A 72089-nucleotide genomic window follows, 5' to 3' on the forward strand; every position below is an offset into this window, starting at 1 on the left:
GTAGAGCCCGTTCCCGTTAACATAACAGCTGTACTGCCTCAGGAAAGATGCCATGATAAAGCCTTTATCCTTGTTGCGACCACAGGGACAGAGAGTGAATTGAATGAATTGAGTCAGAGGGGTCAGTGCACAACTTCAGAGCTTTATGTTGTATATGAAAACAGAATTAAGTGGCAACAGAGGGAAGGTTAAAGCTATTGTTTATGCCTCACTTCCTTTCTTTTCTGTGTCCTGTTCTGACTAGAAGGGTAATCACAGCATTAGAGCTAAATGTTATTAACAATCCATCATTCAGAATCTCTCATCCGCTGTCCTCTATCCTTTTTTTTAATATTTGATTTTATAAAACAAATAACTCATGACTGATGTATCCAGTTGCTTTGGGCTGATTTTTGGTTGACACAGTCATAGTGTATCGCTAACTGTGAATGTTGTCGGGGAATATAGTGTGGATAATGCAAAGATAATTTGTTGGTTAGTAGGAATGGGTACCAAAACACGGTTTTAAGACTGAAATATTCATAAACACTGATGTTTCTTTAATCAAACGTTTTAATGTTTTGGTGTAATTTATTATCACGCTGCAATGTGCATCTTCCCTGCTCTCTGTGATGGGGAGACACACACACACACACACACACACACACACACACACACACACACACACACACACACACACACACACACACACACACACACACACACACAGAAGAGTCAGCTAACAGCAGAGCAGTGAGGCAGCAGAGGAGAAAATGAGGTGAACCAGGTGAAGTTAAAAAAAACAGCATCCTTGAACATGCAACCTTAATATTTGAACCTGCTTAGTCAGCACTCTCTCCTCCAGCGCCACTATGTTTTACTCAAGCATAGCACACAAACCAGGCATAATAGCAAAATGTAACAAACAAGCTAAAACTAAAGCTGTCTGTATGTACTCCAACTGTTCTTAGTTATTCTTAGTTTGCCACGTATCTTGAATTATTGTAAACTTAGCCCCTGGCTGAGATAAAGCAGCGTTGGGTTGGGCGACTGGACAAATACATTGGCTGTCGGCGATTGCCTAAGTACATCGCCCTATGTTTTTTTTGGGATGCTTTTTGGGGCAAAGTTCATGTCATTTTATTATGCACCATGAACATGTGCACACAAACACAAACGCCTGTGTGAATATATCGTTATTCACCCTTTGTTGGGTGTTGGAGATAACACATCACCAGTGGTACCTGCAAGCAGTGAATCACATGAGCAGAGGGAGGAGGACATAGGACAGGAGGAAGGCCTAATACTGACTTTATAAACTTTACTCAGGAATATTATTTATTTTATTACAATTTTCGATCTTTTTCCAGTTGATTTTTTTTATTATTATATAAAAAGCAATTATTTAGTAATGAAAACCACAGACAGATAAGAGCATAGATAAAGAACCGAGCCGATAAGGAGTATCAATAACAGTAGTATTATCAATAAAAAGATAGGGAACTACCTAACTAAAGCGTACGATGGGGTGAATGCAGAGGTCTAATTTTATGTATGTAGCCTTTGTATGCAACGTTTAAGTTCAGTAGAGTTTTAAGGTCAAGGAGAATATCATTAGCACACTACATTAGTTTGTGGATTATGTTATAAAAACTAGCACATCCACTGTGAAGTATTTCTACACTGTGTTAAACCCGGTCCAGGATGCTGTTAGCTGAGTGGAGGGTAAAATAAGTAGCTCTGTCCTGCTCACCAGCAACAGTTTCATTTTAACTAGGAGGCTTAATTGTATTATACTGTCATGTTTTTGGCCACTTGAGGGCAGTGAAAAAAACTGTGAACACAAGATTGACATATCAACTTCTAGCTTTAGCTCTTAATGTGGTCTTCAGCTGCTGAGGGAAATATCTGGCCCTTTAGCAGCTAACAATCCACTTTGTTCACCAGCTAGGTGCTAACTTTGTCTGTCTGACCATGTAGGGAACGGTGGTAAAGTTGCGAGCTGCAGGGAGCTGCAGATTCGGGTGATAAGTCTCTGTAGGCACATCACTACCAGCGATCAAATATTGTCACATTTTCATTTGATACATTGATATTCTAAAAATGTAAATTATGGCCGATTTAACTTGTGGAAAGCAAATCATTCGTCAGACCAAAAATGACTCCTATAATAAATGTTTTGATACCTTGAAACAGGTTACCATAAAATACTGTATACATGAAGTGGACCCAGTCATGAGACTGTGACACAAGAGGGTGAAGTACAACCAAACGCTCAATTATAAAAAGGTTATAATTAACTCTTATGAAGTGAAAACACTCTGTGAAAGGGGCAATGCTGTAAGACAAAAACTGCCCGACCAGACAACGCCGTGGTAACAACCAGTCAATAACAAACGCTTTATAGTCTATATTACTATGAATGGGACCATCATTTACCATGTTGTATTGAAGGGGACTTGAAAACAGCGATTTAGACCATAAACTCATATTCACAATGTTTAATGAGGTAAAGAAAGTGATGGTCATTTTCTCATAGATTTCCATACAATTTGACTTAATTTTGCAACCAGAGGAGTCGCCCCCTGTTGGCCAATAGAAAGAATGCAAGTTTAGGGGACTTCTGCATTGGCTTCACTTTCAGAACTGGAGTTTACCGCCTGGTGACCATGCACTAAAATGTCTTAAACAATTCTTCCAACGAGTCTGACACCACCCTAACTATGTTGTGACATTATGACATTCTCATCCAAAGCAATATGTTGTCATCTACATTCATGTGCTAATTAAGATTTGCTTCAGAGGTGTCTTTTTAACCATTTCCCTTTAACCAGTATACTAATTTTTGGTGGTTTGCAGTGGAAAAATCCACCACTGGTGCATGTCAAAATAATGCTAAAGATACATTTTAACTAAATCCTAACAAAAGGGGGATGTCCACGTGAAGAATAAGGAATGATATCCGAGGAGAGCAAATAATGAACCAGTGCAATCTACGAGAGATGATGGAGAGAACATTTAGAAGCCTGATTGCAGATAGAAATGGGACTGGAATGATGATTTGTTCCCTATATTTAACACCCATTTAATCTCTCTCCCTCCTCGCCTTCCCTTTCTCTCCTTCTCACTCAGTCCCCCTCCCTCCTGTACATAACACTTTACAGTCTCCCTATCCATAGCTATGTCTTTAATAGGATGAGGGAAATCATGTTAACGGATTTAAAAACCTCTGCAGTGAAACGCTGTAGCTTTGCCAAGCTCACTCCCCGGCGTTCAGCTTCTCGTTCTGTCTTCTCTGGAACGCTCTCCTCTCTGAATTACTTAGCACTGTCTCTCACTGTTCACTCTCACAGACCTCAGACTAATAACAGAGGACCACAAAAAAAATGAAAAAGAGCAAAAGTAAATGTTTGACCATTTGTGTCAGTAAGTTTTCGTACTTGATGCACAGCAAAGGGCCCCATGAAAAGTTCAACAGTCAAGAGAGCTCTGGTGGCTGGATCATTTGTAGGATCTCAGAGAGCATTAAATATTGGAGAGAAGACTCTGCCGTCTCAATCTTCAGATGAAAAAACACCGTCTGACTGTCTAGTTTCGAGGAGCTCGACTTGAGGCTGCTGTTTGAATCAGAACAGTGAAACACAGAGGGAACTGCGTAAACTGCCGTGTCCCAGTTTTCTTCATTGTATCCAAATTTGCCAAAGACCTTTTAAATCAGTCTAAATCCATTCTGACTGGATTAAATACGGACACTGAAATTACGTTACAATATGATGATCTGGGAAGAGCAATGTGTTTTATTTAATAGCTGCATTAGTATAACACAGATGGGACACTGGGCATTTGGGTCATCCATTGATTTAGTAAAGTAGATGACCACATTTGGTTTTAATATTTTGCTTTCCCTCCCCTCATTTAATTCTGTATTTCCACATTGAAGTGAATAAATGATTTTAACGTTTGCTCACCAATTGTCCTTTATTTGTCTTTTACAACAACAAAAATGGCAGCAAGTAACCATTATTTTCATTATCAATAGGTTAATGACAGAGAACTGTTAAAAAAAAGCCCATCACAAGTTCATGGCGCTTAAAATACTAATAATATGAAACAGAGAAAAGAAGCAAATCCTCAGATGTAATTTTTTTTCTTTAAAAGTGACCCAAAAAGGAAATTAATAAAAAAGGATAATGGCCAATTATTTATCTGTCAATCAACTAATTGTTTAATCGACTAATCGTTTCTGCTCTGCATCTCATTACTCGCTTTGGTCAACAGCTTTGGGATGTTTGACCTTGCATCGAAAATGACTACAGCACAAATAATCTCATATGATAGTAGATAACTTGTGTCACCTTCAGAGCGCCACTCACCAATCAGATGTGAAAATTTTCTGATGCAGAATAACATTGTGAGGTTTATCACAATAACGATAAGAATACAGTTTGTTATGCATAGTGAATAACATCGTTCTTTCTTATTGTCTTTTTTCACATCACCTCTGCCTGAAGTTGAAATGTGCTGAATTTATTTGTGAATGAAAGAATAAAAGGCAGCAGGCATCTGACTCGAGAAATGCCCTTGCTGTGTTTTTCAAGGATGCAGCAGACCTGCGAGTCAGTTGCGTTTCGTGTACAGCAGGAGGTGCTGGCTGACTGCGCAGCGCTTTCTCCATGTCCCTCTAATCCTGTAGCGGCTCTGTCAGTGGGAGATAGTCACGGTCTGTGAGTAAGACTATCAGGGAGGAGAGGGAAACCAGGATCGAATAGGACGATGGGAGGATACACAGTGACTGCCACCGCAAATGGTACTCTAGTCAGGTGTTAAGATGAAAAGTGGGGGTATAGGTGGGTAAAAGTGTTGTGTGCACGTGCACAGATGTGAGTATGTGTGTGTGAGCTAGTGTGAGTGTGCATGTGTGCTAAAGCTGGATGGATGATCCTTAAAGACATGGTTTAATTTAGCAGAACCACTTCTCTTCTCAGTGGCCGCCTCTCTTCTTTCCGTCCTCTTTCTCCGTCTTCCCTGACTGGCTTCAGACCAAACGGCATTCTAGTGTTACATCCTCTCCCATGCCCTATGCCCATCTCCTCTCCCTCTTTCATCCCTCTCTCTCTCCCCCCTCTGTTTCCTTCTTATAACTCTGTGAAATACCTCCTTATCCTATTCTCTCCCTGAGGCCTTTTGTCTCTTGGAGTCGCAGGTGAAATTAGAGGATATAATTTCCTACAATCAGCAGAATCTGGTCCACAGCACCCCCACTCCTCCCCTCTCGACCTTCCGCCCACCACCATCCCCCACCCCCCTGCTTCTCACACGAATCCCCGCCATGGCCAGGGGCAGAGGAACACCAGCAGTCTCAGTGAGAAAACCTCCCCTTCGTTCTGCCTTCCACATTGGGTCACTTTCATCTTCTGATCGCGGGGAAAGAACAAACCGACGCAGAGGAAAAGAGGCACTAATGAGGACGAAAAAGCAGATGAGCGGAATCTTGATCCGGTGTGTGTGTGTGTGTGTGTGTGTGTGTGTGTGTGTGTGTGTGTGTGTGTGTGAAATGGAGAGAGTGCATGGGGAAGGGCGGAGGAGGTTGGGGGTCAAACACACGGAAGACAAGGAAGCGAGTGAAGGACGAAGAGAAGAGGAGGTGATGTGAAGGAGGACAGGCAAACCTCTCATGCACAAACATATAACCACCACACACACACAAACACACACACACACACACACACACACACACACACACACACACACACACACACACACACACACACACACACACACACACACACACACACACACACGTGCACACGCTGCACATCACACATTGAACCAATCTGCCACGGATAAGAAGATTATGCCTCTGAGTTTCCTGGAATGTTCTCTGCTGTACCCCCTCAACTACCACCACCCATCCCCCACCCGCACAAAAACACTCTCTGTCTGTCTCTCCTCTCCAGGCTGTGGTGTGGATGCCCCCATCTTCCACAGCTCAAGTTATATAAGCACAGCCCTGTCCTCTCCTGTGTCCCCAAAGATGCCCACTGAGCACACACACTCACGGGCCACGTCACTCAAACGCTGCTTGCGCTGGTCTGACGTCGCCCCGGCTGCAGGAGAGCCTGTTTGCGGTCAATTAGCCTCATATAGCGTCTTATCAATTTGACACTCTCTTAGATGCTTCAACAGCCTCAAACCACAAGCTTTTGTTAAAGGGCAACTTTGGGATAATTTAACCTTGATCTTATTTTCCTATGGTTTGTGTTTAAGTGACTTATGGGGACGATCGTTTTTTTAAAATTGGTCTGGTATTGAAGGAGAATGCTGCAGACCACAGCAGCTAAATGGGCTGCAATGTAATCACTCGCGGCAACTGCTCACATTCAATTTATGTCTAATTAAAGCACTTGTTTTGGCCACTGACAGATTATAAGTGTCTGACAACATTACGGAAAGGACCCTACAGAGAAATAAGAAGTTTTGGTTTCTGTTTGTTATTGGGATTTTTTGCAAGATAGCAGTGGGAACTTCAGTGAGATTTGGAGAGATGAGTGAGATGGGACATCAGCGTTGTCAGAGTTTGATGTGTTGGAGTACAGAAAGCATAGCTTAGTGTTATCTAAAATACTTTCAATGTCATGGCTGAATATTGATGGTTTTGAATGTGGAAGCGAGGCCAGATTTCTCAAAGCGAGGCACTCAATGACAAACAAACTGGATCAAGCCCATATATAGGTACAAAAAATATAAAATTTCTCTATAGGGTCCTTTCCTTAATGTTGTCAGACACTTACAACATGAGCCTGTCAGTGGCCAAAACAAGCAGGGTTAGTTGAAGTAAATTGTCAGTGAGGTGAAGTGATTACATTACAGCATGTTTAGCGGCTGTCGTCTGCAGCGCTCTCCTTCATTACAGTGATTCAAAAATTGTTGTCCCCATTAGTTGCTTGGACACAAAAACATGCTAAAATAGGGTCAAGGTGGAAACATATGAAGGTCACCCTTTAACTAAGATCTTTGCAATACCAGGACATGTTTTACCTTCTGTTCTTTTTCTTTCATTTGAATGTAAAACAAAGAGACTTTTTCTTATCCTCTTGTACACATGTGTTACACTCATGAAAATAAACGGTCATTATTTGGACAACACCTTGCTCTGAGGGAGGAAGGTGTTTTTTTTACCTCAGAACCTCAGAGTGTTTCCTTTTCCCCCGCCTAATGAAATCTATCCATCTTTCACTACGTCCTTGTTTCTACTCATCCCTCTGCAATCACTCATGACGGTATTTCTTTTGCTCTACCACGTCTGTTTGTTGCCCAGAGCCATTAATCTCAATTAACACAGTGAGAGTATTAATAGTTTCTGGGGAGAAAATGAAAAGAGGGAGCTGCGGGGTTGTTAGGGGCAGATTACAGTGGTCAATGAATAGCAGATTTACATTTTTTCTCCTTACTTTGTATGTGTGTGTGTGTGTGTGTATAGACGTGCGATTGTCCTTTTCATTTCTGCATTGTTCTTAATATTATTGTGTATATTGGTAGAAATGTTTGGTTACTGGTGCTACACAAGAACCAGTAACAGCATTAAGCATTAAGACAAATGTTATGTTTGTCTTAACACAACATTTGTATTCATTAATTTAATTTGTGTCTGTTAAAGCAGTGTGTATTTTGTACACTGAACTAAAAATATTCGTTGTCGACCTTCTTTTCACAACAAGTTACATTTGTTTATGAGAAGAATGACAAAATGTAATATATTTTTATTAACCAAGTACACTATAAAATAGTGTAAAAATGGACAAATTAAGCAACTTCTTATTTAAGGCCTGCATGCATGTGGAATCACACACTGTTGCTCCAGCATCCTCTGCCGCCCAAAGATAGCGCTTGCTTAGAAGTTGATTTAGCCAATGGATTAAAAGTCAAGAGTGCAATAAGTAATCAGTTTTTTCTTCTCTATCAATTTTCACTCTCTTGCTCTTCTCAGACTTCCACTCTCGTCTCTGCTTGCGTCATCTCACTCTGCTCCTTCACCATTCCTTCCACTTTATGCTCCCTTTTCAGTATTATTTCCATTTGATCAGCTCGAGCAGGAGACATTTTCTCCCCACTGCATTGTTAAATAAAGTACGCAAACAGAAATAGACTAATTTAGATCCCTATTGTGAAAATATCTGATCATACAAAGGGTTAAACCACGTTGGAAAATATTCTGTGGTCCGGTAATAGTTTCAAATGTTTGGAATCAAATAAAGGTAAACTAATCGGTGAACTAAATTGATGTCATTTTTGACTTAAATGTGAGCACAGAGAGAGAAGAAAATGAGACACACAGTCACAGTGGATGACGCAGACAGAGAGAAAAGGAAAAAGACAGAAAGCTTGGGGGAGAAGAAAACAGACTCCTAGTGGGGTGTGACAAATTATTTGTTAAGCCATGACGCACTAGATGGGCTGCAGTCCGCAAACAAGGGCAGTAATTAGATGAGGAAGCCCAATCCAACCCGAGAGTTCCCACATGATCCAATAAAAGCATTGTAGTATTAATGTGAATAATAAAAACAGAAAAAACTGAGACCATATCTGAGAGCAACTAATGGCGCTATTTGTTTATACTCATTTGTAAGACACAAACAAGGTTTTGATTCACACTCAATTGAAATGGAGCCTGGACTTTCCACTCTTGTCTTGAGGTCCATAAAATCTTCTGTACAGCCTTGAGCGTAATGCATTTTATGGCTCCTCTTTCCAGCAATTTGCAACTGGATATTCATCTCAATATATACTGCTTATTGCCAAAAGCTTATGAGATCTACTTTAGAGGCCGATTCAGTGGCCTATTAAACCCCCATATTACCAAGATGTAAATTTTTAGTGCTCAATCTTAAAACAAGAGCTACAATATGTGCTTATCCTCAAATAAAAGCTTCTATTCCACAGATAGCACAGTTAAACAAAGACCGTCTACCACAGAACAAAACAATGGCATCAGTTGTTTAAACCAATGCACTTAAACAACACATGTTTACGCTCAAGTGCTATTTCGCCTTTTAAGAGTGATGTTGGGGGGGATGGACTGGACGACCAAAAATCTGTTATTTTCCTGATTCAAACTGATTTTTAAAGCCTGAAGACAATCTTTCCCTACCCTTAACCACATGTTATTAATAATTATATGACAACAAAGGACTTGTGACATTAAAGGCTCGCGATACAATATTCAGAGCCAAAGGATTGCCTCCACACGGCTCTCAACATGGCAACAGCTGAACTTGCGGCTAGCAGCTAACGGTGCTAACAGCACAAACTGTGCAAACAACGGCAACAGTGCTCCACCATATATTTACATTGCTAACAGTTAATTGCTGCTATAGTTATGCTCTGAATATACTGTATATTTTATTAAGAACCTTTAACTAAGTAGTCATTTTAACCATTGACGCAATCCTAACAATACCTAAATACTTATCTTAACCAAAACCCAGATGTTTCTCTAAAGTTAGATAATATAGTCACAAGTCCTCAAAATTCAATTTAACAATATACTGTTTGCGGATGACTTCTTACACACAGAGGATTCACAAGTAAATAGGAGACAATCAGGAAACCCATGCTTCGGTCTCATCTGATAAACTGACATAAACATTCACCTAATCTGCATATATGTGATTGTGTATGTGTGTGTGTGTGTGTGTGTGTGTGTGTGTGTACAAGAGCACATCTGCACTGTGTATGCACTCACCACACATCCACTTGTGTCAGGGTGAGTGAGAAGCATCTGTGGGGATATTTCTGTGTATCTAATGGTGAGAGTAAAAGGTATCACGTTAATATTTTAATTGCAGGCGGTGGTGGGGCTTCTGTTGAGAGACGGGCTTAATATGTGGTGACAGATGAGGGTTCTGGGTAAACAAGGATTTGGCTGTCCTCCACGGGAATTGAGAGGACAGAGTTGGTGGATTAAACTGCGGTTTTGCCTGAAAAGCACCTAGCCTGTGGCGGCAGGGATGCAAATCCAAGGGCTGATTACCGGGGGCATAAGTGTTAGACACCGTCCTCTAGGTCACTGCATGATGTCAAATATCCAATGTTACATTTCAGCCTTACAAATACCTTCATAACATGTGGTTATATTGGGATGATTGGAGGAAAAATCCTGAGCCACAGAAGCACACTTCTTGGTTTTCCACCAGTAGCCTACACAGCACAGGTGTTAATTAAGCTGCGTTTAAAACCACTTGGAATATCGCAACGGGTCAGTGACTTGCACTGCGGCCTCACTGCATGAAGGTGCTGTTCCATCAGAAGTGAGAATATGACTTTGACCGTGTTAATCTGTTGTAGCCTTGTAACAGAGTGCCAACCCGCTCAATGCATGCTGGGATAAGCGTTTGCCCTCTGTGAGTTAGAGCATGTTTTTAACATTACATGAAAAACAGCACGAGCAAGAAAACCAATAATGAATGACTTGTTTATTGTAGATTATCTTCACTGGCCTGAGTGGCTTTACCTTGGCTACTCTGCAGACCCAGGACTGATTCATGCATAATGTATTCCCTTAGTCCAATTTAAATTACATGACAGGGATTGGCACAAGTTCAATTTGTGCTCTGGCATGTACATCAATGCACCCAAAGCCGGATTTGAACTTGGCTCACGTGAGATAAACAGCCTGCTCTGACCTCTAAATTACCCCTCACTACTCCCGTACAGTGCAATTCTCCGGTGCATGAAGAGTGGGTGCTGACAGTAATTTAAAAACTAAATAAAACCTGGCTCTTATTTTGTGTTCAAATTTATTTGTAACTAATCTCAAACATTGCAGGCCTAAGACCGACGAAAAAAAGCCCTCGCAGCACAACCAAACATAAATATAATGTACGCTCTGAGATTTGCCACTTTCCTGATTTGTGGAAACAATTATTAGATTCTATCGTGCATTTCATCAAATTGGTCTTCACAGGTGGGACGGTGCTTGTTCAGTGGATCCGACATAGCAAACATGAAAACTATGTTACCCACTGTCTGGATCTATATGTGGTGAGCCAGTGCGCGAGTGTGCGTCTGCATATAGCACCAGGTAATGGATTATCATATGCCGGCCAACTTGTATTTGATCATTCATGCAAATTTTGTGTCTGTGTGCTATTCATGCAACGTTCATGTTGGATTTCCCAACGCTCAATAGCAAAATCAATGGACCCAATATGGAGGACAGTAAAGAAGAGACAGATTGTGTCTAGAATGGATGTGATCTGATCTTGCAAAGTGAAGGACATCATCTAGTAACAAACTGCTGTTTACTTACAATATACTGCTGTTACGGGCCTTGTTACAACTCAAGTGCCCACATGGACTCTGGCAATACACGCTGTCCTGGAGTCTGAAACATGGATACCAATGTCTTCCTCTGTACAGTTGCCCCGAGCACGCCCTCGTCATAACAACCCTTCTTTTACATCCAAAAAACAAACAGAAGAGCCCATGGCTTTGCCTCTCACTGGGCCCTATGCAGGGCATGACTTGTGGTAAATTGATAATAACAAAGATCTGCATGGTCTGCTCATAATAGCGCAAGCAAGCCCCCAGCAAGAGACTTGACTGCAATATCCATTAATCCACTGCAGTTTCCCACTGGTTCAAAGGCTGTCTTGCAGCGGAGCTCTGCAACATCAAAGAGTACTCTCTTATGAAGGGGAGCAGTGAAATGTGGAACTCTCAGCTCAGCTATCTACCATGCTGCAGAGGAGTCTTTAGGATTCACCAAGAGATGCAATTAAGACCGGTTTGATTGGAAAGACCTCCGCATTGATGACCTGCTAAAAGTCAAGAGAAACTGATAGTAAGCTGCTTCTGCTTCTAGCGTGCTCTCACGATATCACTAGTTCTTTCAAGCCCAAACTGTTTGGCATTAAATATGAAGGATAGTTGGCAGTTAAGTCATCTATGTTGCAACCAAGACAAAGGAGTGAAGCTAGTATGTGAATTTGAAGTGCATAGTGTATGTCTAAGGAACATATTGGTTTTTCATATGCAACTTTTTTTACATAGCATGCTAATATTATATGAACACCGCCATATTTGGAAAAAATACACTCGGAAAATTGGAGAAGGGCTTTGCCATTCTGTATACCCATTTCAAAACTTTGCCTTTAATGAAATCCGCGATATTACTTAAAGGCGCAAGATGCAAGATTGGGAGCATTTCATTGCCTCTCAATGGTTTACAACATGGCGATAACAAAAAAAACTATAGCAAACATGCAGAAAAAGCAAACAGTGTTTTCCTGAGGAGAACCGCAGGATGACTGCTACTCTTCTGCTTCCCTCCTCCGATTCTTGGGAGGGGTGAATCAGGGATAAATCGGGCCAAATAAACTTTTCAACTGGAATCTTTTTCCACATCAATTTGGACTTCAGATATTTCATAATATACCATGTAGAGCCTACATGCTGCTGTCTGGGTGTAACGCTTGGACGCATAATTAAAACAAGTGTCTGGACATTCCTCTCCGACTGTCTATGACAAATTGTTGGTATTATGCAGAAGTCCACAATTATTAACCCACATAAAACACTGCTACAACAATAATGAGACACCTGAGAACTGTGGTGCTATCAACCTAATTTAATAAACTGTTGCCATCCATTCTCCAGATGTTAATCTTGTCTTTTAAAAGGTCAACCACACCCATTTCCCTTTTAGTTTATTTCGTCTTTTAATTTCCTCACCCTTATTGCTCTTCAAAGCTGTAAAGGTCACGCTTGTTTCACGGAAGTTCTTGAGCTTTCAATCTGTTTATAGCTCTCTGCAGTACTATAATCAAGCACGTGCTGTATGACTGTGAACACATTATGTCTCCAACTGTAATCTGACTAAAAATGCCCAATGTGCTAAGCCTCACAACCGCTAATGCTTTTATATAAAGCCCTGAATATATATTTAATTAAAAGAAAAAATTAAAGCATATTTCTGGGCTGTAGTTACTGTGTTGCCGAAATACAAGCAATCATCTGACTGGTGCTGCTTTTAAAGAAATATTACTAAATTATTTGGATCAATAATGTAGATTAATTAGTTTGAGAGAAAGAGGTGAGAGAAATTAGAGAACAGTTCTTGCCTGTAAAGCATTACAACGACTGAGGTGCCCTTAACCCCCAGCTGCTCTAATAAGGCTGCTCACTGGCCAGCAGATCAGACTGGTTACACTGGGCAGCCTCCAGGTGTAAATGTGTTTAACTGTCTGTGTAAGAAGGGTGATCCTGAAAGCGTGAAACTACCATGGGTACATAAAAGTTCAAAACTATATGTTTTCACCTTTCCTCTGACTCATCCCTGGGGACATCGGAAGTAGCACTAGGAATAATTACACCAGTATTGAAGGCTTTAAGTGGATTTATTCAATGTCTGCTGTGACCACCTGTGTGACAGATGAGAAAAACAGCTGGAAATAGACTATTGTGACCACAAACTGAGGCCCATGCCAGCAGTATCAGTGACACAGATGAGCTGTGCACCTTGCACAGAGATCAAGGGTGGAAAAAGAACCCCACTGAAAGATAGCACTGCAAAGACTGTGGAAAAAAAATATGTTTATATGAGTTAGATGAACTGTCACCAAGTAATTGCAAATATAGCTAAACTGAAGTAATTCTTGACAGAGATATCACACAGAGATGCTTCTCCTGCGACAGTATGGCCAAACACACACACTTTTCTTGCATTGCATCTATTTTCCTGGCAGTATTTTGGCTGAAATACTTTGCTAATCGGATGGCGTTTCATCACATCCATCATTTTGCATTTTTGGACGATTGTTTCTGTAACAGAGGCTAAGCAACACTCAGAAACCAGATAAGGCTTAACAGAAGGTATGACGAATTCATGTACGGTAAGCAGTAAAGCACAAGAAGATTTAAGAGTCTGCAGCCATGCATGGGATTTGAGGCTATACTTAGGCACAGCAGTGCTTTGAGCAGAATAAAAACATCAGCAGGCTAACCTAACAATACTACCATATTATAAAGTATGCCAAAAAAAGATTTAATTAGTCTCAATACATAGTTTGTCAAATGCAGTATGCCAAAATACCAGGCTGTCATAATGCATCCGGTCGCAATTTGCAGTATGCAAGCCAGCATGCTTTTCTGGCTATTCTGACCAACAATCCATGCATACTTTGACAGGGCAGCTGCAGTACATACTAAAAACGTAAAAAGAAAAATGATCCGTTTTGGAACGCAGCCATAATGTTTACAATGTTATGCATTTCAGTTTAGGCTGTTACCATGTACGCATTTGCTATTTAGTATTAAAGCAGAAGCTAGGCCAAAAGCACAGCTGATATTGATGGGAATGTCATTTTGCTGGCATTTTATCATAAACTTCTGGACAAATTGAAATTACCCAATGATGGCATAAGATGCAATCACCAAAGGGGATCACCAAGGCATAACAATTTATCCAATAGGGAATGTATGTCTGTACCAAACTTTGTGGAAATCTATGTTATAGTTGTTTAGAACACAAATGTCGACTCATGGTTGGTGGTGTTGGATGAAAGGTCAGGGGATCACCAAATGCATTGGGATTCATCGTTTGGGCAACATTGATATCTTGACCAAATATTTTGGTCAATGCATCAGATAATTTTTTAGATATTTCACTAAAAGTAAAATGTGTCTACCACCTGGTGTCTGAAGAAAAGTCAGACCGAAAGACTGACATTACCCACCATGGAGTCACACAGCTATAAAAGCGTTATAGTACAAACATTTGTTTATTCCATATTTGTTTAATATTATTCATATTCCAAAGGGTTTAGCTATAAAGAGAAAAAACATATTTTAAATAGCTTTTCCTGACTGATCTTAGATGTGAGGAGGTGGAGTTTGTTTATGCTTCTAAGTCCGCCTGCATTCTGTTTCAATGAATCACTAAGCCACAGAATCTTGTCATGGATTTGTCATGTACTTATAAAAGCCTTTGTTTAAAAGCTGTTAATGCTAGACTAATGAGTGCAAAGCACTAGAGGTGTCGCCTCCCACTTTTGAGAAGAACTGAGCAAGAATTAAGCTAAGCTACTCTTCCCTTGTAACATAACCTACTATACATTGCAAGAGAAATGAGAAGAATACCAGTAAAAACCCTCAGAAAGTGCTCAGTGTAGAGAGAACAGGGGTGGTTTCGGTGCCAGAAGTTAGTTTGGAGCCTTCTAGAGGTGTTATGATCCTAATTCAGCAGAACATCTGTGATGGGAGGTGCCCACCTGATAACCCCAGGGACATACCAGTTTTTGCCCACCACTTCTCTCCTCCACCATCCAAGCTGCATTTCTACATCAGTTCCTCATCCCAAAATGGAGTAATGTTCTATCAGCCTTTGTGTAAATAAGTACCAGAAGCACGCACAAACAGAAGTAGCTTTTTCTTTTTAAATTTTCATTCATTTTGGCATGGTTAGCTGTCATCAGTAGAATGAGAAAGTCACATTTCTGAAACAGTCAAGACATTATGCAATCATGTGTGCTGAATCCCGAATGAGTTATTCTTATAATCTCCAGGACACTTCAAGTAGTGAAATGCCAAAAAGACTGATGGAACATCAGAGAGACCTCCAGCAACACAAAATCAATATTTATATTGAATACACAGCCAATCTCAAAACCCACTTAGGTGACCTCGTTTTGCTGGCATAAAACTGTCTTATTTCTGCATGCCTGTTTAGCTGTGGTTCTCTGTGGAACCTCTTCATATATTTATGAATACATCATAATAAAAAAAACTGCAGTATTTACATACATTTGTGCAGACTGAATGCATATGCATAAACGCACTTTCATTTCCACATTCCTTCACTGTTTGTGTTTACTGTGAACAGTTTTAGAGGGATGATGAGATTCGGTTCCCGCATAAATCAGGAGTCAATATTTAAACCCAAACATTTCAATCCCATTTTTAATCCATGAAATATAAGGTCATCCTAATCTGACATAGGCCCATTTCTGCTTTTATTCATTTATAGAAATGAGGAATGAAGATCGCGGAGCAGGAAGAAAGAGATGGATGACAGCAATGCAGAGATCATCCCTGCATGGCTTGGATTAATCACACTTAGCATCACTGTTGCATCTGACTGTGCAGTTAAACCTGTCTTCTAAATGCATCCAGTGACTTTAAGCAAAACAGACCAAACGTTTGGAAGTTCAGAGGCAGTTTTTCATGTCACACAGTTAAGTGCTTTGAAAGTATCATTAGACTGAACTAAACAACTCCTGATGCTGAGTGACAGACAATTATTTTAGAGGATAAAGAATGCAAAAGTTCACTCAAAGCTGAGAGGACCGTCATCAAGCTTGGTTTTCTTTAATAAGACATATATTTTATCATACATTTTAATTTAATTTATATTCATCAAATGTTTTATTTTTTTAACCAGAAGCTGTTTAAAGTGTGCTGGGCATAAAAATAATATGTAAATATAAATTGTGTTTCTCCAGATCATGACATAAGGCTGCACAATTATTGCAATATTAACCAACATCAATATTTGAGCTTCCCACATAAATGAACATGATCAACTTCAAAGTTGACGATTAAAGAACCTGCATATAAAACCAAGCGCTGCCTAAACAAACAGCCAGCCACCAGGGAAGCAGTAGAGATATTTTGGCTTCACTTTTGGGGAGCTGTCATGCTGCTGCACACGCACGATACAGTTGCAGTCTGTATAAAACTTTCCTGAATGTTGCGGCTGCAGTCAGAGTAGAAGAGTAGTATATTCTATATGTATATATATGTATTTATTTAATATATGTAGGTTACCGTTTCAAAAAATGAATGAATTGAAAATATTTGAATAGTGGGAATGTACGTGAAAGTATAACTTTTGCACGCAAAGGTCAAAAAAAGTGTAAGGATTTTCAGAATGCATTTGAGGACACAGGTCAAATAAAACAATTAAAAGTACCCCTTGTCTTCCTCCACATCAGCAGCTCTATCAGTCATCACAGCAGCAGCTGCCAGCGGTGAAAGGGATCCCTCAGGAGAGAGAGAAGGGGGTTAGGGTGGTGATGGTTGAACCAGCTGGGGTGACAGTGGGCTTTAAACTGCACCAACACAGAAGCCTTCCAAAATCTGCTTTCATCAGGCAATCTTTACTCACTCTGGGAGAGGCAAGTTTAATCCTGCAGATTTACCTGCTGAGATTTTACCTCAGGCAACAATGGAGATGAAGGCAATGAGGAAAGATAACGCCCCACTTGCAAATAGAATGTGGAAGAGTTGAGTTCATCTTCCTGTTTGTTAATTCTAACGGTTTACTGATACAGAATAACTTTATAAAAGTTAAACCTTTGAATTTGTTTTCAGGTCAAATGGTTGTAATACGAGACTACAATGCCAGACTGAAGTCTGTGATCGCTGTAAGTAAACAATAGATGAGTAGAGGTTGCTCTGAGTATTAGTGGAACATTTTGTGAATGCTGGATCTACATGAGTTCTTAAAGCGGCTATAATCGTTATATTTCAGAATATCAATGTATAAAATGATAACGACATAGATTACTGTTTCTAATTTGCTTCTCCAACACAACTTGGCAACACAAAATGTAAACTAATTATGAATATATTGAGTAATGCATTCATTTAGAAAATCCGGTATGATTGGCATTACTTAAAATGCCAAACACGCAATGTGGTTAAAAAAAAAAAGCATGATTTGCAGCAAGTCAAAATAAAGATCAGTTGAAGGGTTAAAAAAAGGAAAATGGACAGAAAAAAAACGAATCTGCATCCGTCTCACACACAAAGTAATTCTCACGATTAAAACCTAATTATGCGGAGACGGATCTGAACAGGGCTAAATAAAGGATGAAACTGAGAATGGTATGTGCTGCTCTAAGTTAATGAGCAACTCACCCATGGGTCATGGACACTGGAAATATATTTTTTGTATGCAAGAAGCACGGCCTCAGTCAGATTCCACATGGTCGCATAATGGAGGGGGATTAACGAAGAATACCTCCTGTCATCTGTGGACAGCGTGATGAGCTGAGAGGGGACTGAAGGAGAGAGAGAGAGTGATAAAGAGAGGAGGAAGACAGTGACAGAACTAGGCCAATTGTTTTGATGTGCTTAACTCTTTCTGGCTTTGTGTGTGTTTACGTAAACATGACTGCATGTCTGAACTCAGGCTTTTGGGGATAGGAACATTATACCATAGTTTACAAACTGGTTTAAAGGACACCTTGCAGCAATATCACTGCCTTAATTTCAGTATAAATTAATATTAATAAAAATGTAACAATTTGGGGATTTTTGCTTATTTATTTTTGATTATTTTCATTATTGATTTCTGTCCATTTTTTGGATCAATCAAGTTATTGTGTCCTTGATTAATCATGGTCATCCATTGTTTACTTGATCGTTTATATTACAGAAAACAGACAATAGCGAGATACGCCTATCCCAATTTTGCTGAGCCCAAGGGAACTAAAGCTTGTTTGGTCCAAACAACGGTCTTACTAAAAACCCACTTAAAGTGAATTAAATAGCATATAAAACAGACATCACATTTGAGAGGCTGTAGATTGGAATAAGTTTATCCAGCAATTAAGTCAGAGGGTAGCCAAGCTGTTTTTGTGATGAAAGGAGGATCAGTGGTGAAAGAAGTTAGTAGCAGTAAAGATAGTAAAGTAAAGATATTGGTTTTCAATTCCGACAAGTAAAAATACAGGAAAATGCCTCAAAAAAGAAAAATATATATACATATATAAATGTCAGAACATAAACAAAAACTAACTTTCATCATATTTTGACATGATGCTTGATTATGATTGGTGTGCAGTAGTTAGTGACATCACCTTCTTCTCACCCAATGAGAAAGCTCAGAGAAAAAACAGAAAAACAGAAATCTATTTTGCAAAATAATGGAAACTTTGGTGTATTACTTAAAAGGTAGTGGAGTAGAAGTATGACGTAGCATAAAGTGGAAATACTCATGTAAAGTAGAGTTCTGCAGAGTACCTTAAAACTGTACTAAGTACGTTACTTGAGTGTAAATGTACTTGGTTACTTTCCACCACTGTGATCAATAGAGAAAGAAACCATTCCTAAAGCAATCTTTAAACCCCAGCACATGGAATGAATTCATCCATCTAGTGAAGATTATAGAAGTCTTCGTTAGGTCACACAGAATGCGGAAACACGTGGAAACCGCTATACAGGGAAAAACATTTCAACATAAAGCACTTTCAAAGAGGATATACTTTTAATACCCTCGGCTTCCATGTGAATTGATACGCATGCAGGGATTGTGACATGGATTGTTTTTAGAAAAAAACATCTGCATTTAATCCCCCCCTCTGTGCTTCACCCAGATGATGACAATTCATACATGGACACGTGACGGAATGATTATTTGCTATTATTAATTTTCTTACTTTCATTTTGATTTATGCAGATTGTTTCTCCTCCACTCAAGCAGAGAGGGTTCGATAATGACAAGAGGGCTGAGGTGGCTGGCACAGTAAATCCTGAATATGGTTAGATGTGAGTTTAAGAACCTCGTTGAAACGGGTGCTAGCTGTGGACAAAATATATATAAGCAAGACAAAAGACTAACATTTATATGGTAATAAATTGGATATAACTAATTGCAGTAACATAAAGTCCTGACATAATGGCTGTTTGGTTGATAGTTGGGCTGTGTTCATACAGGTGATAGCTCTTAGGAAGACATGAAAAGTGGTTTTACTCTTAATGAGCCCACTTAGATTTTGGCAGGAAATTTCATTATAATGATGGAAACACTTGTTCACCTTGAGATCGTCTACTGTCCCAAGAACTCCCACTTAGCTTTCTTTTGGTGTAACTTGGCATGTACTTGTGATTGGAGGAAGCGAAAAGGAGAACAACCTTTTGGCAATGTTTGTAAGTCCATTAGGAGATTGATTCTCGAACCGGAGAAAGAAGGCAAGTGCGCTACGGCTGAGAATGGTCGGAGAACGCAGGAAGGAAAAGAATCATTAGAAAAGCAGAAAAAACATCTTTTCTGTTTTCCTTGTCGATACAAACTGCATTATCTCATCGGTGGTTCCCCTCTCTTCCGCCCCCGCCGCTGCCCTTCGTCCCTCCGCGGAGACCAAACATCCGCTGTCACCTGTCAATCAGGCCCTGACAGACAGTGACCTTGCTCGGCATTGTTAGAAACGATTTGAATCGACCTTGCATTTTCAAGTTGCTTCCGCTGCTGGTTTCACTGGCAATTGGCTTTTTTTAAAAGAGGTGCCATGACAAATAAAATTGGATTGATTAGCTCTCAGATAAGTTGATTTATTGGGTTGGGAGTCTGAGGGGGCGGGACCGGAGACGTTCATGGTGTTTTTATAACCATTTGTACTACAGATTCATGGCGGGCAATCACGATACATTTGACAGTGATGGAGCTTTTCACATAATGGGCCTGATTTACCAAGCTAATGTATGCATCAGTGTACTCTGGCAATGAAGCTGAACATGCTTCCTGCTGAACAATTTATACGTTATCATACCACCAACATCCACTTTACATTTAGCCAAAAAGAATACAGTGCCTGATATAAAAACATCCTTTGATAATTTCTTTTTATAGACATCTATGTAAATATTTGAAAAGACTTGCTAAGAACTGCATTACTCCAAATATATCATTTGTCTAAAATCATGTTGTTTTGCAGAATGAAAATGGTAAGCATAAAGCTTGTTTTTGTTGCAACTCCACAAGATGAGAAAATGCTTGACTGCAGGGCATTGTCATCTACCAGAACCCGCTATTTCGTGCAAAAGTATGTCAGCATGATTTGTGCTCTCTACTGGTACTTGTGGAAGTTTGTTTTGTCCTAAATTATTAAAGAAATCTATTAAGTCGACCCATGAATTTGTATTTAAATGCAAGTAGAACAAATGAGGGAGCTGTGTGAACACACTCTGCAAAATATCCTTGTTTGCTGTTTTTTATGGGTATTTTGCAGATGGGGGGAGCTGAGGGAGAGCAAGGGTGTATATGAGTTTGTTTGTGTGTGTGTGTGTGTGTGTGTGTGTGTGTGTGTGTGTGTGTGTGTGTGTGTGTGTGTGTGTGTGTGTGTGTGTGTGTGTGTGTGTGTGTTGGTGTGTGTGTTTGCTGGGTTAACTGTCTAACTCAATCTGTCCAAGCTCATGTTTCTGTCAGGGTTAGCGTAAGCCAGCAGTCAGATATGTCAGACACTAAATGCCAGTTTCAGTGAACAATGTCACTTTATTTTTTGCCTCCATTTCATGTGTAGAGCTCAAGGAAACAAGTCACGGACAGACCGTGGAGGTTACTGCCAAATGAGCGCGCGTCAGCCACGGAATGAAGAAGAATACTGACTAGGGACAGACAATTATAGAGCAGGGAAGATGCCACTACAAAATATACTGATGTGCCCAGTGTGTGTGTGCGTGTGTGCGTGCGTGCATGTGTGTGTGTGTGTGTGTGTGTGGATGCATGCGACGGGAAGGCAACACATGGTGATGCCGTTCCTCATGTGGAGACAGAGAACTGTCACAATCTGCACCTTAAGCACTCTCTCTTTCTCCCTCTCTCTCCCTCTGGCACTGTCTCTCTGTTTCAGAAGAGCAGTCAAAATGATTGAGTTTTTCTTTTTTCTTTTTTTTTTTTTTTTTTAAAGGGGGTCGTTGCTGTAAAAAAAATAACAAAATTGTAGCCTCTGCAAGCAGTGATTTCTGTGAAGTGGCTGTTGCCCGTCTCTCACCCATTCCCTCTTCCAGTCAAGCTCATTCTCACACATCACAGCCTCTACCTCCCTCCCTCCCTCCCTCCCCCTTGTCTCCTTCGCTCTTTTCGCTCTCCCTCTCGCTCATGAATGTCACCTCTACTGATGGTGGCTGCTGGAATTCACGCACACATACTCTCACAACCACTCGCTGACTTTGGATGGGAGGAGGAGGGGTGGGAGGAGGAGAAGGAGGAGGAGGAGGAGGAGGAGGAGGAGGAGGAGGAAGGGGGGGGTTTGGTGAGGACTGTGGGAAAGGAGCGTGCCATCAGAGGCAGAAGAGGAATCTCCGTCTGTCTGTGTCCATGTCTCTGCTCTGTTCCTGGCTTCATCCCTACAAAGACGGCCGATGTCCCGCCTGCTGTTCTACCTCTGGATTTAAGTCGGCTGGATTACCGCTCGGACTCTCAGCTCATTATTCCATGCCGCCACATTTAAATGGGAGGCAAAGTTGGACCTCCGTGGACTACACGTATGGTGACAAACAGTTTGATTCTTCTCGCGCTTTTAACAGCTTCCTAGCATTCAAAATGACTTCACTTTTCTTCAGTAAAAGCGTTTTTATATGTAAAATAATTTGAGCTCCTTCCCTTCGGTGTTGTCTAGTCAAAGTAGGTTAGTTATTTTACAATATTCATTTTTTGAACTTGGCATTTGGGGTGTATTTTAATGTGCAAGATGAGTGGGGAAGAGGGGTAGAAATATGTCTCCGTTGTGACCTTCTTTTGAAAGTTCGTCATTCTAACCTTGGTCTCTCTGTTATTTTTAAAACTGAAAATGTGACTGTGGCACTTTTTTTGTGTGCTCTGTTAGGGTCATATTTTTATTTTTGGTCAGAGTGGAGGCTTTGCAATGGACTGCAGGTGAACTTGCAACTCATCCAGTTCTTCACTCTCCAAGGGAACCCTCAAACTAAACTCTTCCCTGTTAACCCACTTAAACGGCCCGATCTCCCCTGTGGGGGATTCTCTAAACCGTCTGTCCTACTCTAGTTTTTTGGAGGAAAGCAAACGACAAACCAGCAAGGGGGATACTGGGAACCAAGAGACCCCCCTCCCAAAAGGTGAGAGGGGGGGAAGATGGCAGCTCTAGCCAGCTCTCTCATTAGACAGAAACGGGCGGTCAAGGAAGACCCAGCCAACCGACCGGTAGCAAACAAGCGCAAGCCCTGTCCTAAGAGCAACAAGTCCTTGTGCCAGAAACAGATCCTGGTCCTGATCTCCAAAGTACGACTATGCGGTGGTCGAAAAAGTCGAAACGAGAAAAGACCAGGTGAGTCACTGCTATTGTTTTCATCTTTCTCTGCCTGTTCTTTTTCTCGATCATATGTTGGCATATTTGGCTTTTGCCATATCATTCAGTTTTTATTTCCTATTCATTTGAAACCGCCGATCTACATTGTATAAAAATACAATTAGGAACAACAAATCACCAAGCATTACAGCCAGTTTTTATGCACAAACAATCTGTTTACTATAGATTCACAGTTATAAGTGATATCAATTTAATATCTGTTAAAGATAAAGCCTAAAAGTTTCACAGTATCAGTTGTTTTCATGGCAGCCACCTCTTGCAGCTTTACCTGTTTGATACACTGACCAATGGGAGCTGCTGCACTCTGAAGAGTAAAAATAAAACAAGTCGTTGAATAAATGTAAAACCCAGCTGAAAAGGCTTTCCATGACATATAAATGTGCAGGGACATGCAGGAACAATAAATTGTGAAATTTGCTAAAAACATTCCGTGCATGAAGTATAATTTATCTGCCGTCGTTCAGGTTGTACAATGAGCAACGTCAGATTAGAGGTATTGCCTAATTTTGTTGGTATACTAGTGCCAATGCCAATGTATTCTGCTCTTGTGAATTTGTTCTTCAATAGCCAATGCTGCTTAAACGTGGTGAACGCTTTGCCTATGTTATTGTCTCATTGAATGAACACTTATATTGCAATTACGCGCACCAATACCTCAGCCTGTTACATTATTTTCTAACTTTGATAATGCAAATTGAGTAAAGGAAGTCGAGAGCCAGAAACGGAGACAGCTCGCCTTCAGAGTGAAAGTTGCGTTTTTTCAAATGTGTTTGCTCGAGCAATCAATTTAAGGAGAGCATAATTAAATAAATAACCAAATAGGGTTGATGAACATAATATATAACTGGAAGTCATTTCTGCCACTTTCCCACAACTGGTCCTGAATAAATACGCAATTGGGCGAACAATGGAACTATCTGAAATTAATTATCAATTTATTCATTTAATAAAACTTCTTAAACTATTTGGGTGAATGTTCCATGCTAAAGTGTAGAGACGTGTGATGAGTCTGACTGTTGAATGACTTGATTTCCCTTGAACTTTGATTTCATGCTGGCTCTGTTAACGCCACTAAGTTTATTAACTGTTCACACTTTTAACTATTCTACATAAAATAAAATAAAATAAAATAAAAATTATAGTTATTTATAGAGTACAACCTTAACAACACTTGTCCCCATATAAAAGGAATGGAAACAAACATATTTGAGGATTGTTTCGTAGACTTTATTTAAGTCTCCTACAGGGTGCACATGTGTGCAATAAATATTATCATTGCCGCTTCCTTGTTAAATATGTAATTTAACAAGGGAGTGGTAATAATAATGATTAGTAGTGCTTAATTATAGATGACAAATGAGCCTGAAATTAAGTTAAGAAGGAGCTGATTGGCTGGCCTGAAATCCATGTTAAAATAATGCCAACTGGCAGCAGGCATAGGTAAAAAAAAGTCTGTATTTTCTTAAAATTAAAGCAAATTCAAAACATGTTTTATATATTATTACTAATCTTAATACATTTTGTTATACAGGCCCGTGTTGTGAGCAGAATATACATGTGCACCATGTAGGAGACTGTCATATTGAAAGGCTATCTATATAAAGTCTACTAAATGTTCAACTAATGATTGTTTCAATTCCTTTCACATAAGGACAAGTGTTGCTACGATATCAGTCTATAAATAACAATAGACAAATTTTGTTTGATACAGGCCAGAGGATTTTCCTGCAAAATTATTTGTACATATTTATTTATTTTATTTTATGTAGAATAGCTAAAAGTGTGAACAGTAAATAAGCTTGAAAGATCTTGCAAAGAATAGCTTAGTAACGTTATTTTAATGAAAAAAGAGCCAGCATTAAATCAAAGTTCAAAGTAAATCAACTTTTTCTACAGTCAGACTCATCACACGTCTTAACACTCACCTAAATAGTTTGAGAAGCCTTTATAGAATATATAAATTGATAATTGAATGAATCATTAATAACAGATAATTCCATAGTTCGCCTATTGGTGAATAATTTAGCTCTCCTTAAATTGATTGCGAAAACGCACAACTTTTACTTTGAAGGCGAAATGTCTCTGTTTCCAGTTCTCGACTTCCTTTACTCAATTAATGTAACAAGCTGATGTAGTTGTTTGCAGAATTGCATTGCAAGTTTTCATTCAATGCAGTAATAATACAGGGAAAGCATTATCCACGTTTAAGCAGCATCGGCTAACATAGAACGAACTCCCACGTATCAGACTTCATTTGCATTGGTACAAGTAGACCAATGAAATTAGGAAATACCCCTAATCTGACATTGTTCATCATTCAACCTGAACAATGGCGAATAAATTATACCTCATGCACGAACCAAAAACTATCACTGCAGTATTATGCAGTCTAAATTCTCTCTCCAGATGTATGTGCATCTGCAGATTGTGGAATTCAAGGCAAATCTTGCAGACATTTCAGAAACCAATTCCCATGTTCACATGATTGCATATATTTCACAACAAACAGATGTTAAAAAAAAATGTTAACAGATGAGCACAACTACTGCCATGCTTACTAGTTTGAGAAGATATTAAGATTACTGTTATGAATGTATTAATTAAACTTGTGCAGCATCCAGTAAGTGACACACACAAACACCACAAATGTGGGCGGAAGAAGAAAATCCATTAGTCGATTATTTAGATTTAGATTTGGAAATTGATTATGAAAGTTAGGATATATCATAAATCAATGCATGTTGTTTGGATGAATCAACTCCTTGTTTAGGTATGGTTTGGTTATTAGCTCTGGCGTCTAAAATAATACATGTAAAGGCAGTTCTGTTGGACTGGGCTACCTTGCAGTGGCAAATCACTTCCATGTATTTAAACCTTTCAAAGTTAAATCAACAGTAGTGGGTAACTGTGTCAGGTTCTCTGATGTACTTTCTCTTTGAAAATACAACTTAGACAGAGATTTATGTGATGTGTTGCCAACTCTTCTCTCTTGTCAATGAAAAAGACAAATGTGCCACAAATCAAATTAGCACAATTAAAAGTATAAAATCCCCTTGATATTGTGCTTGTGGCTGCAGTGTGTTGTTATTTCTCGTTACATATTACTATTCATAAATGACTGAATGTCTTGCTATGTTTCACATTTAATGTAAAGTAAACATTTTTGTTTATTTCTTAATTTGCAAGCCCCTGTGCATTAATTTCCTTCTTTTCCCCAAAATGTACTATTGCATTATTTCAGGAGAGAGAGTAACGTGATTTCTTCATTCAGTGTTCTTTAGACCTTTGGTGTGACTGGCAACCTGTTAAATTATTTAATTCACGACTGAGAAATGTTTTGCCTTTTTTCATGCACAATTAGTAAATATAGTATAGCATATGCTTAAGTTAAATTATGCATATTAAAGAAATGTCGCTGAACAAACATCCTTCATAAAGACGCCACATACTTTCATGGCTGATTGAGGAAGAAACTGATCATTTAAAGAGTCCGTCCCCCCCCCCACACCCCTTGCCCCGGAGCTAAAGACTGCATCTAAGCATACTGAACGTGAGAATGATGAGCGATGAGCAGAGCTTTGTACTTGATGAAATAAGAGTCCTCATTTCATTCTTCATTCTGTTCACATATGGTTACTATGCTTCAAACAGCATTGTAATTCAAACACTTTGATGTCCACCGTATGGGCAAAAGACTAAGGTACTATAGATAAGATACTGTGCAATATTTATTGTGAGAATTATAGAAAGCTTCACCTGAAATGTGTGTGGAGATTAATTAAGTCCTGCTTATTTAGTGACATTTGTGGTATAGTTAGATAAAAGACGTGTGAAAAAATCTTGTTGGTAGCTCTAAACCCCTTATTGTCAGACTTTGCAAATGTGACATAACAATGATAACATCCTGTAATAATACAGCTTTGTCTCTTAAACAAAGTGTATTAGAACCATTATTTTGCATCTGTCCTGTGGAGCCTGGACAATCCCTATTTTATGAAACTGGCTTTAAGTTGTTTATATAATAATACCAGATGTTCGTCTGCTGTTGTGGTGGCGTAGGAGCTGATTGTGGAGTTGAATGTAAAGGCTTTACACTCCCATAACGTCACAGTTACTATACTACAGTTTCATGAGATCATCATTAATTCCTGCCTGGCCTTAAGCCTTTATTTCAGGATTTTTTTTTAACTAAAATGTGTTTGTATTTTTTGATATCAGGTCTTTAAAGCTGTATGAAATGCTCAAAATAGCATGGCAAGGTGCTCACAATGACAATGTTGATCTGCTGATGTTTAACAGGCATAATGTTTACCATGTTCATCATTTCTCTTTAGCATGCTAGCATAAAAACATTTGCTAATCGGCACTGCCAAGGATGTACTTTTTGTACAAGGATGGGAATGTCATTAATTCAGCAGATCATGAAATAAAGTATAGACAAATTGAAACTTTAAACTCATGATGGCACTAGATGAACACCAACGTTATTAAAATATATCTTCTGGGCAGCATGGATATTCTGTCAAATTTCAGGCCAATCCATACAATAGTTGTCCAGAATTTTCACTAAAATCAAAAAATGTTGGTGGTGGTGCTAGTGGTGAGGTAAGTGTCACCAAAGTCATTAGGATTCATCCTCTGGGTACCATGAAAGTACGCAGTTGGTTACTTGCTCCAAATATACTAACCTTATAGACCTGTAGATGTTCTGTTAATGGTGCTATACAGGCCAAGATGGTAATTCCTATCACAATTTAAACAGTCAATGAGTGTTACTCTTCTTGTTTCAAATTGAGAGGAACAAGAAATCTGCCTAGACCCTTTTACAGTATTGCCTGAAAGACATTGGGACTTTGCTATACATACTTTAAAAGTCTGAAAAAGGCTTAGAGATTAGAAATAATTCTTACACATTTAGGCATCACAAGTGCATAACTGTTGTAACAAATGCAACATAATAGTTTGTCATTTGCACACAGCTTGTTAATACCTTGTTAACACATGTTACACATTTTCTCAACACAGCACAGCCATAACAGGATTCTGTAGTTTCTCCCCCAGCTGTGTTTTTATTTTTTTGTAACAGGAGAAGTTCTTCTCAGCTGTCATATTAGCATCACACCAGCACACTCAAGCTATATTTACTACTGCCATAAAGCAACGGTCTAGTGAAATGATAGGGAAGGACATAAACCCTGCTGCTTATACATGTGGTTAGCACAACGCTCACACTTGATGAGATCCATGAAAAACCACCTCTGAACCTCTATAGGTGTCCTGTACAGTCCCTTACTATACAAGGAACCCCCTTTAAGGTGTGGCCTGACCAATGAAAAAACTCTCACCGTCAGTGATCTGCACCGCTGCCCTCTTTTCAGATCAATTCAGCTCATTAATGAATAGCGATTAATCAATAATCGCTCCGTTAGTTTGTTCAAGGTGGAATCTGACTTGAAAAGGGTGGGATATCGAGCTGCTTGCTCCTGTGTTTCACCTTTAGTACCGTTCTCTAAGTTAGATCAAACGAGCACAAAACCTAAGCACAAACATGTTTGCATGGAAATTACATTTGAATTAGCGATGCAGCAATTGCAATTTTCTAGGCCGATTCTGATTTCCGTTTTTTCCAAAGTCTGACTTGATATTCCCAAGTTTTGGAACAACGATATTTGACAGCAAGACTAACTTTTTTCACCACTGTCCCGAAAAATAATTTTTGTCCTTTATTTTGTTATTGTCATCTATAATGTTTATTTGCATTAAACAAACAATTCAAATGATGGGTAAATAAATTGTAATTGTATCTCAATTTTGACAACGTTACTAGCTCTCATTATGTATTATAAGATGCTTAGAGCTGGTGTTAGGAAGTTAAACAGGTCATAAATACCTCTCTATTATCTATTTTGTATTGCTTCAAAAACACCTCCTTCAAACAACTTCATATAAGTTTCTTGCCAAAAACTCACTTCACAAGATTACATTTGAACACGTCATAGCATTATTATTTACCTTTGCTCAACAGTCAGTCTTACTGTGCAGAGCTTGAACGCATCATAATGCAAGTCTATGGAACCTCCGTTAACGTTAGCTGTCCAAATGTTTTTTAAGGTTGTTCCTTCACTGCTTATTTTAGACTTTGTTGTGTTGTGACAAATTGCAAGCTTTTAACTCTTTTCACTCACACTGAAGAACTTCCACACCGACAACATTTTGTATGTGCGGGTGTTTGGCTGTGCCATTACTATCAGTGCAGCTGTGTGCCAACGCATAACCATGGCACATGTATGTAAATGTAACCGGCTCTAATCTGCTGAATATTGGCTAGCTATCGATCGATGCGTCTCTATTCTAAATGTAAAATTAGCCAGATATGTGCCACAAAGAAAGAATCCGTAGACTTTGGTAGAAGGGATATGTCAATAGACTTAGCAGTATTACCACAGAAATACAAATATGCATTTAAAATAGCATCACTATCAGCTGAGTCATTAGAAACGAACGCATGCAAATATAGTGCAGACCTAGACATCTTGTAGAATCGTGTGGACTGTTTGGCCTGGAGGTGCACTGTAGTATGTTGTAGGTGTAAGCATCAGAGGGGCCAGTCGGCGGTTGGAGCACAAATGTAGGCCCCGGTTGGTGAGCGGCAGACCGGGTTACAAGGGGAGATATCCAGCAGAGGATAGCATTAAGCTGACCCCAAGAGACCGGGGCTGCAAACTCGCTTACTCAACAACACCTGATCAGACAATGCAGTGTTAGGTAGCTTCTCATCAGAACTTTACTGACTGTGACAGGGGTCAGAGAGAGAGAGAGATGGAGAGGGAGGTTGTGACAGAGAGGGAGGGCCAGTGTGCGGAGGTAAACAAAGGTTTAAACAGAAAAGTATTACTGATGTCAGAGAAAGAAACTGTATCAAAAGGTGGAGGATGGTGGGAATGATGGGGGTGGACATGGATAAAGAGGTAATCAGAAATACAGGAAGAGAAGTAGAGAGAGAGAGAGCAGTGGAGATTAAAGGGAGGAGAATTGCTGTGAATCAGGCTCTCCCCGAGGCAGCATGTGGAAAACATGAGATGGGAAGCCATGGGGCTGGATATGAACTGTCACGGCAAAGCCTCATACATGAAGTACTTGTTTAATTATCTGTATATAAAGTAGGTTCCTTGTAATTGAAAGCTAAGCATTTTTCTTCTATTTATTGAATGTCGCAGGTGTTTTAGTTGGTTAATTTTGTGGGGATGGGTTGGTGACTGGTGGAGAGCCCTGTCTCCTGGAAATAACGTTTGTATGCTACTTATTTGTAATGCCAGATACGTTTTGAGTGTTTTTTTTAGCAGAGGCAGTCCTATGTTCACATACCACACGTATGTCGTAGGGAAGAAGTGGTCATGGGAAGCGAAAGACTTTTCATCTCGTCTCCCGTGTGTAGTTAGGTTAAACATGTATGCATGGAAATTACATTTGAATTAGCGATGCAGCAATTGCAATTTTCTAGGCCGATTCTGATTTCCGTTTTTTCCAAAGTCTGACTTGATATTCCCAAGTTTTGGAACAACGATATTTGACAGCAAGACTAACTTTTTTCACCACTGTCCCGTAAAATAATTTTTGTCCTTTATTTTGTTATTGTCATCTATAATGTTTATTTGCATTAAACAAACAATTCAAATGATGGGTAAATAAATTGTAATTGTATCTCAATTTTGACAATGTTACTAGCTCTCATTATGTATTATAAGATGCTTAGAGCTGGTGTTAGGAAGTTAAACAGGTCATAAATACCTCTCTATTATCTATTTTGTATTGCTTCAAAAACACCTCCTTCAAACAACTTCATATAAGTTTCTTGCCAAAAACTCACTTCACAAGATGACTTAATGTTATAGATTAGTATTTAAACTATGAACGTTTTTAGGGGCTTTAAGGAAACAATAGCACTTAAGGGAAAACAACCTTTATTTTAAAAGATCCCTGACTACCAAAATAAAACCATCAAAAAAAATGTAAAAGAATTTGAAGATACTTTCATCTACTTGTTAGATATGTTCCTTAATAACGTATGGTTATATATCGGTGTACTGTCATCAGATCTTCATGCTACAATTATGTCTGAAAAAGTTTTCATGACATTTTATCATTAGTGCGTAGTTATTTTATATTTATCCGTCTTAAACTTAAGAACTACCAACCTGTGTGTTAAAGTTGAACAAAGCTGCATCATCACTGTTCAGTTTGCTAGATTCGATTAGATCCATGTAATTGCGTGTAAAATAATTTTACTGTAATTTTACTTATCTCTTAGAGCATATGAAACCATTTATCTTTTCATACATGTTCTGATGTCTATCGGATGTCTATAGCTGTAAAAGAATGACAAAAGAAAACAACAGACAACTAATATTAACACGTTTTGTTCCTCCAATTGGAAAAATCAATCCAGACAAGAAAAAATCATGAATTAAATTTAAGTGAGTGGAATTTTTTGGTTACTTAGCAAAGTTTATAAGCCACCTGCTTTTCAGCATGGTATATACTGTAGTAAAAACTGGTATACAGGCACCTCTATGTTCTGAACTTACCAACAAAACTGAGTAAAAGTGTCATGACACTGTTTAGGCCTAACGATACCCAGCCCCAATCAAATTTTGAGAGATTCACAAGAAACAACAGCTTTCTGTCTGTTTGTATCTAGACTAGACAAACAAAAGATTAGTGGGTGATTGCCGTTGAGGTCATCCGATTTCTGGGGATTTTCAGCTTTGAGCTGATTCATCAGAGGGAACTTAAATACAGTATCTGGTCCTAATGGCGTCAATTGAGGGGAAAGGGGGAGACAGCTGTTGCGTAGAAGTAGGTGGTTGGTTAATCCCTTAAACTTTCTCCAAGACGCACACTTCAGATTAAACCACACTGAAACAACAAACTTTTAAATTCTAATCTTCTAGCTTGTCCTATATAAAGCACAATCCATTAGAGATTAAGGGATTTATTTATGTATTTCTTTTCATTTTGAAGGTTTATCTAACTTTATGTCTCTGGGTTGCAGATGTCCTTTAGACTCTCAGAAAATTGTCAATGGACATGAAGGGATCAGAGGGATCAGTGACTTTTTCTATGAGTATTATTGCAGTTAGAGTTTAGAGTTGGCTTGGGAAAAGATATTGAGCTGCTGAGAGGCCGTTGACAATGGCCTTAAGTCTTACTCAAAGTGAGGAGGCGGACAGATGTGTGTACAAAGAACACCCTTTTGTTTCCTCGTCCTGAGGATACCACCTTAACCTCCCACACACACACCTGCTAAATTTAATCTGTGGCTGCTTTGATTAAAGCTGACAAGGACAGATTGAATTTACCTCTAACAAGAGAAAGACAGTGAGGATGGAGGACACCTATAGAGGTAATGATGAGAAGACAAGGAGAAGGAGAGAGGATGTGAGAGGAGGAGGGGCACGAATGGGAGATGTACTGCAAGAGAAACAGCAAGTCCTCTGATAAAATACCAAAAAGATGTGTCTGTTTCTACACATGTACAGACAGTATTGACCCATTTAATCACACACTTTTCCCAGACATGAAAATATAGAAATCATGTGTCATTAGTAACTCTTTTAAAGTAACATTTTTTTTTTTTTTTTTTTTCATGGAAAAGTAGGTGGGAAAGTTCTCTGGTTGTACACAATTGTGAGTGGTGGAATAATGTGTAGACATTTATAGACCAAATTAATATATTTTTCCTGGTATGCAGTCAGAAATTCTTATACACCCCAGCTCAATTTTTAACACACTGTCTTACTTAAATTCTTACAGAATTGAAGTAATTTAAGCAAACATAGATTTTCTTTTACATTTACTTGTGATGACCTTTAGCGCTCAGAATCGTTAATAGTAGAGCACCACTCGCAGGAGGATGTCGATAGAATGGAGAAAAGAGAGTACTCGAGACTGACACCAGACCAGCCTACACACCACTGACCAACTCCCAAGTGCCGGGTGCATCTCTCGGATGCCCCGAATGCAGCACCTGCAGCTGCCTCTACTCCATAACATCAAAAAATCATCCAGCTGCCAGAAAACTGGTGGAGAACAGCACATTCATTTCTGAGCGCTTTAAAATGTAGACCTTTATACCAATGAGCCATTTGGTTGCGCTGCCCCACTACTAAGTAAAAAAAAAACAGCTCACTACTCCTGTAAACCTACTGTGTTTGATGGAATGTCTAGTTTTTGCTTTGCTCCCTGACATGCACATTTGCATATTCGTACTGTACATTCATTTCTTCAAGCCTACTTATGTGCCTGCTTCTTCGTGCATCTGCATGATTAGATGCTGTTGTGTGAGTATCGAAACTGTGTCAGCCAAACTCAGAAAGCGTTTTGCTGAAATTCAATGGATTCCCTCCTCCCATGGAGAGCTGCTCTGCAGAGTCTCTACTCATGGCTTACTTCTTCTTCATCTTCTGCGTGGGAAAAGCGCACCGTGTAAGGACTATATCAAAGTGTTTCAGCGAGCAAATCAATGCAGGTTCAAACTCTGAATGCTTTGTTGTCATTCACTGTGCTGTTTAGCTCGGTGGTTTGTTTACTTGCGTGATCATCACACGATCTGACAGAGGTCTGGACCCCTGTGGGAGTGCAGAGGAATGTTTGTGTTTGTTCTGCATATATTAAAGTGCTATTTGTGTCCTTGCCGGTGGGCCCGTGGGGAAAAAGGACAGGTGGGGTGCTTTGGGGAGCTGTTAGACTCGGTGGTCCTGCGAGGCGAGTAAGTGGGAGATCTTAACCTGAAGAAATCAAATTTGGTGCTATGATGTTATTGATGAAGCTGTGAGGCTGCAGTGTGCAGCTGTACCACATCGCACTGTACCGCCCCGTGCTGAGCAAGTTGTCAAGTGTCACTGATATGTACCTGTCATAATGCTAATAAAGCACATATGTGAATATTGAATGTGTCAGGGAAGCAGTGCTTGTCCTATCTGCCTCTGCTCGTGTTTGACACGCTCTTGACAGCGTCATTAATAAGCGGCAATAACTCTGTCTTGTGTGAACTGCTGTCATTGTCACATGAAGTGATTTATGGAGCCTTAAATGTATATTCAGAGGCCATCATCCGGCTATCCCTCTTCTTCCTCCTCTACAGCATCCTTTCTCAGCCTGCCTCCAACTCTCTACTCTCCCTGCTCCTCACGTCTGCTTGACGCAATCTGTATCCATCACTGCCCTTCTCTGGTGCTCTTGCTCCCATCCTTCCCTCTTTTATTTCTGGGAAATCGTAGAGCGTCCCTCGGTCTTGCCTCTATGTTGTTAACTAGCTTTCACGACTTCCTTCCTCCCTTGCTCCTCTCCCTCTCTATCTTCCCACAAGGTTGATAATTACAGTACTAGCAGCACTGTAGCTCATGGCCCTGATTAGAAAATAAAAATAAAAAAGGAGGAACCTTGTTCTCCTTTTATTAGAAGAAGAATCAAACACTACACAACAGACAGACTCCCTCTTTAGTGCATACACGCGGTACACATGCAGATGTATGCATGCAGACGCACATGTACTGCGTGCATGCATACATACACAAAGTGAGAGGTGTAGCGAGAGCAGCTGCAAGTGAGAAAGCTTGATGAGAAGGGAGGGTAGAGTTAGGGAGTCCTGAAAATATACGGCTAGGAAAACCCCTGTTGTTTGGTTCTGTCAGAGCAGAAGAAGAAGAAGAAGAAATGCCCTTGGCCGCTCAGTCATGCAGGCCCCGAGTAATTACCTCCAACCTTATCAAGAGGAGCCCGGCTACAGGGAGATCAGCAAGCGACATACCGAGGTCATATCAAGCCAGATAAATACATTAGTGTAATGATAACCCACACCGAGCCATACACTGCGCTGATTAGCGATACACCTCAACCACTGCTTCTTCCTCGGAGCAATTACATCGCGGCGAAGGGGTTTAAGTGTCCTTGATGGCAGCCGTGATGCATGAAGTGATTACCTTGGGTTCTTATGTGCATTGACCTCATTTATACAGACACACACATAATTGCTGTGCGAAATGGTTATACTGTAACACCAGGCTCCAGTCTCCCCCAGGTGATTTTCACAATGATTATCAGTGCTGAATGTAAATTGATGAGGGGGCATCCCTGTGTAGACCGGTTACTGCCGGGCTTAGAGGAAAAACCAAATTTAATAAACAAAGTGCTCTAATGACTATAATCTCTTTTGCTTTTCTAAACTTGGACCGCCTACTTGATCATTTGTTAACCTCTGCCTGAAAGTTGCAAATTAAATATTCCTCTAAAAAATAACCAAAACAATCAGAAAATGTCTCTGTCAACTGGGAAATAAATCACACTTATGCATAAACGATGTGAAGTTCAATCAAAGGTGTACGTACAGTAAAACTTTTGCTAACAAATGAAAAACAAACGCCAAAATAAGAAATTGCTTGTCACTTAAACAGTTACATGGAACCAAATTACCAGCCTTGGTTAAACTTTCTGCAAAGATGGTCAACCGGACATGAGCCGACGCAGAATCGTGACGTGGAAACTTTTGGATCTTTATCCTCCTGCGGCGTTCTCCTCTCGGCAAACGCACATTCTCAAAGCTCCTCAAAGTTGTCCATTATCTCAGCCCATCAGCATCCTTGTAGTTAGAAAATGTTTGTTGTGCACAGAGAGGTAAAAACCTGCGCTACGAAACCCCCACATAGGGCCCTGGGTGATGTTGTGACGTCACTTTGGCTTCGCAGACACTCGCGACCCTTTGACCTACAGTGCTCGTACAGTATCTTTTAAAGGCACTCTCTCTACACGCTTGCTTTTCCGCTTGTCAACTGCAAGTCATATTTTGTGCCGAGAGGTCACTTGGAAATGGGCCTGCTGATGAGTCAACATGTTGTCGGTTGCGCTGACAACATCTGCGTGCTGATGTACATAAACAGACAGGGAGCTCTATTTGACCCACACTCTACTGACCTGGATCAGTGAGTGTTTTTCTGTCACTCAAGCCCACACGTGTCCCGGGAGTGATGAATGACGTCCCACACCTCCTCTCTGCGGGAAATACCCAGGACTGTCGAGGCTGCAGGTTGTGTTTCTGGCATAGCTAGTGAAAGTTCTGCGAGGCAGATGTATGTGTGCTCACCCCTGAAATAAGATAAGATAATGTGCAGCCCCTGCTGTTATTTTAACTATAGAACAGGGATGCACCATAGAGTGGATGACTCACACTATAACATATAGGATACAAATGGAGAGCAGTTTTTGTGTTGATTCATGTACTGTATGGTCATGATCAAAATGTATTACTTTGCTCACAGGGGGAAAGTTAACATGAGTTGGGAATCTAGGCCTGTTCTTCTGTGTTGAAGTTAAACATCCCATCCTAAATCCTGAAAGGAATTATTTAATTTCCCACCACACTTACAATGTCAAACCACTCCCTTTGTGATTATGAGTCCTTAGATGTATTATCTCAATTAAAAAAATATAAATAAATAAAAAAGTACTGTCGTGAACATAGCTTCATTTTCAACCCCTCAGGTGAACTTCATTCTCACATTGTTGGGTCACTCTTCTGATGAGACACACACTGTTTAACACTAGAGATGAAACCAATAAAATCTGTAAATATGCAACTATTTAGGTAAACGGTAAATCGTTTGCAGACTATTTTCTTTCGAAACCCCACATTATTTCAAGCAAAAATGCCAACTGTAAATTGAGCGTTTTTTGAGTTTCAGACGGTTAGATGAGTCTAAAAGTTGGCGATAAGCCATTTGAGTACGACACTTGGACATTTTCTTGGCATTTTCACTATATTCTGACATTTTATAGATAACATAACTAATCGAGAAAGTAGTCTGTAGATATGAAAATAACCTGTAGTTGCAGCAAATACATTTATGTAAAATACTTGCTGACATTAAATAGCATACTAAAAATACTAATACTGATGTAACAATGTGTAAGTAGCATTTAACTTTGGAAACTGGTTGAGGTGGCGCTAGTTTAACTACTTTAGATACAGTTCATCAGTTAGGTCACTGGTAAGGAGTCACAGAATAAACCTGAAGGGTCATGAGATGAGCTGGTGCGTTGGTTACGAAAGATGACAAAACAAAGTTCTATTACATAAATTAGTATTTGTCTTTTGGACTTTTCTTTAACATTTGCATTTGTTGTAAAAATAGGAGAGTTATACCTCTTTGTGTCTTCAACAGTTATTCAAATGGAACTGGAAACCACTCATAGACATCTGAAAAGTGACAACAGGCCTCAACTAGCCACTGATTTAATCCTCAACAAAACATTATATTTAACGTTATACATAGTATTTGTATGTATAATATTTCTCAAGTAAAAGTAACTATTAACTACAGCTGATAGATGATTGTAGCACTTAAATTGTAAAATATTTCTATCTGAAATGTAGTGGATTAGAAGAGGGACGGAGAATTTGAGTACCTCAAAATTGTAATTACTTGTGTACTTACTGCATTATAAGATGCTTCACACCAAACATTAGATTTGTTTGGGTTATGCCATATAAAATATTATTTTACTGAATGCTAAAACATACCCAAATCACTAAACATGACCTTTGAGTCAGTAGCCCTCCAAGTTATCATCACCACTCTGTTTACCCCTGTGGAGCAGTAGTGAGCACATGTGCACAATATGCATCCTTGTGATACAAAGGCAGGCTTTTCGCTCATGTAAACAACTTTGCGTGCTTTGCTAATCCAACCAGAGGTAGACTTCTGTCACAGTGTTTCACTATCTGTCAGTGTACTTCTTCAAAGGATTATGAAGGGGGAAAAAGTTGGCTTGCCTAGTAATGTGGTCTCACTCTCGTTTTAAAATTTAAAGGAGAACCCAGTGATTTTACACATGAACTTCAGTTAAGCCGTCAGGAGGAGGACTGTTAAACACTGCCTGTGAAAGCACTTGTATAATATGTCTTCTGTGGCTCTGGAGGGAGCTTTCTGAAGATAAAAAAAATAAATTGGTTGGACTTGATACTGCAAATTTAAGTTGTAAGGCTCAAAAGAAGTCCAGAATTTATGAAGCAGGGAAGGTATAATGAAAAAAGCTATCCAGTTGCATTATAGTAAATGTAGAATACAATGTCCTTGGTGCTTGAGCCATACTAGGAATTAAATGTCAGCCGTTACTCGGCTTTTGCTTTTATGATTTTGACCAGTCCACTCTCTCTCTCTCTGGTACCCCTTTAAAGTATCCCCTGCAGCAGATTGAAAGACATCATGAAACACATACTATTCAAGTATCCGGTATGACACATTCCACCTTTAAATAAAGAGAATAACAAAGTACACCAAGACTCTTTACTGGGTGTGGTTTATAGAATTCATATGCATTTTCCAACCTTTAACTTCTTCAAGAGACTCTCTGACCTTGGCAGGTGTGTGTTTGTGGTGCGTTTCATGTATACTATTTTACTTTTCGATGAAAGGGGCGTGTTGCTTAGGGGACAATGTGACATGTTTGTTTAGGCCTTGATGTATTCACTCCTAATGCCAACATACTGCAACATTTACGGAAGAACAAGTGCGTGTGTGAGAGTGTGTGTGTGTGTGTGTGTGTGTGTGTGTGTGTGTGTGTGTGTGTGTGTGTGTGTGTGTGTGTGTGTGTGTGTGTGTGTGTGTGTGTGTTTGCACATTATGCAGACACAGATGCTGTCAGGACAGTGAGGGGGGAGCAGTTGGCAGAATACGCATGGGGCTGTAGTGCATCGTTGCTATTTGATGACACTGAGTCAAGTCAGTGTTATGATTATGCACAGTCTTGTTAATTTGCATGATGTTAAAAGCCTTGTTGCTGCACTCAACTACTGGAGCCAGCTACGTGGAAAGAAAAGCAAAACAAAATTTATAGTCGTTTTTTTTTAAGTTTGTTAACTACCCGTAGTCACTTTAACACAATATTGATATCTATTGATCCTGGACCCATTTTATTGTGCTCAATGCAGCAAAGTGTCTTTGTTTTTCCTTAGAAAATCCACTAGTTTTGTCTTCTAGACCCAAAAAATCTTTATAGAAACTATGACGCACCATGGACACTCTGACCCTAAAATTGCCAGACTACCTCCTGTTTACCCCACACATCCACCCTGTTGACTCATCAGCAGGCCCATTTCTAGGTGTCTTCTCCACACAAAATATGACTTACAGTTGACAAGCGAAAAAAGTAAGTGTGTAGAATAAGTGCCTTAAGGGAAGGGGCTTTAAAAGATACTGTATGAGCCACCAAACAACCCGAAGCTTCTTGCTTACTGGCTGAAATTCAAAGTAGTAACAGGGACTTAATTTCACACCTTCACTAATGGCCTTAAAGACTTTGGTTCAGAACTGTTTAAAATGTTAGTGTCACATTAGAATAAGGGATATGAATCTGTGGCAGAGAGGGTGTAAAATTGCCCCAAACACTGTAACTTTTTACAGCCAGTAGCACATCTAGTATTTTTACTACAGAAGTATATCTACAACTACTGCTCTCAGTTGCACACTCTCAGTCTTTTATGCTCCATACCTTCAATAATGCTGACGGTTGTTTGATGTAGTTATATGGCGGGTCTTCCAGGAAATTCTGAAATAAAATCATGATCCTCCTGTGGACCTGGCGTCCTTTCTAAACCGAAATCAGGAATGATTTGTTGATGATTAAATCAGTTACACAGTGGAAGGCCTGAGATGCCCATGCCATCGTTCATTTTCTCCAGCAAATAAGTAGCCAAAGTCAAGAAAGTTAAGTTATATTAATCTATTTTATTTTATTGTTTCTGTGTAGTTGAGCTGCTGAACACTTGATGGGGATCTATTGGTCACCGGCAAATGCCGCTGTGTCTGTTGATCCGAGTAAGACAGAATGTATATTTAACTCCTTCAAACTTTTCTTTCCGCTTACAGTAACACAACAGTAACATTGAAGGTTATATAACCTTATTGACATGAAACTTCAAGTTCTAAATGTCCACAACTTCTTCAACTACTTCATCATTTTACCTCGAAAGCCAAACATGAGTTACCTTTCCTTTGAGTCCAAATGACCACAATGATATAATGAAGGCACACTGACTTCTTGAGCACAACGGTTTATAAAATATGACTTTTTGCCTCAATAGTCCAAAGTTGCAATATTTATAAGGTAATAAGGTGGTAAGAGCAAGAGGTGTTGTAGCATCTCAGAATCTCTTATGCAGCTGCACTAAAACAGGCTTTTATAGTTTTTGCCGGGGAGCTTTCAATGCACTGGATCAGAATTTATTGTGCGTCGGGATGAGAATTTTTGAAGTGAGAGCCAGCTCTGCTAAGTGAAACATTAGTTTTAGTGCCCTTGACACCAAGCATTGGAGTTTTGATTGCAGCTGTATTGCACAAACTATCTATTGAAGTTGTGCCTAAATGTGTTTTTTGCTCGCGCACATACAGCCGTCACTCTTGATGAAATGACAGTGTCATCTCATTCACTCTGTTCCCCTGCCATCCGTCTGCTCACTTCTCTCCTCCCTGATCCTCCCATCTCCCTCTCTTTCTCTCATCTCTCTGTTTTTGCATCTGTGGGGGGACAAGTAATGAACGGCATCCCCTGCCCTGATTGGACGATGTATGATGCTATTAGGTGGGATGAAAGGATGCACAGCTCAAAGGACAATGCAATGGAAAAGGGAATAAAGAAGAAGAAGAAAGTGCACGAGTAGGAGATACTGAAATGTTTTGACAAGCAGCTTTGAAAGAGAGAGAGAGAGAGAGAGAGGGAGTGCTGCAGATGCTTGCATGTAACAATGGGAGTAGGTCACACTTTCACTGATGCCTCAACCCTGGCACACGTCCTATGGGACACAGTCTTACAGATCTCCTCCCTGCATCCTATGCCACTCGCTTGCTTCCTGTGCCAGTCTGAGAAGACAGGCAGATTGCGCAGTGCCCTAGGCCCCTCCCCTGGGGAATGTGTGTGAGGACATGGGCGAGGTTTAGCAGAGGGGGGGGAGCTCCCAGATGGCCCTAAATCCTTCAGAGGCTCCGTCATGAACTGCTCCCTCATCCATGATCCATCTCCGTTTTTAAGGCTGCATCAAAAGGAGACTGGTCAGTTCACCGACTGAGCATTCAGTCGAAGTCGAGGGGAACTACGGGGTTCTCCTCGCTGTTTGGAGTAGTCTTGCCGAGGCGGAGAGGTGCTGCGCTCGGGAGACAACTTAGATTTCCTCAACACAGCGAGAGTGCTTCGCGTAATTGAGGAGGGGCTCTAGTGATGTCTGAGAGCCGCTGCAAAGATTCTGTCTGTTTCTCAAATGAACGCAAAGTAGGCTGCGGGGACTCCACTCATGAAACATTCAATCTCTCTATTCACCCTCGTTTCTCTCCTCCACCACCCAGCCCACTTGATTATACATCTCTTATTTAACAGGAGACCGAAAAACTCTCTCACTTGACTTCATCCTCTGATGACCCCAGCTCTTCCTAAAAATACCACTGGTGGCAAGTGGACTGATGCCTTATCGCTTGTGTTATACATGCAATCTATTCATCAGTTGAATAACAAGCTGCTACCGAATTTAAATTCATTGTATGTTATGCATTCCCAGTGTTAGGTGAATTAGTCCAAAAATATACCTTGGGCAATTCTCTAATTAACTAAGATATTGTTGTAGAACACTGAAACCCTAAACTCTCCTTTTTTAACTTTTTCTATCTTCTAGAGAACATATCTAACAAGTATCATGCAACATAAATAGCTGCATTCATTTCTTTTGTAGGACTGTGAAGTGTTTTAAGGTTGGACAAGTATTCCTCTATTATGTTAATGATATCAGAGATCAATCATAATCTGTTCAGCCAGGCATCGTCCCTCCTGGTAGAACTCCCTAAAGGAGTTAGGCCTTTCAAGAGACTTGATTTCTTAAATGCTTTTGTTATTCAAATACTGGAAATGAAGGAGGAGAAATGTATAACATAAACCCATACTGACACTGTATGATATCTAAAGACTTGTATGTGATGTTTCTAGACCATTTCAACACTATGTGATGGTATGATACGAGTAAAAAGCCATGCTAGCGACTCTATAAGGCTGCACTCAGCGTCAGCATGCTAACATGCTTGCAATGACAATGCTAACATTCTGATGTTTGGCTGGTATAATGTTTAACATTATCACCATCTTAGTTTAGTGTGTTAGCATGCTAACATGCGCTTATAAACACAAAAAAACAACAATTGAGGATAATGGTAATGTCATTACTTCTGTAGCTAGTTATGGGAACATTTGAATTCTGATGATTATGTCACTAGACAGTGGATCACCAAATTCATTAGGATCCATCTCCTGGAGACTATGAATGTCCGTACAAAATTTCAGTGCATCCATCCAATTAAATAAAAAAAAAGGTTTTTAGATATTAAACATTACCATGTTCCAACTTTAAACATTGCACAAAGTAAAACTCCTCTGTGGTTGGTGTTTTTTTTCATATTTGACAAACCCTTTGCTTTTCCAAGTTCAATAAATCAGTGAATGTCGTTTCTGCTCTTAACCTCAGGCGATGGCTAATACCATGATTTTTTTCCTGTGCTCCCTTGCAGAGCCACAGCTGAAAGGCATTGTTACTCGGCTATACAGCCAACATGGATACTACCTGCAGATGCAGCCTGACGGCACCATGGACAGCACGAGGGATGAAAGCAGCTCATTTTGTGAGTGTGTTTGTGTCTGTAGCCGACATGTATGTCTCTGCTTGTGGCCGGGTTGCCTTATTACAAACAAATGATTCACAGAGGATGTATATAGAATGCATGTAACATCTGCAGTTTTAACTATCATTTAGCTCACATTTTGAAAAGCTAATGACCCCATCAGGAGCCAAATCTCAAACTTTGGCGAAAGTTAATGCTGTACTTTCCAAACTGAGCTAAAAAGAATCAGAGCAGGTGTCACACTGTGCTATAGGTCTCTGTGGCTAACGAGTCAAAGCAAAAGTAACGATTTTGTCAGCTCATGTCTAAATTTGTTACAATTTGTACTGTAAGGAACATCCCGTCAAACTGCCAAACTTTTGTAATTTAATGTGCCCATGCTCACATGCAGAAATGCTTGACATACGTGCTCGTCCTTACAGGCCATTATTACTAGGTTACTGAGTGCTTCAAAGTGACATACTGCCAACATTGAGATGATGTGAATGTTCTACCTGACCTTTAGCAATCTACTTGTGGTTTTCAGATCAGAAATTATGCGCTGTTCTCTTCCTGGTATTAGGTCTTTGTATTTGCCTATTTGACCTTCCAGACTCAGACGTAGGCCCCTTTTCAGACTGTAATTTGAATAGGACAGATTTTTAAGATTGAAAATTGTATTTATTCAACAACCTAAATCATTTATTGCTGAGTTGTCTCTTTTATTGTTAACAGGATCAGATTAGTTTAACCAACCCAGATACTGTATCTACCTATCCTCCAAGCTCCATTTGGGTAGGCAGTGTTCGGCATACTGAAGGTGACATAGTGTTGTGTTTAAAACAAAAACAAAAAAGAAAAGTCACAGCATTTGGGCTTATGAGAGATATAGCATGCAGCAGTGAGAGTGCAGCCATTCAGCATAAGACAATGAAGACAGAAAAGCAGACTCTGTTGCTATACAGTACTAGTTTGTTTTCACAATCTTCTCTGACTTTCTCTTTTTTTTCCCCCCTCTTTCTCTTTATTGTTCCCTATCTCTCCTACTGTATTCCCCGATTCAGCACAGTTCAACTTAATTCCTGTGGGACTTCGGATTGTGGCAATACAGGGGGCAAAAACAGGATTATACCTGGCCATGAATAGCGAGGGATACCTCTATACCTCGGTAAGTATGCTCTTCAGATTAGTCGTGTACATCATTTCCATTTGATCATATATCTCTATTTTATAATCTACTTCATTTTGGATATTAAAGTTCAGCTGTCAGTTGGACTACTTTTTAGAGTATCTCTTATTGCAGGGTATTATGGATATTGAGAACTTAAAGGAGTACTTTAACCACAACATGATCATTTGTTCATCAATTACTTGCCCCGTGTTCCCTTAAATACTTTGAGACTTATTTTTTCCTCATATGCGTGCACTGTGAACGGAGAATCAAAATATGGAGAAAAGTCCTGATGAATTGAAGTAAATGAGCGCTGCGTTTAATAACAGCAGAACTATATCAAAACATCTGCTTACAAACTCTCACACAACTTGTGCAGTATAATCCAAGACTCATTCATCCAGTCGTATGCTTACTACTTCCCAAGCGCATGCATCTTCTCCAAAGCCTTACTATTTAAAACACTTTGGACTGGTTGGGACTTAAAGCGAGCCTGTACTGTTGTGTTTGCATGTTTAAGTGTGCATGAATCTATGAGAGAGAAAGGTGAGACACAGGGAGCTCCATCTACCTGTTTTTGTGTGCATTTTAAATTTGGGCGTAAAAAACCTGAGTGGAAACGCCCCCCAAATTTTTTTTTGTGCCTGGCTGAGATGAAATGGTTGGTGCATCAATATAAGCAAAATGAGATGAAGGGCAATGGCAACTTCCCCTGGAGCTTCTGCCTCGGCTTCTTTTCTCAAAAATTGGTTACAATTTGGGATAAATTTGAATTGACACCTGGCTACAGAGAGATGGACAAGGTGGGAAGGTGTAAAGTATATATGTTATGCTTAATTTGTTTGGTTGATTGGTTTAGCGCTTTTGCACCTTAAATCTCCATTAACTTTTATTCTTACACACATTTTTTCCTGCGTCACTCACTTTTAAAACATTCCAAATGTTACTAATTTTGTCAGGTGCTTTTAAGACAATCAAGACTGAAAGCTTGCAAAAATGTTGACATAATGACAGTGATAAGTTCTGCAGTCAATAATTAGCTGAAGCATGAGGTTCTGAATCACTGAGTCAATGTGTCTCTGCGATTGCAGACAATGAGAAAAATGCTATCGGTTGCAGGTAAAAAAAACTAAACAAACACATTTTTACCTTAACATACATTAAACCAGTTCCAGTTGAGCAGGAGACACAAATTAGTATAATTTAACTGTTTGAAGTGCAAGACCAATGACAGAGTTATCAGTATAACAACTATTGTTTTCTAATTCAGACAAATTGGTATATTCAATAAACTATTCAAAACTATTCAACAGTTACTACTAGAATAAATATACAACTTGCAATCAAAAGATAGGCTGCTGCATTAGCAGAAGGCACTGTCTTCATTTTCAATCAGTTTCAGGATTAAACTGTGAGCTGCAATTCTGGTGAGAACACTTGTGCACTCACTGGACAGTGCTAATCCCAGCGTGCTGTCTGATCAGCACTTTGTAAAGTGCTTGCAACAACGCTTTACGTTTTGCATGATAAAATGGCCAAAACACAAAAAGAAAAGATCAAGCAAAACCATTAAATCTTTAAGCAAGGAAGCGTTGAAGCCCATCTCGGCAATTAGTGGAGTTATGGGCAGTTCAACCAGCACCACGGACAGCGTCATTGACGGTTTAAGGGTGTTTACTCTGATCAGCACCCTGGACAGTGCGCATAAAAATGGCTACATTACATTACATTACATTACAGTCATTTAGCAGACGCTTTTATCCAAAGCGACTTACAGGACTTACAGGCTACATCACATCAGTGACAAACATGGTTCTTAATACATAGCTATTTTGGGAAGTTCACGTATTATCTTTCCAGCTCTGTACAAAATAACTACACGAAAGCAATAAAGTTATACCCATGTTGCTATATATATCAGTGACCAGGCTAAGAAAAAAAAATTTACACCTCAAAAAAGATAGTCACCCAAACAGTTTTTGGTGCCAGAATACCTGCAGTAAAATAAAGTGGATTGCTCATAGTATTTAGAAAATTCCACCTTTGTTGTCAGTATGTCCTCACTGGGTTGTCTCTATTAACACACACAGATATTAAATATATGTATACTATATGCATATTTAACATAAATAAAAATAAAATATCAAAGGATGTTGGATGGATACAAAAATGGGGTTATTGTTGCACAGTTTACTGGATATATAAAAATAAATGTCATTGCCCCTGTTTAAATATGTTCTCTTCAGTGATCATCTGTGTGTCGGTTCCAGCAGAGAACCTGATTAGCATGTATTGGACTTTGGTGCCCTGCCTCTGTGAACAGAGAGGAGAAGGGATTTCCTCAGCACCAGTCAATAGCTGCACTGCATCCCACACTGACCTCTCTCTGAGAATTTACCCTCTCCCAAAACACACACACGTACACGTATTGTCGGTATGAGTGCAGCACAGCAGAACAGCTGTCTTCATGTGTAATATCATGCATGTTTGATTTTATGACCGCATATTGTTCTCTATGGTGTATCTGATGTGCTAATTTGCTGCTGCAGGTGGCGCGATATGGCACATTATATATCTGTGTGCTCTAACAGCGTGTTCATATTTGCTTTTACATTAAAACGCTTGCCAAGAGAGTGCGTGACACGGATGTGGAATGTTTTCATTTATGTTAAATAAGTTCATCACTGTCACTCACGAGGTGACTGGCAGTGTGACTAGTCACTTCCTTGCAGCTATTTTCTCATGTTCTCAAATGACTGTCACTTCTGCTGCTTAATGGTGGCAATTATGTTTCTTTCTCCTGAATAACTCAGTTTTTTTTCTTGAATCCCTCTCACATGTCCCCTGCACACACACACACACACACACACACACACACACACACACACACACACACACACACACACACACACACACACACACACACACACACACACACACACACACACACACACACACACACACACACACACACACACACACACACACACATAGTGGTCAGGTCGTGGAGCCAGGCTCCATAACAAGTTGACAAGGTCCACTGCTGCCTTGTCTTACACATAAATCTCAGCCTCACTACCTGTAGGTGACAACAGGAAATGGCTGATCCTGATACAAAAATAGAGCTTGGCTCATTCGTGCCCCATTTTATAATCTATGTGCTCTGGAAAACTCCTCATAGACAGAGAGAGAGAGTAAGAGAGAGAGAGAAAAGGGCTTGTGTTGAAGGAGGCTGTCTCACAGAGGCAGTTTTTGTGCCAATCAAGATTAAGACGTGGATTTTGCTTGCTTATTGTAAATATTTGGTTCCTTCATGCAGGTGTTTGTGATGATTTTACATCAGGAACTGCAGATGGAATTTAGTTAGTTGCTCGATACATCTAATTTCCTTGTGCGAGATTCATGTTTTTTTTGCATGGTCTCTGACAAATCTATATAATAACCTAATAACCTAAACTAAACTAAATTAAACACATGACTCAACTCTTTGTTTCAATCTGTATAAGACTGTACATTATCAATTTTCTGCTCTCCTTTATTATATCAAAGCCAATTTGAGTTTGTGATGTAAAAAAATATTTGAGTGCACCAGTGAGTTTAGACAGAGTGGCAGAAAAAATACACATATTCATTTAACTCAGACACTGATGAAACTTTAATCCATCCTCCCTCTTCCTCATTAGTGTAGATCAGTGTACAACACATTCAGGTAGCAGCTTCTTTCTACTTTTAGAGGGTGCTGTCCATCATGTTTATTGGTTAAAATGAAAATCGTCGCTGGCAGCAGGTCATATCAGCTGTCGCTAACTAATGGTAATTCTGTGAGTAACTTGATGGCAGGGAAACTTCAGTGCTGTCTGGTAAAAGCGCTCTCTGCAGCCGGTGTCTGTGCTCGGTCAACGACTGTTTTAAAAGGGAAGACTGTCAACTCTGTTACACCTCTGTACGATCAGAAATGGACTACGTCTTCTCTGATCACATCGTGTCAAATTCAGGAGTCGCATTCTCCCAGTTAAACTCACTTCCATCAGATCAGCATATTAAACTTATGATGGTTTTGAACCAGGACCTTCAGTGTACAGATCAAGAAGCTTGTGAAAAATAAGGCGTGTCAGATTTTAGTGGGCTCCAGCTGTTAATCCAGTCAGATGCATTTTTAATCACACATATAAGTATCAGATCAGACTCCGAACAGGAGGATCAGGGCCAAAACAACTTGATTAAGACATCCCTACCAAGAATACATGGACATATGGAAATAAAAGCACGCTTTGTTCCTAACACCGGCATGGCTTATTCAGATTGGATGGTTTTAATAAGGTTTTAGCAGCTGTCACTGTGTGAGAATTTAGTCACTGGATTGATCAATGATTTCACCATGTTTTTCTCACAGTTGTCACCTAGGAGAGCACACAATCACACACCTCATATGGTTCTTTGATTCATTAAAGAGACACTTAAAGGAAAACTGCATGATAAACACTATTGTTTGTGATCCGTTTAGGCCTGTGATAGTGTGTGCGTGCGTGATAGAGAGAGTGAGACAGGCAGGCAGATAGACAAAAGAGAGGAAGAAAGAAAGAGGGGGGTGAGACCTTTTGATGAAAAGCTGGGCCCTATGTCCTTTCCATTCTTTTCATGGGAGGATTTCATTGAGATGCAGGACAACACCAGCAGGGAGATAGCATCGCTTTTATCACAGGACAGGATAAGATGTGGACATTAGAGAAAGGAGCGGAGAGTATAATTGGCCAGAGCAGGAGAAAACAGATGAAGTGCAGAAATGCAATGATAGGGGCATACATTTTGCCAGGCAGCCAATTAAGAGCTTAGTGAAAGCAAAAAGGACTCTTTCTGATTGGCTCGTGATAAAGGAATTCCTTGTAAAGGTGCTCTCTTTACAAAACTTCAACGTAGTTCTTGAGATCTGACGATGATACAAAACCCACCACAATGTTTTGTGTCCTGCCTTACCCAGAAAATTCGAAAGCAGCGTGATGAACGCAGCAGACGGTCACCTCTGTCACTGAGGGTCAAAGAGGGAAAGTCAGCCACCACTCCTCTCTCAGATACATTATATTGACGAGGGGCCTTTCAGCTGTCAGTCAACGCTGCAGAGGCACGAGTCCCTGCACATTACGATCCACTCTGAACTCACCATGCGAGCCTCAATAAAGCATTACAGACACACATGTATGTCTGCATTACAGACATACATGTGTTTTGCTAGACAGTATTAACTGCCAGTCTCATCCTGTCTAAACCCCTTTTAATAAGCACGTCTATGCCCTATTGACTTATGTAACGTGGCGTGTCAGAGTGCATCTACATCTGTTGTGACAATAACATCAGCGACATGCCCTGCTGGTGGTGTTCTGCATTGCATACACACACACACACACACACACACACACACACACACACACACACACACACACACACACACACACACACACACACACACACACACACACACACACACACACACAGATTAAGTGCATGAGGATTGTTGTGAATGAGATGCACATTTCATGTTGTCATGTGACTGGGTTGCTGCAGAATTAATGCAGTTCTATGAAAAACTGTGGGATTAGTGCAGCTGGGCAGATTTCACAGTTTCCTATAGATTACAGTGAGAGCTGATGGGACAGGAAGCCTGTATGACACTGTGACCCCTGCTGTCTAAATAGGGGACTGCATATTTATTTATCCCCCCCCCCCCCCCCCCAAAGGCACAAGTTCTGATTTCCTGCTTGATGAAATGAGAGTAAACAAGATTTTAAATATTATTCACGGATTCTCTATCTTTCTAAATAAATGCAGGGAGAGACGTTAGTCAGTTTGAAGGAACTCTGCCCTTTGAGTGTGTATTACTAGTACTTCACTTCCCTTATTTGGTGTTGAGTGCAATCCCAGTGTATGGTGGCATGGAGAGTTAAGCTTCCTGAAGCAGGTAGAATAGATGTAATCAGACACGAGGGATGAGGAAAGAGGTGGTGTGTGTGTGGGCGGGGGGGGGGGGGTCGGGACGCTGCTCTGCATCATAAAAAGGTTCTTCCCATCTTGGGGATTCTCAGCACGGATGCTACATATTACCTTTCTCGTCTGCTTCCATTTAAATACATTTTTGGCTTGAGACACAAGGAAGGAAAGCTACCCAAGTCTCTCAATGAGTCGCGGTGAGAAGCAAGAGGGTTTTTATTTAATTTCTAGTCCCAGCACACCACCATTAAAATGGAAATATTCCCTCATCACTCTTAAAAATGTGCAGCCCTCAACACATCACCAACAATGAATCATCCGCGCAGGTAAATCTGTTGGTTTGAGTGATATCTTCAGTCAGTAACCCCCAGGTGGTCTCGGTATTTCTGCTGAGCTCTGGAGGTTGCCTCAAGGTGAGCTTCAGAGCTGGGGAAAAAATGACAGCAACATTTTTGTATCAGTTAGGGACAGGTATATTGGATCTTGTGGAAGGTGTTTATGACAAATCGCTTTAAAAAGGTATGTCTTTGAATTTTCAGGACAATTTTTCTTCTTGTCTGCTCGCTCAGGGTCATTCTTTTTTTCCTCCATACCTTTGAAGACTACTTGAATGAAATACAGAAGATGTGGGTTCTATCATTAGGTTAATTTAAGTTGATTTCATTTAGCTAATTATAGGATGACTTGGGAGAGGGATTATCAATGGTGTCATCCCAGAGGTTAAGCTGAAGGGTATTTTGTTGGAGTGATGGGTTCATTCAGTGTCACATCATGGTATGCTAAAGCCCTTGTCAGCCCAGCGTTGGTCCTCAGGGGAGATGCAAAGAAGCAGGTATCTCTCTTCTTAATCTCCTCTATTACCCAGCAACCCCTCTGTCCTCTCCGAACTTCTGCTCTCTTTCCTGTCTCCCCTACCTTTCCCCTTCTGTCTCCCGCAATTCCCACCCCTCTTGCTCTCTGGCCTGATTAATAATGAATGAAGCAGATCATCTATCGATCCCATCCTCTTTGTGTTAGCGCAGCAGAAGATATCAAACCTGTCAGAGGATCTTAAAATAGCTCAGCAATGTGGGAGAGTTTGTCGGGTTAAGGGTAAGGGGTTGTTTTTTTCTTTTGTTTGTTTTTTTTAAATGGTGGGAGGACAGCAGGAGTGGACGGAGAAAGGGCACAAAGTCCTGAATTGCCTCCTCAGCTAAAGGATGACGCCTATGTGTGAAGGTGAAAGGCGATGATCTGTGATAAGTGTGAAGCTAGAGGTCTCTTGTACCTTCTCAATCTACTCTTGGCTCTTTTTTTAAAGCCTGCACATGCCAAGTTGTGATCTGTTGGCCCTTTTCTGTCATCCCGAGTCTCAGAGATATTCTCCACTCAGCCATTTCTGCCATGCTGCTCTTACTTAATCAATCCAGCAGATTGGCTTTGCTCTCTGACAGGGGAAGGACCCTGATGGAGACTAAGAGAGCTGTATATCTGTCGCTAATGGTTAATATCACCAGACAACATTATGCAGGGTTTAGTGGTCCTTATGTTGGCAACGGGGAGGGAGGGCACGTGCTGCTGGAATATCATCATTTACAACGACTGGCTGTACTGTTGGATTTGGTCCAAGTTTTGCTAATTTGATTTTGTATGTCCATTCAGATTCAGCCAGTCTCGGACAATTGACAGCACAAATGGATAATTCTCTTTTGGGGGAATGAAGGGAGATTAATCTTACTATTGTCTCTACATATTCGGAGTCGGGAAAACTTGCTAGTCTAGTGGTTCTCAATCTTTTTGGTCTGTGGCCCCTTGAAATATAGCAGTGTCTATATATGACCCCTAATTGACTTAGATGTCTATGAGTTATGAGCAGTTCATTCTGATGAAGACCCTGTTTTTTAACCAATATGGCAACAAAAACTATGTCTTTAAATTAGTGCTGAAATGATAGGTCGAATAATCAATAACTTGGATAACATAATGGAATAAATCTGCTATATTTAAGTTATTTTTTAAAGGAAAAAAAAGGACTCGAAGTATAATTTCAGCGCTTAAAGCGTAATTCTTTTTCTGTCCCCTTCTAAACTTCAGATTATGTCATTTGAATAATCGTTTTAACTACACTACTTGTTTGTCACTGACGTGTAACGCCCACCCTCCAGTTCCAACACAGGAAAACACTGCTTGCTCCTACCTGCTGGCTCAGCCGGCGCCATGTTGAGAGCCACGGGGAGGCAATACTTTAAATTCCGTACTGAGCACCTTTCATTTCAAACAATAACGCAATAACGGATGTCATGACACATGCAGCCATGATGAACGGTAAATGATTGTGGATACGCATACAGCAGAATCAGATTCCAAACTCTGTTTTTGGGGAGGATTCTGTTTATGAACACCAACCTACTAATTTCCTGAAGATCGATCCCATTACCCTGAATCTTGTTCACTATACTGTAGGCTATGCAAGTTAGGCTTCTAAACTCGGGATGCCTCTGACGCAATCACTGCAGGTTGATGTCAGAGTTACTCATTTATATGTTATGTACGTAATGTGTGTGTATAGACTGACTTAATGTTGGTGTAGGTGTCAGTATTTCAGTGCTTTTCATCTCCTCTGCCCTTTTCCTTTGGGAATGTGTTATGTTTAGCTGAGATGATTGCTATTTCTACATGCATAGAAGGCATCCTTGTCTTGCTTTTCCCTTAGGACCAGAAGGTTCATGCTTTCAAAGAAACAAGAGGCCCAGATATAATTCTATCTATCCTTTTCCCCTCAGGAAACAATCACCTAGTTAATGTATTTCACCACTTGTATCGATGTTGTTGTTGTTGTTTTTTTTCCAAGTGAGTGCTCACATGCATTGGAGTTCATGTTCAAAGACTCATAAAGATGTAGAGTTTACATTATTTTCCTTCTCTTTCTATATTTGCTAATATTAATGCACCTTTCACCCCCCTTTCCCATATTTAATTACAGGAGCACTTCACTCCAGAGTGTAAGTTCAAGGAGAGTGTGTTTGAGAACTACTACGTTACATACTCCTCCATGCTCTATCGCCAGACCCAGTCTGGCCGCTCCTGGTATATCGGTATCAACCGTGATGGCCAGGTCATGAAGGGCAACCGGGTAAAGAAGACCAAAGGAGCTGCACACTTCCTGCCCAAAGTTATAGAGGGTTCGTCTCCTTTTTGTCACTTTGGAACAATTTTAAACCGGTTTCTTATTTACTAATCACCTCCTTTATTAATAACCGACAGCTTCTATCTCTGTCTCACAGTTGCGATGTATAAGGAGCCATCGCTACATGAGCTCGCCCCCGAACCGGTGAGTCCTCCGCGGAAGACAGTGAAGACATCGGATTCGCCGTCCTTGAAGAACGGACGGAAAGAAGCTCCCAAGGCTGATGCGTCATAGCACAGGAGACGGAGGGTGGGACAAAGGGGCAGCAGTGACGCTGGGAATACAGTCGGCCATTATGCACTGAGGGTGGCTGGGGGAATGGCCCTCATTGGTCCACCACATTCCATAAGTGCACTACGAGATGCTGAGAGATAGAGGGGTCAGAGGTCATTCAGCAGCCAAGAAGGCCTGAGAGAGGAGTCCCCCCCATCAACAAAAAAGGAAGCCCAGGGCCTGAGTCCCAACTACTACTATCACCTCCCCCTCCACCACTGTTTGTCTCCTGCTCTGTCCCCCTGTGACCTCCTAATGCTTCTCCTTCATTTCTCTGTCATGCTCAAGCTTCTTTGTCCCACTGACGATTTCATCTTTTCCGGTCCGCTCTATTGTACTGTATATTCACCACTCACGCATTTCCAGCGCTGACTCGGCATCGTAATCTTCACCCCTGGGTCCCCTCTTTGAGCCCTAAAGTTGGTGACAGTGTGGCTCCGCCAGCTTTCCACCCACCATCTGCCGTGCAGCTAAGCTAATCACCGAGGTCAACTAAAGCTCAAAGTGAGATGAAACGCATCACAGGGGGAAAGATATCTGCAGGGATCCTGGGTCAGGTCAGGTCAGGTCAGCTGAGCAAAGTGAGGGTGTGAGAAAGCTGTTTTTAAAGAGTTTATGACATTCTCTAATAGCAAATATAATTCCTTTTTTTGTTTCGTTTTTGTTTCTTTTTTTTGTTTGAATATATTAGAACAATTCTGTGATAAAAAATTATAATTCCTGACAGCCCGGATGGAAATGGACACAGATATGGAAACTCTGTCTGTAAAAGATGATGAAGATGATAACAATGCTCAAAACCTAAGATCATAAAAATAGCAAGGCAGTGATTATAATGACAAAAAAAGGATTTCAGAATTCAAGAAGAAATGTATAATAGAAAATGTATGCTCACATGAAAGGGTGAGGAAGTGTCCTATAAATTAAATTATAATATATATAAAATACTATTCTTCCTGGGAAGATGAGCCATAAAAAAGGGTCAAATAGAGTTTTTACTCCTGACTTTTAAACACCTGAGCAATATTGTACCAAGAAGCCGGATGATTAACCTCAGTGTGTGTAAATGACCGAGAGTGTAAGCGTCACCCTCCTTCCAGCCTCTCTTCTCTACCAGGTGACTACTTATTATTGCTCTATAATAATAATAATAATAATAATAATAATAATAATAAAAATTGCATTAAACAACTGGGTCATGTTTTAAACCCAAGGTGGATCTGAACTCGGCCAGCTGAAAAAAAAAAAGAAGCGGTGGTGTATACTTCACTCAGCATCTGCTGTCAGCAAAAAAACAGGTTTGAAGGCGAACATCAAAGCCAGCGGAGCCTCTGAGCTGGAGCACTTGTTATTCTGAGGATGTCTGGCAGCTTATCCACTCGCTAGCTTTATCAAATCACCTTGGCAGAATCGCCCCTCAAAAATCTAGTTGTTTGAGTGACTGTTTTGGTGCGATTGTGTTTTAACCCTGTGTGTGTGTGCGTGACTTCTACAGCATGGATGCACTGTTTGCAAATGAGAGTCGATGCAGAGGACGGATACAGAGATACTGTGGGTAACCTCTACCGTGTCCTTCAGACAGGGCTCGACATTGTGGCTTTGATTTCTGTGTATAGGTGATACTGGGGGAGGGGGGGGCATCCGTCTTAGGAACCATTTCTACTGACTTTAGAGAAATGTAGACATTTCAAAACAGCAGGGAGGAAGATCTCTGGGCAACCTCATGATATCCAAACCCACATAAGTCACTTTATTAAACTAATATTTTCATTAAGTGCAATCAGCTAATGTTTTCATTTGCACTGGGTGTCTCAACCAGACACAATTTTTTGAAAAACATGCAATGACCTGATAGAAGTTGAGGTTTCTAAATGGGAGCTTTCAGGGTCTTGGCTTGTTACGTTGGCTGCTGTCTGTTCCACAATGTTCAGTCAACGTGAATTTGCACGGATACCACCAACATACACAGACATCAGTGAGTCTCTTGTTATGTCAGGAAGAGCAACGCGGGGATATGTGGAAGGCAAATTGTAAAAAATGCTCATTATATGGTCGCTAACAATCACAGATGATCTCTAGGAGGTTCAAAGCATTGGGATGGGGTCCAATTTTAATGGTAACATAATGTGCAGAGGTGGTAAAGAATGTGGAACGAAGGCTGTAAGAATGTGCTGTACTGAGGGCGAGCGTAAGTCAGAAACAGTGTGTTGCATCGTAACGAGGTCGGCGAACGCAGCCAGTTATTTAGAAAGAGTGAAGGATTAGCAGGTGTATTCTTGAGGAATGTTGATAAGGAATTTCTGCGGTAAAGTAAGCGAGATTCTTGGCAGGGTTTTATGCAGCATGTGGATATGATAATTAATGTAAGACAAAGAGGCGTGTAAGGCACTGTGAGCTATTTATGACATGGGGTCTATGGAGTAAATTAGTTGGAGAGCTTTGCTTTTTTCATTAAGTCTTTCATTTTCTGGGCTTTTCCAGGGGGAATATCATTCAGTACGAATTTGGATATTTTGTCCTTGTAGCGGATTTTTGCATTGTAGACCTACAAATCTCTATTTTTGACAAACCAGCCCTCCCTCTCCCTGGTGAATTTGGTACAGCCTAGAATTGCTCCTTACTGTGCGTTACTAACTGCTGTTCGGTATCAAAGTGTGTGCACAGCATGTTGTATACAATGCTTTAGGCTTATTTTAGCTGTCAGTACTCATACAGTTTTCAATGTTTGTGTATTCCATCTGGGAGCTCCATCGTGCCAGAACACATTTTAAAGTTGACTAAAGTCCACTCTAGAAAAGGAAAGTATTTGCCAAAATGAGACTTTTTTTCTCTTGGCTGCATCTTAAAATTACTTCAATTATCAATTTATCTGCTTATAATTTCCTTAATTAATCGTTTTGTCTTATTAATGTCAAAAATGGAGACAATTGACCGTTATAGTTTCCCACATCCCAGAGTGACGTCTTCAGATGCCTTATATTGTCCAACTGAAAGTCCAAATCCCACAGATATTTTGTTAACAAATTATTTAAAAATATCAAATCATCACATTCAACCAGCCATTTTTTGGGGCATTTGTGCTTAAAAAATGACAAAAACTATTCATCCATTTTCAAAATAGTTGGACATTCATTTTCTATCTATTGACTTATAAACTAATTGTTGCAGCTCTACATGACATTTAAGAGGATATAAAGTAATTAAACTTATGGACTTAACCCTCACCATGATTTAATGTCACTTGATAACTTTACCATTTTAAACACAAGAGAGATCCAAATCCTCCATAGATTTCTTTCCTAAAAAGCGACCAGTCCTTACTATCTTTATACTGAAGAATGCAACAGTAAAGTTGTGCAATGTTGAGACTGCAAGTAGACAAGACAGGAACAGAGAATGTTAAGAAGTCCAATGTTGAATGTAAAGTGAAGAACAAAGTGGAATGTAGGACAGGAAGATCTAAAGAGAACAGTACGTTTTAACGATGAATGTGAAGTAAAGGATGTCGGGACGTTTGAAGAAGTAAGTGCAGTGAAGGCAACAGAAAGTAGAATTTTCATGCAGGCATTAACTGAAACTAGCTCTGCTCTTGAATGTAAAATTTAAGGGAGAAACGTTCACGTGAAGTCGATAGAAAGAGCTAGCTAGATGTTATTGTAGTTTGAAGATGTCAGAAAGTGTTATGTGAATATGCGTTTACCTTGAAAAGCTAACAGCGAGGTGTAAAATAGAAATACAGATGTGGTTTGTGTGCCCACGCATGATAGATTTAAAGTGGTAATCCCCTTCCTACACACCTCTCTCTGCTCTCCAACCACAGCCTACAGAATCTACAGCCCATTCACTTTCTTTTCAACACTAGTTGTCTGTGTAGGTGTATATTAACAGTGCGTCTGTAAAGTCTGTGTGTCTGTGTGTCTGTGTGCATCTATGATTAAGAGCAAGATAAGACAAGACAAAGAGGCAAGGAGAAAAGGAGAGGGCAGGAGATTGAAACAATGATCGATAGACTCAATAAAACACAAACCAGAGAACAGCCACCCTGCGATGGGTGCAAAAGAATTTCCCCAAGGTCTGCCAGAGACGGCAAAATCCATTTGTTCATAATGAACTCAGAGGTCTGCTGTTTGATTTCTAACTGTAAACTCAACAAAGAATCCAGTTGGTCTCTACACTGGGACTGAGAGACATCGTCCTCTTTTCGAAACAGTGTGAGAATAAGCAGCCTTACTATCCTTTTAGACACGTCTTTGGAGAGCTGAAGGAACGTTACACCTTAAAAGCACTGGGCATTGATGTTGGGCGTTTAAAAGTTAGAAGGTTCTTAAGAGAACCTTTGTGTATAACCCCCCAAAAAACCAAAATATTCTCATAAAGATCCAACTTAAAAACAGACCTGTGAGATCACACAGAAGCTCATCACTGTTCAAAATCACAGTTCATTCCAACGTTATGTTCTATATTGTATGACTGCAGTTATTTGCAGTCGATGCCGGTATACTGTCCCAAATACTGCTGCCAACGTGTTCCAACCATAACGCATAGCGAAATGTTTACCATGCAAATTGTCCAATTAGAGAGAATCTGTGTATAAGTGGAAGCACTTGGTTGCTTTAAGGTTCCACTGTTAATGAGGGGCACAACGAAACACTATATGGTTTGTAAGCATACTTTCTAAACATCAATCCAATCACAATCAAAGCTGCTTTACTGTGCTGAGATACAATGCACACGTTTTCTTACAACTTATGATGAGGTTCTGTTGTTTACATCATGCTCTAATTTGATGATAACTATCATAATGGATTCATGTTATGCTTTATGTGCAACACTTCCAAATGCGACAGCTCCTTAGACTTGATTGGTGCTCTCCTATTGAATCCTTTTATTTATCAAAATTAAAATGTAACTGCTAGTTACTGATGTTACAAAACAGTATTTTTTTTTCTTCTGCAAAAACCTTGCAAAACTTAAGGGGGACAAGAGATTATGAATATGATTTTTCTTTTTTTAAATGAATAACCAAATCCCCTTTAAAAAGAAAAGATAAATCAATCCTCAAATCGGAGTACAGAATGGATGTGTGCCATGCTCACAGGTCCTGAAGTATTAAAAATTGAAAGCATGATACTTTCCTTATTAAATAAAATCATGATCTCTGTACAATGTAGCAGCATGCTTCCAGACAAATCCTGTCTGGAGGGCCTCAATGTCCGGAATGCTGCCAGTTTACATGTATGTTATGTCAATAATACAATTAGTATATATCTGATGTTCTATGTCAGGTCTATTCTTTTGAGAAATGTATTTAATTAATCGGTGTTGTTGATTTTTTAAATTGTGTTTCAGTTGTTAAACCTTGTCATGTTTCCTTTTTAATGCAAACTCCTCAGAAGGAGGAGGAATTGTTGTTGCTGTCCAAAATGTACCTCCCTATTTGGTGTGTTTTTGTCTTTGGTCTGCACTGTTTTATCCGCACTGGTGTGCCCCCCTCAAGTGAACTGAACCCAAACTGAATCCCACTGTGCGACTGAGTTGTGTGTTTGTGAAAAATGCAATGTATTCAAGTGAAAACAGCAGGATTACAACCTTAAGCCAATACGAGTCCTGTCATACACAGCAATGACCCCGGTGGTCTCAGAGTTACGGTCACGCAAGTCTTCCAGGATGTACCCCCCAACCTCTCTCTCCGACTCTTGTTTTTACTCCAATCTTCTTGTCTTCCACATATAAAAAAAAAAAAACATACAATGAAAAAAAAAAAAAAAAAGCCATAAATAAAGATGGGCCTTGGCACTGATAAGCCACAGAGAGAAGGCCTGAATCCTCAGGCACCTCCCGAGTGTCACCAGGGATTTAGACACATGTTGGACTCCTTACAATAAGAGCCAACGCAGGTGACTAGGAACGTTCTGGCTTTTTCGACCACTTCGTCGTGAAGCGGCAAAAAGGAATGAAGACCAGCAATATGCAATGAGAACTACCAGCCTGCACTCAAGGAAGGGAAACACATTCAACAGGCTATCAAACTACAATCAGGATTTGCAGGCGACAAAGGCGATCAGGGGAACTGCAATAATAACTGCTCACTGTCAAGGGAATCTTTTTGCAAAGCATGCATACGTCACTGTTCTTTGGCTCATTAGGGACGACTCCCTCTCAGTATCTACAAACACAAGCCCTCGATTCACCCTCTCTCCATGTTTGCCATCAGACCTGTGTACATTTCTACAATAACTCCTACATGAATTGAAAGGAGATGTCTTATTCTTGAATATTATTCAATAAAATAACATATATTTGTATGATTGTAAGCACTGCAGTGCCCTACGATGTTTTGTCATCTTTCCCCCCCCTATTTGCTTTAGAGTCCCTTAAATAGTTTCCTCTTTGGGGCACTGATGGGTAATATGCATATTTACACATACTAGAAAGTGTGTTAGAACTATAGCTGACAGGCACAAACTAAATATAAGAGGTAAGGTTGTGATTGCCACAGATTAAGGCCTTTGTACAAACCACACACAGTGGATGCCCTGGCCTGCAAGTTAAAAACACACACACACACACACAATGTATCTACATCTGGATGTCTAATCCAATAGCACATCCAATAATATTAGATGACTTCATTATTTATATATGCAAATCACTCATCGACATAAAGGGAAAGACAAATATGTTTAGCTGCAAAGGAGGATCAAAGAAGTTGGAGAAACTTGTTCTGAGCACATCAATGAATCAGTCGCCAAACAGTTTTTGGGAAGTTTTTTAAAATAAGATAAAATAAGAGGAAGTGTTTACCATCCAAACCAAACCACCTCTGTCAAACCTCAATTAGCTACACGAACAAGCACCTGCATGTCATACATTTGCAGTAAAATGTGCGCAAAGCGTCAGAAAGTGGCAAAGCATTGGTCACACAACCTGTTGCTGACTGCAAACACATAACCAGACATCTCCAAACATTATTATAAAGTATCAGAGAGAGCTTTCTTACCTTAAACAAGGTGCTCGTTGTTTGCACTCTTAATACATCCCGAATAAACGCTCACAAGTCAGCTGGTTTTACAGGACAGTTGATTCCTTCTTTAAGGTCACAATTATTTGCAGGGCTGGATAAGACAGTAGCAGCTCCAAGGTCTTGACACTGTGTGAGGCCCTTGAACGTTACATATCATGACCATTGTCATGAAACCGTGTGCTTTCACCATCCTCCTCAGTCGATGGCTATTTACTGTAGCTGGTTCGTTTCCTTCCTTTTACTTCTTTCTTTTAGAATACTTTTCTCAATTCTGTACTTTCTTTCCACCAATTTAGGTTTGATAAGGCCGCTATAACCTGAATATACTGGATTAAAACCTATGTGTCTGGCAGTGCCACCCAGTGGCGGAGAGGACTTTTCTAAATTCCACACGTCTGATCCCTTCTTGCACCCCTGTAGATCCTGTTTCCATGACAGCGTATATAATAATGCATACATTTTTAATCCCACAATCCCTCTGTTGTTATATATATATTCACCCCTGCAGTTCCAAATACATGCACAAACAGGACCTATACACATGCATTACGGATAGATGTCAGAGCCACACACTATGGGCAGCATGTTGGAGGTGCCACCATCAGACTCTAACTAACATTCATGCAACATCCAGTCCACACCGATGGCAGGTGTCAGGACACATCGACTGCCGAAGCCGGGTATCGAACCACCGACCCTCTGATTGGAGAACTACCTTGCTCTCCACTACGCCACAGCCGCCCCAGTCCTTGCTCAAGGGCACCTTGGCAGTGCCCAGGTCCGCAAACTGGCACCTCTCCACCTACCAGTCCCTACTCTGTACTTTGTCCTTGCAGGGACTTGAACCGGCAAACCCCCAGTTCCCAATTCCCCATCATGCTCAAATCAATGGAGGTGACGGGAGCCTGCTGATTTGTTGTTTTCCCCATTGTTATATATCTGCAGTCAGTGTTGTGTACTGCCTACATGTACTTGTGGAACAACGGGGGTTTATTTATAGAGGGTTTTTTCGAGTGTCATGCAGCGCCATCATAAACGTCATCCTTGAGCTTATCTGACTCTTAGTAAACACAACAGGGTAGCAACCAGAAAACCCCCATACAATCAGATTTAATACATGGTTTGATTCATTAAAACTTTTTGCACCAGACATAATCTATGGAATTTAGTCATCATCTTCAAAAAGAGGGCTCAAATCTGGCACATGACCTTTCACCCCTATTTGCATCCCCCTTCTAGCTATCAACCATGACGTTAAAACTTTATAGTAGTAATAAAAATCTCTGAACACAAATTCATCTGTCTGGTAATTCCATGTTAAGCATGACGCGGTAACAGTGGCAGCCCAAACTGCATATTATACATGAAGCATGAAGATGTATGAAAAACGTTGATGTAAATCTGCCCAGACATTATACAGCGTTCATCTGGTCTCAGATGATCAAACTCACATCCGTCTGATCTACTGAAGAATCATCGGTCTTTTCAAAGAACCAAGATTATTTAATCAAAACACATCAGACGGATGAATGGCTGCAATTATTTCTAGTTCACAACCCCAGCAGTTGATTAGACATTACAGTCTCTCAGTGATAACCGTGGTAAATGGATGATGGTTCGTGTCCCACCGACAGGGATAATTAAGCTACAAGTCATTCTCTAGAACAAGCTGAAGTTGAGCAGCATGTGATCTGGGAGATTATTGTGCGCTCTGGGTTGTCACTGCCCCCCCCCCCCCCCCCGTCTGAGACGTGGCCTCAGCCAGGGTCAGACAGTCCTCTTTCCTCCTCTGATCCTCCTTGTGCTTTACTGGGACATCTCAAATCTCATAGAAGCATGACTCGTGCATTTATATAAGATCATTCTCAGTAAACCCACACAGAGAGGAGCAGTCGGCGCTCAGACTGAATGCAGCATTATATTTCTTAATGCGGCAAATAAGGATTAAGGCATTAAACCAAATATAGTTCTCACGATAGCTGGAGGAACCAATTACCCTCAGCATGCCCATGTTTCCGTTATAGGCATCTACATGCTAAATTTGAACTGACGTGGGAAAATCACAACCTTGGGAGGTTTTGTGTGCATGTGTTGCATCTAATTATGTTTTCCCGAGCAGTGAATGTCTTCAGACTACACACAGTCGACAGCTCTGTCATTGATATGAATGCCAATAACACCACATTGAATGGATGGAAACACAAACATGAGATGATTAACCAAGTCACCAGAAAGTGAAGGTAACAAAGATGGAAATATATCATGTATCAATAATTGTTCTGAAGCAAAATATATCAATGAGTAACTAATACAAAGCAAGACAACTGACATATGAGATCATGGGAAAAAAAGCCTTTTGGTATTTCATCATGCATTTTGACGGCTAAGAGGAACTACAAAAAAATGAAAATGAATCTTTATAAATTGGAGGTTAATAATGAAATATATTTTTAAGTCATTATTTGATTGATGGAATAGAAATGGAGAGATAATCAATAAAATAGAGGGAGTAAAATTATTCACAAGGATGTCAAATAATGTAACACCTTTGTAAGACAATGGCTGTCAAGTTTGTGTTCCTGCAAATGATGTGCATGTATATGATATTAATGCCCCCTTATTTCTAAGTAAAGGATCATTTCAAGCACAACACAGCTGCAGCTTTAATCAAACCATTATACAGAATACATATACTTCTAGTTAAGGGACGCTATTAAATACATGCACCTTTGGATATAATTCAAATGCTTCAAAACTGTCTGATCATTGTTGATTTTGTCCCAAAGCTTACAGTTTAAACTTTTTACAGGTGATAACTGTTTTTATTGAAACTGCTGATTGGAGGAAAGCATTTTTCTGCTCTTTTCACAATATTCACAATTTCATCACATTTTAAATTCATAAACATTGGTAAAACACAGATAATAATGGTTCAAAATGGAACAGAGAAGTACAATTGCATTAAAGGAATAGCCTCCATTGTTTTCTCTTCAGGAGAATTATTTTTGTGCATCACTATGCGTGGCCCAATGACTCCTTCTTGTTTGTGTTATTGCTTCTTATTGCTTGAAATTTATTTTGTAGCTCCTGTACAAACACACCTGGTAACCGTTACTGTATATAGGATAATTATCTTTCATCTTATTTTTCAAGGTAAAAAATGTAGGCTATAACTATTGAAAGTTTTTCCCAAAGCAGTCATATGATGTCCAGTTAAAACTTTATTCTATTATTTGTATTTCAACCGTACAATAATTGTGCACTTTTAATACAAGAGTGTATACTTTAAAAGTTGGAGTTGGAGTGGATGAAACATGAAATTGTCCTTAAACTTGCTTGGCTGCTCCATTTGTACATAATGAGTAAACAGCATACATGATGCTTTAGTTAATAGGCCTAAGAGCTAAAATGGCAGCGTTTATATATTTGTTTTATGATCACAGTATCCACCAGATGGCAGCATTGTTCTTCATGTTTCAGATTATTATCTCTTGCCTCAGGTAACTCTTTGTCCTACAGCCTACTTCCAAGAATCATGGTACAACATGCAAACTCAGAGAGTTTTTTTTTTTTAAATATGACTCAAAATATCAAAGGAAGTTAGGGGAAATATTTCCAGGAGGTAATCATTTGAGTCAGATTAATCTTTATGTCATCAGTTGCTAGGGAAAACCTTTTTAATAGTGTGAATCATTTTAGGAAATTGCAATTCAAGTAGATATACATAACCCAACCTCAGAAGAAATGTATCTAAGTAGTAAAAATCATTAAAACCATTTAAATCAAACAAATTTATTTGTGTCATTGACTTGGGATTTTAACTTTGTAAATACATTTTTGGTGAGGACTCAAGACAGTTGACTAACCTTTGAAGCAGAACAAACACATGTGAATTGTTCCGTTCAGTGTCATCTGTTTCTATTTAGATGAGTCATCTGACTGGTCAAGAAACTGACAAGAGAATAATATTTACTTCTTACTTCCTGTGTCTTACCTACAGTATCTGATGACTCAGCGAGCGACCGTAGGTATCAATCTGAGAAGTCTCAATGTTGCGCAAGTATCATAGTAATTTCTGAACCTGACTATGTTTAGATGTTATGATGTAATCGAGTAAAAGTATATGAGAAACTCACATGCCTGTGCTTGTTGAGTGTGGAGACCTTTCTTTATAACAGATTTGACTCTCTAGCAGGTGGTCAATAACACTTGTTTGACAGACATATACATAATTAAAAAATATCACCATTACACCATTACAGATTTAAGTTGACCATCCAGTTCTCAAAAAGAAAATTGGACATGGTTAACAACACTTTATCTCTATCCGACTGAAATCTGACATTAAAGTCCCGGGGTTTCCTCTCATGTGTGCATAGTGAATGGGTGAAAACAAACTGTTATATGAAATAAATTCTCCCTCAGGGTGCTGTGTTCCTGAAAATCAAACTCCCAGCCTCTTAGCTCTCCACCTTGTGCCAATGTGTCAGGAGGAAGGTGTTTACTTTAGTGAAGGATTCAATGGAAAGGTTTTGTTGTGCCTATAAGTCCTTACGTGATTAGAAATAAGTAAAGACAGAATACAATCTGATGGAGAATAATTGTTACAAATCTGAGGGTAAGACAAACCATCACATGATTTTACAGGAACAGCAAAAATAAGTTTCTTTCTTCTTTGTACCGCACCAGCCCAGGATTGTGTATATAAAGGGGAAGTGAGAGTTACTCATAATAAACACAGTCAGAAGTGGGAGCTGACGGGTACAGACACATTCTATTGACCAGTGAGTAGGTGTACTGGAAAATGCTTTGATCAAGGACCCAGTCTTTCTTCTTCACTTTGACTGGGAACGTTTCAGTCAAACATTCTTTTTCATTCTATTAACACTTGAGTCAATACAGGATCAGGGATCAGCGAAGCGCGACTCAGGAAACCCTGACTCATACTCTGATTTCCAAATATAACCTGGGATAATTTTATTCAAAATAGACAGTTCATCTGATGTACTGGTTTAAAAAAAATGCACTACAAACAGGATGCATCAATACACGGTAGTCATGCTTATAACTGTTAACCAAACAGTCTCAGAGCCCATGAGCCACACCTGCGGCCGTGTGTTGATTTTTCCTGGGTTCAAAATGTACCTCCTCCATGGCAGTGTGGAGTTCAGTTCAATTCTGCTGACCTACAGATAAAGCACACCCTTCTGTTAGAGCAGGGTAAGGAGGGCCATTTAATCTGTCCTTAACTCAAGCACATGACAGTTGCACACACACACACACACACACACACACAACACACACACACACACACACACACACACACACACACACACACACACACACACACACACACACACACACACACACACAAACACTCGCACACACGTGTTCAGTATAAAAATGGCAAAGCTTACACAATTACATGTGTGAAAGAATTATCTTTAAAGATAGTATTTGCTGTTAGTGGTAGTGGGTGCCCCAGCTTTTGGGACCCAACTGTTAAGATATTGATTGTTCAATAGGGGTTTAATTAAAAACTATCAAGTATGGTTGATGTTAAATCTTCCTGAGCTTAACAGCTGAAATGAGTACAACAAATACATATTTACCTTAGTTAAGTTCTTACTTACAATACATTCCTATTCATATAGTCTGTAAAATAGGTTGGAAAATGTCTTGTGATCATATTACACAATAAAATGTCTTATTTGACTCATGTGGGATTGAAGCGAAATTAATTTTTCTACTCAACTTCCACTTATGTAAATTCAACTTCCCATTTTGGATCATTTTTAATTACGCACTCATGGAGCCGATATCGTTGAGCCAACAGGGTGCTAGTATATGCATGCATATATAATAAAAGCATGGTTCTCTCCTCTCCTTACCTGTTAACAAAATATGTTTACAAACTTCTCTATTTCATATGAGGCTGGAGTTATAATTCTGACCAAATACACTAGCTTACACATATTTGTATGTAGTACTGCGTCATAGCCATATCAAAGATATAATTGCTCTAATGCATTGTAAATATTAAATAGTATTATTGCTAGTATTGCTAAATGCCTTGTGGTTTTCTGATTTTCCTGTTTTTTCTGCTTACCAAGCATATCATGGTCAGACTGAGAATCTTATGACTAATACTCTTCTGTTAGTGTACACTTTTATTTTTGGTAATATCATAAAAAACGACATTTTAAAAATATACATTGTTATTATGAATTTAACATTTATAAAACTTCAGAGGCATTTCTGTGTCATCATTCATATCTGTTATAAATAGCACAAACCAAATCATCATAAACCAACTTTACCCAATTGGACATTCTCTCATGTCGTCGCTCTGTTAGCTTAGGGGTCTGTTTCCGGACAACCTGACATCACGAAACTTCAGGTGTTTTGCTGCTACGTCTGATGAGTCGAAACTACGTGCGCGTTCCCGCCCACCTGTGACAGAAACCGCCTGAAATGAGCACGCTCCCGCGACTCCCTCCCCATTCAAGGTGCGGCAGTGGAACAGGTGCGTGACTAACCTCCGAGAGACTTTATAAATTGAAACATCTCCGTTTTCTCACCTCATTTCAGAAAGCCAAGGAATACGCGAACAGATAACAACAGCAGAGTTAACTTTACCAAACCAAAAAAAAAAAAAAATCAAACTTAGCCAAACATCGTCAGGTAGTGAGGCGTGGTGGGATTTGAACCTTCACAGCAGGTGGACGTCGTCTTTTGTCGAAGAAGAAGTTTGGAAAAAAAAAAAAAAAATGGCCAACTCGGGTCTACAGATTTTGGGTTTCGCCCTGTCCCTGATCGGCTTAATTGGACTGATAATTGGAACCATTTTGCCCCAGTGGAAGATGTCCGCGTACGTCGGGGACAACATCATCACGGCGATAGCCATGTACGAAGGCCTGTGGATGTCCTGCGCCTTCCAGAGCACGGGACAGATCCAGTGCAAAGTGTACGACTCCATCCTGCAGCTCAACAGTAAGTCAACCAGTCACTGGACACAAATGAAGGGTTTTTCTTTTTAGTAAAATGTTTAAAAAAAAATACGAGATTAGACCTTGAAACGCTGTTAAATCTTGTTAAGAGCATAATGCCTTATTTCTTTTTGTTTACGCCCAATAAGTACCTTTTTTTTTTCTTTTTAAAAAAAGTAATTTATCATTCGAAGCTTATTTTGGCGACGGAACTCAATTTTACTGACTGTTTCCGACACAAAACCAGTAGTTGACTTGAAACAGGAAATGGTGTGGAACTGACGTGCACCTGTCGGGATATCTAACGCTTCTTTCCATTTTTTTTTTTCTTCCTATGAGCCATATTCATTTACTTCCGCGCTGTCTCTTTTACAGCTCTAAACGGTTACCAGATTCCTCAGGCTTGGCCTAACCGGTTTAGTCACTTATTAACTGCCCTTTTTTTTTTTTTTTTTTTTTTTTTTTTTTTTTTTTTTTTTTTTATTATTCACTCACACTGCTTTCCTTTAGCTTAAACCTCACTATGAGGCCTCACCTGCACTGTGCAATACAGGCCGAATGATTATAATTCTTCCATTCTTTCCACTTGATAGCACTTTTAACACTTGGGCAATGATTATCCTGCTGGCCATTGTCCAGTGAATCTACTCCTCCTCCTCCTCCTCCCCCCTTCATGTGTGGGAAAACCCTATAGTGTAGGATTGTTACCGGTTAAACAACACCTGTATGGGCCACTGTTTAGTCAACATGCCGGCATACCAGCCCCCACAAACGGTTGCTTTGTCTTTGGCCTACAGTGCATGGAATTAACATAAAGCCATCCTCTGCCATGTGTTGGGCCCAACAATTTTGAGTCCTCCTTCATTCATACATACATACATACATACATACATACATACATACATACATACATACATACATGCATACATAATCTGGAAAGATTGCGTTTAATGCAGCATTTAGTTTAATTTTCCCCAAACGTTTCAGCACGACACTGGCATAAGAATCCAAAAGGCCCTTCTTCCTGGCTGTGGTGTGTTGCTGGCAGTATTAGTGCTTCAGAGAAACGAATGAAAGTGAACCAGTTGTTCATTGGTCATCGTGTAGGCCTTCAGTAAAAGCTAAACATCTAAAGGGAGACGTTAAAGCCAAAAAAGTCCATGTGCTGTATCTGATTTTATGACTCTGTTATCATAAAGCAGTGGCTAAATGGGTCAATGGGGGGCATGACAGTTGGATTTGTCATTGTACATGTTTCCAACTCAACTGGTTGGTTGATTGCCCTCAGGTGTAAACAGCCTGAACATCAAAGCGAAACCTTCTGTACATTTTTGTGTATCTGCCCCTCCCTGTGTTAACGTATTCACTCATCTGTATCTGACTTGTTGATTTGTGAGTTAGTGAGAAGTTTACCAACTGGCCATACAGTGTATGTAGTTTTTTATTTATTTGAGCTTTTTTTTTTTTCTATTTTGCTTATCAAAACATTTGATAGAATATCTGCAGCACAATGTGCCTTATCGTCCTCTTCAAACATGAACACAATCCAACTTTGATAAAACATTGTGTGATTAAAGCTGTGGTGGTTAGATATGGAGCCAGTGAACAAATAATGGCTTTATTCAGCAATATCTGCTCTAATCCTACCAATACACACTAGACGATTAGGAACAATTTATGCAACAACTAGATTGAGCCTTTAGTTGTAGCCACATTTGGCATTCTTCACATTCTAGAGGGTCGGTTTCTGTTCACATTGTAGGCTGAAGCTGCGAAATGTCCACCTGCTGAAAAGCAGGCTTTGAGTACCTGAAATCTGGGCGTGTCTTCCTTATAATGAAACCTGAAACCTTGTTAGACCTGTTTCTTTCTTGCACGCATTCAAGCCCACTCCCCCACCCCCCTAGTTTCTTCGGGCTTCCGGTTAGAGCCAGTTTCTGTGGTTCGCTGTTATAGGGAGCGGCGGTGAGACACAAGAGACAAGAGCCTCTCTGTTGTGTATGAACAGTGGTTGTGTACGCTGCTTTTTCCACGCTCCAAATAGTGGCTTCAAAAAGTGTAACTGAAACAATGCCAAAAATAAGTTGAAGCTTTGAATCCCCACATATCACTGTAGAATTATTTATTTTTTTATATGGCCTTTTCTTGTTGTTTTTACTCTAGTAAAGCCCAAGTCTTGCCGCACCTACAAGCCTGTGTTGCAACTATCAATAAGCGTTGAATAATTGTCACAGTAACTGCTAGATTAACCCTCTCCTGCCCTTTTTTTAATCCAGGTGCCCTCCAGGCAACCCGCGCCCTCATGATCGTGAGTATCATCGTAACGGTGGCTGGATTGGGCGTAGCCTGCATGGGAATGAAGTGCACCAACTGCGGAGGAGATGACAAAACGCGCAAATCCCGCATTGCCATGGTTGGTGGCATCATCATCCTGATTGGATGTAAGAGGACATTTTATCTTTTTTATTTGTATCTCTTTTGTCAATTCCCTTGACTCTTAACAGTTTAAGTGATGTTCTTCTTTATGTTCCCACAGCTTTGTGTGCCATTGTTGCCTGCTCTTGGTATGCTCATGATATCATCCAAGCCTTCTACAACCCTTTCACTCCTGTCAATACCAAGTACGTTCTTTATGCATATTATTATTATTTTATTTTTTTTCTGCTGCAGAGGCACAAGGCCAATTAAAAATGTAAAAATTGTGATGTGTAAATTCCTAAGTGGTGCATCTGGATTTTGTTTTTTGTTGTTGTTGCTGGCATTAGTTTATCCCCTTGACTTACTCTAAATTCTCTCTCTGAAGGTACGAGTTTGGTTCTGCTATCTTCATTGCCTGGGCTGGATCATTCCTGGCTGTAGTGGGAGGCTGCATGCTGGCAGCATCCTGCCCAAGAGAAAAGTCCACACCAAAGTATCCCATCTCCAGACCCCCCAGCAGCAAGGAATACGTTTGAGCAGTTAGAGGCTGAAGGAACATTTTGACATTCATGCTAGACCAACTCAGATATTGAAACTTTGAAAAGATGTATCCCAGGAAATGTTCAGTTTGGTCTGTCTTTTTTTTCCGTATTTTATTTTATATTTTAGTTTCTTCAGGGCTTCCCTGTGATGTTACTGTAACAATATTTTAACTAAAACATTAAAGATTTTAATAATGGCTGTTTACTTAATAAAAAGCTTATTGGCCTTGCCCTGTCCGGAGCTACAGTTGGTGCTTACTGATGTATGCTATGTAGTATCCTATCCACTTAGTTAACACCTGTAAAGCACTAAGTTAAGGTGAAACACCAATGATCTTTTAGTACTTGGTATGTAGAAATTTATATTTTGCATGCTACAACGTACAGTGCATTAGAATGTACAGTTTTATTGGGGAAATAGTTTGATTGCACTGAATAGAAACCTGATGTGGCAATGGACAACTCTAACTCCATCTATGACTGTGAAGGCCAAACAGGCAGTAGTTCATAATCTGGCACCTGAGAAGCAATTTGCTACCATTATTTCCATTTATTTGTGCTTTTTTTTTTTTTTTTTTAATTTATATGAAAACTACAAATCATCCAGTACAACTGTAGATCATTTAGAATCAGTAAAGTGCTGGAATAAAATGTAACTATATAAATTCAAGTATGCTGATTCCTCTAACTCAATTTGCCAATGTTTTTGCTGACATGCATACAGCATGACACATGTTGTGAACTATCCATTTGTTCTGTAATGCTAACAGTTTGTGTGAATGGGCCTGGCTTAATGCTATTGTGTTTTTATTTTATTTCTTTTAGTCTGAAAAGCTGTTGATGGATTTTCTTTTTTTTTTTAAACTTTTTAAATGTGATTTGCAATGTTTGTGTTGTACATAAAATAAACATTTTAAAATTAACAGTATCTAGCCTGCTGGAATGCCTTTACAAAAATGATTAACAGTAAACACGCCTACAAGGAAATGAAGCTCAAAATGCTTTACTAATTAAACTGTTTATCAGAATCGGCTATATGGGCCATGTATACATTCAAGGAATTTTTTTTTTTTCATATATACACAAAAAACAAATGAACAAAAAACAAGGAAAACAAAGCAAGTAGATAAATATACTATGTATAAATGAATAACTACGTTTTTAAAGAAGTAAAATAGTTTGAAGATTTACAGCCAAATAGATGCTCCATGCACCAATATACACATCCAAAATAGAAAATGGAAGGATACATATGCTGTGTTTGAAGTAGTGTTAGCAGTTAGTAGTGGTAGTAAACACAGCTGACATATGCAGCAGTATATTGGCAATATTAGAAATGTTGGTGAGCAAACATAACAGACTCAGGTTGCAGTTGATCCTCCTGCAGAGGTAGGAACCTGAAATCCTCAGAGCCACACTTTGGCTGGAAGCCATCTTGCTTTTGGGTTGATAGGTACACAGCCTCATAATGGCTTACAAAATAAAAGTTGCTTTGGCTCTATTGCCACCTTGTGGTGTGTATAGGTAACTACTTTTAGTTGGTGGAGGTGCTATAGTAACTATACGGTTGGATGAAATTGCTTCACATTGTAGTGTATTATATATATTCAAGTCTCAGTGAAAGTATTATTGTTTAGGCTGATTTAGATCTGCTTTTTTGGATTAATTTTCAAACGGCTGTACGATCATTTTCACCTGAATCCTCTTTATTCCTCCTGTCCTTTTTACGTCTCCTCTCACTGTGTCATC

General features: G+C 39.8%; 2 protein-coding genes across 3 annotated transcripts; both read left to right on the top strand.

Moving 5' to 3' along the window:
* Positions 1-22852: 22852 nt before the first annotated feature.
* Positions 22853-53328, top strand: fgf11b (fibroblast growth factor 11b). 2 transcript variants are annotated; one of them, XM_054625385.1, is made up of 5 exons: positions 22853-23045; positions 42686-42796; positions 43840-43943; positions 52891-53089; positions 53192-53328. In XM_054625385.1, the coding sequence occupies exons 1-5, from the start codon at positions 22853-22855 to the stop codon at positions 53326-53328; spliced, it is 744 nt and encodes a 247-aa protein (XP_054481360.1). The 2 variants fall into 2 exon arrangements, with proteins under 2 accessions (XP_054481360.1, XP_054481361.1); XM_054625386.1 differs by lacking the exon at positions 22853-23045 and adding an exon at positions 41548-41578.
* A 13485-nt stretch (positions 53329-66813) lies between these two features.
* LOC129113191 (claudin-7-A-like) lies at positions 66814-71180 on the top strand. The gene is made up of 4 exons (XM_054625388.1): positions 66814-67384; positions 69657-69821; positions 69917-70001; positions 70184-71180. Exons 1-4 carry the CDS (start codon positions 67162-67164, stop codon positions 70332-70334), a joined length of 624 nt encoding a protein of 207 aa, XP_054481363.1. The 5' UTR covers positions 66814-67161; the 3' UTR covers positions 70335-71180.
* The last annotated feature ends 909 nt before the right edge of the window (positions 71181-72089 follow it).

Source organism: Anoplopoma fimbria, chromosome 24 (genome assembly GCF_027596085.1).
Source record: "Anoplopoma fimbria isolate UVic2021 breed Golden Eagle Sablefish chromosome 24, Afim_UVic_2022, whole genome shotgun sequence".
Taxonomy (NCBI): Eukaryota; Metazoa; Chordata; class Actinopteri; order Perciformes; family Anoplopomatidae; genus Anoplopoma; species Anoplopoma fimbria.

Bases quoted from the DNA above. Each gene is read 5' to 3' on its own strand.
- fgf11b (XM_054625385.1), top strand. From the start codon at position 22,853: ATGGCAGCTCTAGCCAGCTCTCTCATTAGACAGAAACGGGCGGTCAAG. The intron at 23,046-42,685 runs GTGAGTCACTGC...GCTCCCTTGCAG, and splicing joins TCGAAACGAGAAAAGACCAG to AGCCACAGCTGAAAGGCATT. The intron at 42,797-43,839 runs GTGAGTGTGTTT...TCCCCGATTCAG, and splicing joins GGATGAAAGCAGCTCATTTT to CACAGTTCAACTTAATTCCT.
- LOC129113191 (XM_054625388.1), top strand. From the start codon at position 67,162: ATGGCCAACTCGGGTCTACAGATTTTGGGTTTCGCCCTGTCCCTGATC. The intron at 67,385-69,656 runs GTAAGTCAACCA...TTTTTAATCCAG, and splicing joins CTCCATCCTGCAGCTCAACA to GTGCCCTCCAGGCAACCCGC. The intron at 70,002-70,183 runs GTACGTTCTTTA...CTCTCTCTGAAG, and splicing joins TTCACTCCTGTCAATACCAA to GTACGAGTTTGGTTCTGCTA.